This window comes from Argentina anserina, chromosome 2 (assembly GCF_933775445.1).
Source record: "Argentina anserina chromosome 2, drPotAnse1.1, whole genome shotgun sequence".
NCBI lineage: Eukaryota > Viridiplantae > Streptophyta > Magnoliopsida > Rosales > Rosaceae > Argentina > Argentina anserina.
In genome coordinates, this window is record NC_065873.1 from 5324321 (window position 1) to 5395656 (window position 71336).

At 36.5% G+C, this 71336-nt stretch overlaps 7 protein-coding genes across 8 annotated transcripts; 2 read left to right on the plus strand and 5 right to left on the minus strand.

The window, feature by feature from the left end:
* Positions 1-3362: 3362 nt before the first annotated feature.
* On the minus strand, positions 3363-9323 carry LOC126785134 (dolichyl-diphosphooligosaccharide--protein glycosyltransferase 48 kDa subunit). Its single transcript, XM_050510746.1, has 13 exons — positions 8990-9323; positions 8639-8775; positions 7845-7970; positions 7424-7477; positions 7217-7330; positions 6624-6679; positions 6505-6546; positions 5088-5163; positions 4909-4980; positions 4703-4828; positions 4529-4633; positions 3958-4041; positions 3363-3615 (listed from the first exon to the last, which is right to left on the minus strand). The coding sequence occupies exons 1-13, from the start codon at positions 9258-9260 to the stop codon at positions 3568-3570; spliced, it is 1311 nt and encodes a 436-aa protein (XP_050366703.1). The 5' UTR covers positions 9261-9323; the 3' UTR covers positions 3363-3567.
* Positions 9324-17131: 7808 nt separating this feature from the next.
* Positions 17132-20801, plus strand: LOC126785153 (NEDD8-conjugating enzyme Ubc12-like). Its single transcript, XM_050510764.1, has 7 exons — positions 17132-17294; positions 17587-17656; positions 18851-18964; positions 19520-19628; positions 20007-20085; positions 20191-20307; positions 20373-20801. Exons 3-7 carry the CDS (start codon positions 18856-18858, stop codon positions 20508-20510), a joined length of 552 nt encoding a protein of 183 aa, XP_050366721.1. The 5' UTR covers positions 17132-17294; positions 17587-17656; positions 18851-18855; the 3' UTR covers positions 20511-20801.
* A 2408-nt stretch (positions 20802-23209) lies between these two features.
* On the minus strand, positions 23210-27314 carry LOC126782282 (probable NAD(P)H dehydrogenase (quinone) FQR1-like 1). Its single transcript, XM_050507498.1, has 3 exons — positions 27140-27314; positions 25519-26249; positions 23210-23766 (listed from the first exon to the last, which is right to left on the minus strand). Exons 2-3 carry the CDS (start codon positions 26079-26081, stop codon positions 23499-23501), a joined length of 831 nt encoding a protein of 276 aa, XP_050363455.1. The 5' UTR covers positions 26082-26249; positions 27140-27314; the 3' UTR covers positions 23210-23498.
* Positions 27315-45251: 17937 nt separating this feature from the next.
* On the minus strand, positions 45252-46117 carry LOC126784737 (ERAD-associated E3 ubiquitin-protein ligase component HRD3A-like). The gene is made up of 2 exons (XM_050510229.1): positions 45866-46117; positions 45252-45576 (listed from the first exon to the last, which is right to left on the minus strand). Exons 1-2 carry the CDS (start codon positions 46034-46036, stop codon positions 45355-45357), a joined length of 393 nt encoding a protein of 130 aa, XP_050366186.1. The 5' UTR covers positions 46037-46117; the 3' UTR covers positions 45252-45354.
* Positions 46118-49035: 2918 nt separating this feature from the next.
* LOC126782502 (deSI-like protein At4g17486) lies at positions 49036-52976 on the minus strand. 2 transcript variants are annotated; one of them, XM_050507760.1, is made up of 4 exons: positions 52842-52954; positions 51037-51237; positions 50013-50300; positions 49036-49651 (listed from the first exon to the last, which is right to left on the minus strand). In XM_050507760.1, exons 1-4 carry the CDS (start codon positions 52861-52863, stop codon positions 49407-49409), a joined length of 756 nt encoding a protein of 251 aa, XP_050363717.1. In that variant the 5' UTR covers positions 52864-52954; the 3' UTR covers positions 49036-49406. The 2 variants fall into 2 exon arrangements, with proteins under 2 accessions (XP_050363717.1, XP_050363718.1); XM_050507761.1 differs by having other exon boundaries at positions 49040-49651; positions 51037-51288; positions 52842-52976.
* Positions 52977-61495: 8519 nt separating this feature from the next.
* On the plus strand, positions 61496-65494 carry LOC126784670 (G-box-binding factor 1-like). The gene is made up of 8 exons (XM_050510146.1): positions 61496-61510; positions 61951-62009; positions 62210-62397; positions 62495-62546; positions 62731-62925; positions 64386-64466; positions 64870-64995; positions 65079-65494. Exons 2-8 carry the CDS (start codon positions 61971-61973, stop codon positions 65325-65327), a joined length of 930 nt encoding a protein of 309 aa, XP_050366103.1. The 5' UTR covers positions 61496-61510; positions 61951-61970; the 3' UTR covers positions 65328-65494.
* A 1808-nt stretch (positions 65495-67302) lies between these two features.
* Positions 67303-70498, minus strand: LOC126785516 (arabinosyltransferase RRA2-like). The gene is made up of 2 exons (XM_050511236.1): positions 70313-70498; positions 67303-68678 (listed from the first exon to the last, which is right to left on the minus strand). The coding sequence occupies exons 1-2, from the start codon at positions 70475-70477 to the stop codon at positions 67563-67565; spliced, it is 1281 nt and encodes a 426-aa protein (XP_050367193.1). The 5' UTR covers positions 70478-70498; the 3' UTR covers positions 67303-67562.
* Positions 70499-71336: the final 838 nt, after the last annotated feature.

A 71336-nucleotide genomic window follows, 5' to 3' on the forward strand; every position in this document is an offset into this window, starting at 1 on the left:
TTTTTCTGTCAAGTTAGTTATAACTGATTAAATTTGACCTATCACCTATGTCAACAAAACTGATACCAATCTCATTTAATATATATTGGCATTCATATGATTCTCTTAACCATTCTGTTAAATTCTCCTGAGAAGATTATACTGGTAAGAAATCCAAATGTGATGGTTTTTGACTTGTGACTTGGAACCATATTCTGGTTATAGTATGTCTTCCACGTTTTTTTTTTATCGCAGCAATGGTAGTGTCCAACTAAGCTGCCTTTTTGAGCTTTTCTCGAGAGTCCAGTACTTGCCCACTTTCTTTGACAATCTTGTTTACACACCATCTCTAAACAAATAATTTTCCCAACAGCACATCACACATATAACTCCATCTCTAGCCAAATGATAATCTCAAATAAATACGTTGAACAGACAATGCATTTGTGGTGAGAAGAGTTACTATAAGATATTTCATAAGTAGCAATACCCAGTGTATATGTAAACATTTGGTGTGCTCTAGTAATTTCTGATCTTCTTATATAATGCATTAGCTTAAGTGGTATGGCCAATCAGTTGTTTGCATGTTGCTAATTATGAGTCTTCTGAATTTAATCTGATAAAATGGAAAAAGACGTGGGTGATACCTTGATGTTTTTCAGTCAAGTCTGGTTACCTATATTGCAACTATGTTTTCCAGAATTGATTCTTCCGCTCCTTTTTTGAATATTTTTATTGCTGGTGCGCAGATTTTTCTTTCCTTTCATCCCAAATTTATAATCACGATTGTTTTGCACTGCTATAATAATTCAAAGAGACTGACTAATCAATTGACCCTAGGTTGTTGATGTTAGGCATGCATTGCAACAGCCTGCTGGGAGAAAGGTGAGGTAAAGGTCTGCACATGCTGTCATAGGTACATTGTTAGAGGGTTGGAACATTTCCATTGTCATTGAAATATTAATGTGCACTAAGTACCTGTTCGGCTTTCCTTTAGAAAAACAATTGAAATAATGCATATCCGGCATTTTATTTGTGTCACTGATTGTTGGTGCTTCAATGCTTAGACCACCTCTCTTTAGATATTCCCATGTCCAGGTGTTCTCTGTATTACTGTGTAGTGTTGTATTATTCTGCTGTTTTCACTTTTCAATGGATATGCTTACTTAATTTGATCTCAAGAATTTTGTTGCTCATAACATATGGCTGAATCTATTTCCTCCTGTAGTTAGATAAAGGAGGTGTTGTTCCGATGGTGGTCTTTCTGACTTTCATGAATTGATACTAATTATTGCAAAGACAGCAGTTACTGTTGGAATGGATGAAATTTCCATAGAAGTTGTAATCAGCTGGTTCATATCTCTTAGTAATCCATTGCTGTTTAAGATTACTGAATCCGAAAACTAGCTAGTAGCTCTGCAGCGCATAACTTGACAATCTAGTTCACTTAGGAAGAGAACAAAATCTATAAATTTGCACCAACTTCAGAAGTGGACTATATAAATTTGACGTTAGCGTTTTAAAATATTGACCATCAGAAGTTGTCTTTTGAATTGGTTTATACTTAGATTTTCACATTCTTGGGAAGCACTGGATAAGCTGCATCACTACCTATTTATAATATTGACCATCCAAGGAGAAAGAAGAGTTTAGCCATGATTCCAGGTGTGCCTCCAAATACTGCAAGAAAACTGATAAATGCTATAAGATGGCAGAAGGGTCTTTCCATCCGGAAAAAAGTGGCTCAGCACGCAACAATGCGGAGGAAGTTGATTTTGTTGATGAGTCCACTGAAGTGGAGAACATAGGGGGAACAGTTGTGTGTTCCTGTCTTACAAGTATAGAAGTTTACGTGCATTTTATTTTTTTAGAATAATGTTTATGTAATTGTAATGTACCTAGTTGTATATTATTTTGTTATCATTTATGAATATTGGCCAAATTCATGACTATCGCAAAAAAGTATGCTTCATTTGTTTAAAATATATGCATGTGCCTGAGTTGGGGCATTGAGCACATTACTGTGGTCAGGGGCACTCAGTTTCTAGACTACTTGGTTGGAACCATTTAACATGGGTCCCGTTAGAGATTAGTCTCATGTCTGAGGAATTACTTTTGGCTGTAGGGATATTTTGATGCCCGGTTTCTAGACTTGCCCCTCCGCTTCGGTATGTAACGGTGTACCACCGTAGAGCATTGAGGGGTTTTTCTCCGCTGGGTTTGCCTTTAGGCCTCACATAGAAAATATCTTGGAACTTGAAATAAAAAATATATATGCATGTATTTTTCTTTTTGTGATACACTTCGTATCTCAGTTCTTACTAGTGGCATGCTTTGCATTTCTTCATATCAAAGATTCGAGTTATAATGGTAAAACTACAATTCAGTCCAACAAGCTCACCCAATCCAGGTGATCAAATGGTGAGAATGTCTAGATTTTAATTTTAGCTTACAGACTATCTGTAATTAGTGTAAATCATAATGTGATTTTGGACTACAATTCAAAACAGAGAATTGGCAACAATACTAAATTACTAATAAATATAACCCTACCCCTACCATATTTCAAATTTCATTAATCGAACAACTAAATTAAATAAGCATGGATAAGATCTAAAAGGACTTCCACCCCACCAAAATACCTATAAGGGATCTTGATTACAAGCCTAAAAGGGAGGCGACTGTTAAAATAAATTTGTATAATATCAAATTATCAAGAACACCATGTTTCATAGATGTCTCATTATTTAGTTGGCTCAAATATCATAGGAACTGGATAGACAACATGTAATAAAAAGTCATTTTGACAAAACCTGTTGGTCACTTGGTCTAGTTACAAATTCTTATACTGCTTCTGTCACAATATTACCGTTCAACCAAAACACAGATTACTTATTTATATTCTTAAAAGGCTTTATGCATTACTCCTTATATTTCTATGCATACTACCGCCCATCTTCTCAAATAGACCTGGCGAGATATAGGCAAATAGCAACAGAATTGTCACATACGAACGAAGCGAGATTCTTCACAAGGTTTATGTCCAGAACAAGAAAATTCAAAACTTGTGATGGATTGTGTTAAATGATGATATCCCAGAGACGAATACAAATGTGTTTCACATATCCATAAAAAATTGCTAAAAACATCCATTCTATTAATTTCAAACATGTTTTTAGGGAAGTAAATATTGACGCCAATGCAATTGCCAACATTGATCATTATCCATACATCAGGACTTGGAGAACAATTTTCAACAATATTCTTGTTTTGTGAGTACTAATAAAAACTTGCTCAAACCAGTTTTCGTGTTGATGCCAAGATGTGTTGAAAATAGGGGCGATAAAAGAAGTTTTAAATACACCTAAAAGGCTAAACAGAAAGATTGCAGATATGCAGGGATGATTGTCTATTTAACTGCATGAACAAAAAGAATAGGATTGACAATTTCTTCAACCTCTTAATGACAAAATATATCTATAACATAACCCTGTCTGCATATTAGTAATTTTGCCTAATCAAAATTTCCATTGTCAAAGCTAAGCTCTTAATACGGTATTACATGTCTTCCATACAATTGTTCTGCAGTTACTTGTTGTATAGGTGGACGGCTGTGAAAACAAAGAAGCCTGCCATCTGCATCACCATCCAATTTTCATATTACCAGAATGGTTAGAAGGTAAAACTTTCACCAAATATGTACTGTAAACAAAAGATGTATATATAGAACGCAACAACAGTCAATGTGAGTTTCACAAGTCATCGATAACAGAGTGAAACTTAATCTGAAACAGGCCACCTACACACTAGGTATCAGAATCACTGGACCAAGACCCTAGTTAAGAACCGAGACATCTGGCTGAATGTAATCCATGGTAAAAGAGTTTTAATTTGTTAAAGAGATTCCACTTCAACCAGAGTCCATCTCATGGTATCTATATTATGTAATACTGATCAGTTTCAGAAAGCAGGGATTACCATAGTAAATGTTGCTCCATAGTAAGGATAGGCTGCTGGTATAAATCTTTCATATTCATTGTGTCTGAATGGTTGAACAGGAATCTGCAATTCCACATCCAGGGATATCAGTTGGGTTCAGGTAAATGACAATGCACCAGTTGGAAAAGATGACACAGCAATGCAAGGTATAAGAATAGAAACATGACTGGACAGCGTAAATTGTTATGTGCAGTTCAAACATAATTTTCCCATGCCTTTTGTTCTACAGTTGCAACGATACAAGCATACTACATGGCCACACCTATACACAACATCTCGGTTCGCATACTTGAGTTGTAGCTGCTCACATGTTTCAATTACCGATTTTAAAGTCTCATAAAATGTGCATTAAACTCTAACTAGCATGAGCACCAGTTATATGATCTTTGACTTAATCTGAGTTGATGGTTAATCACAAAGCTTCAAAACTACAGAGGTGTCCATTTACTTCAGAGGACATGAAGTAGCATCCCATTAGGTGGCAAAGTGAGACAGAAGTGTCTGTTAAATATTACCATCTCCTCTTACATTTAGAAGGAACGTTTCTTACCTGCTTCGATAGAGCTACGCTTGTATACCCAAGCCTATTGTACTCAACCTTGAATTGGAAAACCCCATAAACATCTGGAACCTTGAATGCTGTAAAATAATGACCCTGCAATGCCAAATGATTGTAAGAAAAGGGTGTTCGGAGGAAACTTTGTAGTTAAATGACATGCATTACCTTCTTATCAGTTGATAAGGTTTTCAGAACATAGGGACTCATCATATAAAACTGCACTTGAACATCATCAGCAACATATGGTTCCCAACTTTTCCCATGCCATTCATAAATCTCGACCAAATATTCCTTCAATTGTGATGAAAATGTTAGAAGAGCCACAGTATACTCTCTCTGTGGAGTTTAACTAACACAGTAAAAGTAATTACCACATCATCATTGATCCTGTAGATAGCAGGTTCATCTGTTTCCCCAACTTTGTGGTGTCTTACATTCACAGCCTACAGGTCAAAACAAGTTTAAGAAATGAAGCATCTCAACAATCCCAATCTAATCATAGAGAAGACAAAAATGTATCCTGATTAAGAATAGTATTAGTTTTCCTCACCTTGAGATGACCTCTTTCATGGAAGACCCACTTGCTAAGTTCGGTCACAAACTGCTCATTAGCAGATTTCTCATGTCTGTTATCATAAAATAAATCTCCTGTAAATTCACTCTTTGCAATAAATATAGATGAGCAAAATACACAATCATGTACGCATAAGTTATTCGTGAAACTGATCAATTTGTGTAGGTGCTGGGGAAAAAGAAAACATATTATGACACATGCATTAGTGGTTAGCTCATCAGTATTAAATTATTAACTAAGCAAATATGTTTTATGTAACCGTTTTCCACTGTAACTACTCAATTACCGTTTCTTGATTAAACTGGTTTGATATAAAAACATGTTGCATGGGCAATCTGGTCAACGCACAGAAATATTTTAAAAAAAATTAAATAAAAGTGTTAGGATAATGCTGAGTACGCTTGAGGAATGCCTTATCACATGCACATACACGTATGCAGGAATACTAGCAATCCTTACTTCTTTAGTAGGCATAAATGTCTAGTGAAATCTAAAACTTTCTAGCAACTTTCACATGAATTCTTGTAGTGAATCGGTCAATAAGTTAGTCAGAGAAACAGAACAAGCACAGCAAACCAAGAGAAACAACCACAAAGAAAATAACACAAGAACACAGATTTAAGGTGGTTCAGCAAATAGCTTTGCCTACATCCACCGGACAGAAACACACACTTCCACTATATTAATAATGGGTACACAAGAAAGACTAAGAAAACAATGACTCTTCTCTTCCTATCTTTCTCCTCTCTGCCCTCTCTCACCCTCTAACCGAGAATGGAACACACTATGCTCTTTGTCTCTGCGATGCCTAAACCTAGAGCATAACCCCTCCTTATATAGCCATAAGGACAAACATGTTTCCTCACCAAATATGAATCTTATTCCTAATAGTGGTAGGCTGTAAAGCCTCCTCCTTCTACAAGTAAACCATCATCAATAAGGATTCCCTACCGGAACATCATACTCTAAGAAACCATCTTAGGAAAAACACATGGGCTGGAAACCCAACATGAATCACATGCCCCATCATTATGTTTAAAAATAAAAAACAAATTCATACTTCATATAGGTGGTCATAGACTTGTAACATGTAACAATATATCAATGCACAACCTGTAAATGCTAAATTATCACTATATCTTTTACTGCATTTGTGAGGGAGGAATTGAACTTGGGGCATTTGCTACCAACCTACATTGCAACCACTTTACCATATCTCATAGAGCTATGATTAAACTTCCAATTGGGGCTATATATTGTTCCGCATATAAGAAAACTATTACTTTTACATTATACAAGGTCTTAATGTTGCAGTCAGAAACTTGATTGCCCTAACTGTCCTTATATCATTGTGACAAGAATGACAAAGAAATCTATTAAGAACATCACTTACTTATCTGCGCTCCCAGCCTTCTGCACCTTAGATCTAAAAAATCTGAAAATAGAAACTAAAAATGTTAGAGAAAACAATCCCAAAATGAAAGAACCTCATTCAGATGGAAAGTCACATACCGATCGCTGAACATACTTAATGAACCCGAGATCATAACCCGAGCATTGTTTCTCGCCTACAGAAATACATAAAAAAAAATAAAAGGAAAAGCCAGTTACAAAAAAGCCAATGTATAAACTAATTGCACTCAAACTGATGTTGGAAACAATGTAGAATCTAGAGCACTCAAACTCATTAACTTAATGAGATGGATAAGTCCATTCAAAGATATGCCTAATGTATTCATTTAGTTAGTACATTTGGAACGGGTTGTCTATGCTTCTTCTGGAGAGATGTGATGTGATCTCCGTAACTGATGGACAAATCTGTTTGGAAACAGAGCTATTTTATCACTAACCTTCACCTGAAGACTTTCCTATTTTTGACCATTAACTTCCAAAATCTAATTCCCTTGAGCTTTTGTGTGTGCGTCTGAGAGAGAGAGATATAGAGAGAGAGGGAGGGTGTGTGCTTGTATTGACCAATTATACATAATCCAACATAAAGTTCTGACTTTTTTTAAACAATCATCAATCTCATTTCTTCTTGAAGGATGCATCATAATAAATACAAATCAACGGGGTGGACCCTAAGCAGGAAAGAGCCAACTTACCTGCACAACTGAGACTAATGATATAGAAGATCCAGTGAGTGATGGAGGACTAGACAGCTTGCTTATGGGATTAGCTGAATATGCTGAAGGCGAAGCTGAGAGAACTTTCAAAACCTTCAATAAGACATGAATACGATTAGCGCAGCAGTTAGTTACCTTGTTTGTTCTATTGTGATGCATTGAACATGGATAAATTAAATTTCTTACCAAGCTATTTTCTGAATTAATTGTATGGCCGATGCCCTTGAAAAGTACAGGAGCCTGAAGCACATGTACCAAAGAAAATAATATCAGAGACAGGCATTATACAATTTACTTGTACAAAGCATTAAAATTTGATTCTGATTTCATCCACCCCATCTACAGCTGCAATTCTTCTAATATGTTGCTGAATCTATTGTTGGCTACTCAGTCATAGAAACTTGTACAACATAAAGGTGGCCTGTGTAGTACCTACTTAACTTCATTACATATTATATTTTGGTCACTTGACCAAAGTTCCTTTCTCTTTTTTAGTGGAAACAACTTAATCAAAGAATGAAAGCTATAATGAAAAAGCAAGCTTAACAGATTGATCAGTTATATTAATTAGCGTAATTAAATTGACATTGTCAGGTATAAAGCTTACCTCAATTTTCTTGCTTCCCAGAATTACATCAGACTTAATGAAATCACCGCTTGCAATCAGTGTATGATCGCCTTCACTGTCTGAAACTGCATAGCTCGTGTGATCTATAACCATAGCTGAAGGGTCCTGCAGCCATTACAAATACACAAGTCAAACATATAGAACAAACATTTAAGCTAAAATTGCCAGATGAAATGGTACACAAAACATGTATGAGTTTCAGGAAATGATATCAATACCAGTTGACACTGAACCTTGTAGAAGATGAAATCAAATAAAAGTATAATACAGCCAGCAGATGGCATCCAGAATTCATAAAATGAATTAATTACTTGAGGACAGAACATGGTAACAAATTTATTTTGTTTTACCAGATTTCATTTCTATTTCTATTTTGTTCGAGCTTTGCAATTGTACATACATATTATTCAACATCTATGTCACACCATAAGTTTATAGCAATGGTGCAAAAATATTGGATTTAATGAAGCCGGTAATTGCCAATGTTCTCTTACTAAATTATCTTACAAGGAAACAACTCCAAATATGACTATGGAAACACCGGAACTTAATTTGCAAAGCCACTAAATTTTGAAAATCGATTAACAACACATGATAGCAAAGCTCTAATTATTACGAATTCTTACGAAAATATTGGATTTTGAATTAAGACTGAACTGTTGTGGCAGAGACATCAGTATAATAAATCAAATGCATTCACCATTTCCACGATGCTTGTACATATTATGCTTTCCCTACTTACTGGAACCAAACTGAAGGGACTAAGCACCAACCTCATCGAAATCAACCCCGCATTCGACGGAGATTTGTCGAATTAAATCAGATGCATTAGTATCAGCTGCAATAATCAAATCATGACCGGAATCCACAAAGTCCAATATAGCAGCCAGGTCAATGGATCCTCCGAAACCTATATCACAAATGCTCAGCAGAATCAAATCATTTCTCAATCCACAAATGCTCAGCAGAATCAAATACGACAAAATGTAAGCAATTCCGAAGCAAAAACACGCTGAAATGATAAGCTTTCAACAAAAACCCTAGCTCAATCGATCAGCATTTTCAATTTCTACAATGTTTCTCACAAAACCAAATCACAAACCCTAAGGGAGAACACGACTTACGGTCAACAGTGGGAGAAAACAGGATCAAGGCGTCATAGGTGTACTGGCCGTAACGCTGTAGCCCGATCTTGGGGTCGTCGGCGAGCTTGAAATCGAGGTCGAAGCCTCGAGATTGGAGAGTGTTGAAGAAGAGCGAATGCGAGGACTTGACGGCGAGGTCGTCGAGCAGGACGAGGACGCGGCGATCGGTGGGGTGGTCCGGCGAGAAGGAGAGGGCGAGAAAGGGGAGGGTAAGGGTTAGGGTTAGGAAGGTGAGGAGGAGCTTCAACATGGTGTGAGGAAGACGAAGAAGACTGATGCTGCGACTCTCTCTCTCTCTCTCAGATCGCGAATTAGTGAAGTGAGAAACTGATGAGGTGTGATACTCTCTCTTAGTGGGGTTGACTGACTTTTCGTAAATTAACTCTGCTTCAGTAAATTTATATTTTTTACCAGCTATAAAACCAATTTGATTCGTTACCATCTAATTAACTCTACTCCGGTAAATTTCTACAATCATTTACTCGTGAATTTTTTCATACAAATTAACTGTGTTCATAACTTCTCACTACCCACTACCTCTACTTCCACAGTTATCTCTTAATTTTATATATTTTACTTTTTACCTTATAACGCCTAGGTTTATTGTTGAGAGACCGATAACAAAAGAGTTAATATATTTGTTCGTAATTTGGTGGTACTTTCTTTCTCGCTTTATAGTGGTAGAGATTTGTTTTTGACACACCTAGTCCCTGAAAAATTAGTGTATCATGATTGTCTCGAGCTCGCTTAAGAGGCAGCCCCAAAAATGGTTTAAATGGTTTGTGTGTTGACATGAACACAAAGATAAATAGAAATTGAAGCACAAAGAAGAACTTGATCTAGAGGAAACAAGATGTGTTTCAAAGGTTAAAAGGCGTAACAAGAAACTTGTAACTTCCCTCATGAGTGTGAAACAACGTCTTTCCAATATTTATCTTTGTGCATAAAAGTTGGTGACATTCGAGCGTAAATTAATTTCAAAGAGAAAAAAAAGGGTGCTATGCAAGTCATTTAGTAACTCGTTCATATTGGGAAAAGAAATCGGTCCTTAACCGTAACGAATTCAAGCCGCGGAATCAACACATGATCGCCAAATCTTGTAATTTCTTTTGAATAGCATGACCGACTGGAATAAAGATTAGAGCTTCGACGAGCAACACCAGTGGAGCATCATGGTAACTTGTTATCCAATTTCGACTTATGGGAGTGAAAGTACTGGTACAACTTAATATTGACATATCAAACTCCTAGACGTAGTGTAATAGGCATAAATGCCGATTTGCACCCTAAATTTGGCTGAAATTGTCAATTTGCACCCCGAACTTGCATTTGAGTCAATTTACCTACTAAACTCGGTAAAAATTGCCGATTTACACCCCGAACTTGTATTTGAGTCAATTTACCTCCTAAACTTGGTAAAAATTGCCGATTTGCACCTCATTCGTTAAATTTAACTGTTTCTATCCAATTTTGCGTCACATGTCATGCACATGAGGGGTAATGTTGTCATTTTCTATTTATATTTTTCTTAAAAATAAATAAAAATATTCTTTAAAATGAGGATTATTTTGTTAATCAAATTATTTATTTACATCTTTTTTTCTACATACTTAATCCTACTTTGAATTATATATTCAACATATCCACCCATTCAAATATAGTGTGTTGTGTATAAATATATTTTTATATGTACACATTGTTGGAGGATAAACAAAACGAGAATAATAACGACGTAATGCCTATATGTTGGCCTCATTATCAATCAATAAACGGTTACGTTCTGTTCTATTACGTCGTTATTATTCTCGTTTTGTTCCTCCTCCAACAATGTGTACATATAAAAATATATTTATACACAACACACTATATTTGAATGGGTGGATATGTTGAATATATAATTCAAAGTAGGATTAAGTATGTAGAAAAAAAGATGTAAATAAATAATTTGATTAACAAAATAATCCTCATTTTAAAGAATATTTTTATTTATTTTTAAGAAAAATATAAATACAAAATGACAACATTACCCCTCATGTGCATGATACGTGACGCAAAATTGGATAGAAACAGTTAAATTTAACGAATGAGGTGCAAATTTGATAAAAAAATAATTCTCTCTGGTTGCTCAGATTACAAACTTTCTGTAATTTTGGTGGACATCGATAATTTCAGTTTTTTGCCAAAATGACCAAATGAAATGGTGGTGGCTAGTCTCATGGATTGAAAATTCAAGGAGCAAAACTGAAGCTAGAAAAGGAACTCATGGATTGAGCTCAACTGATGAGTTGTACGTGACGTTACTGGATCAGAGTAGGCAAGACCATGCACATAATGGTGGCCGTAGAGTAAGAAAAATCTTATTAGCTGACTATGTTTATGATTTTCAATCCCTCTATTTCCATTTCCTCTATATATTTTTCTGAGGAAACCGACAAAAACCCAAATTAGATGGTGTACTGGTTAATGAATAGCTTTAGAGATGATGATGTTGCTATATTGGAAAGTGTCAAATTGAAGAAAATGAAGATATATGGCTGATTTTGATACTATATTGGATAGTTATGGTGGAAAGTACTGTGTAATTAGAATTGAAGACAATGCAGTCTAGTTTGATCCACTGTGTATTGGATCCACCACTAGAAAAATTGCTTTGGCTTAGAAAATTTTCTGGATCCTCCACTGGACACCTGCCCTTGTATTTTTCATACGTGAGCAAGATCAACCCCTACCGTCGATGAGAAAGAGAGTTGCCAACGAGAAAACACACGGCAGCGTACATCATGGATAATTCTAAATCGCTGCACCTCTTCCCGTCGCTGGAATGCCATGGAGTCCGGCTTGATAAATGTGCCAAGAATATTACCAAGTCTATTCAAGATCTCCTTAGTAATCATGCCAAAACGAAGACCCCTCACTGCCACCCACACCTCCAAAGAATGTAAATCCACCAACGACGGATCTCCAATTCCATCATACTCTGCCAACACCAAAGTGGAGTTGTTGAAGTACCATGAACCACCATGGAGGATGCGATCCTTCTCGACCTTATCAGAAAAACGGAAGACAAAAATTCCCTTTCCTCCTTGAAAGATCTCAATCCTCCATTTCACCCTCTAAACAGAGGTAGCCGCCGCCACAAAAGAAGGGACTGACATCACCTTCCCCGACAGAAACCGACCACATAAGAACCCATCATCAATAGTTTATGTTAAATATTGTTTAATGTTTACATGCATATGGCTAAAATCACTGATAAAGACATGTTTGGTTTTGAAATGATTCCCGTCTGATCCAATTTTGACTTGGATACTTGGCTCCTGGCTCCCATATGTATTGTTTTCTAATAATTAAATAGTGTTTATATGTGTTTGCCAAACTATTTTCTACTTTACTTACAATGTTCTTAATGATAGATTTAAAGGGCAAGATTTATAATAACAAGTTTCAATTTGTTAATCATCATTATGATTTTGTTAGCTTCAAATCTCCAATTATACATAAAAGGTCCAATATGTTATTGGTCACAAGTTCAGTGTCCATTTCAATATTCAAAAAAATTAGCGTAGCACTAGTCACTCTATTGCTCTAGCTAGTTCATCAGTTCATATTCATGTATATCTTTCTTAGCATTGACATAAATCATCTTTTTGTGAGTGTAGGTGATTTAGCAAATTGATGGATAGAGGTATAGTCGGGCAAAGAAATGTGAGTATTAATAAAAATGGCATATTTGCTATAGTAGAAGTAATAGCGGGAAAAGTTCTATTTGGATTCATTTGGTGATTTGTATTAATGTGGTGTTGTATGTCACTGTTTTGACAATGAATATCAATTGTTTAAGCCTATTAAGATGATTATACATGACATCCAATCTCTATGTAGGAAATTCAATTGTATTAGCTTTAAGCATGTCTTCAAATCAATTGATTGAATAAGTACCGAGAGAGGCGTCAAGAGTTTTGCTATTTGACATTATAAACTCGGGATGCCTTAGGGGATCTCTATATAATAGATTTTCTTTCATAAAAAAAAATTTGTTTAAGCCCGAATATGATAAAACTGCTTCTCGAATATGCTACAGACTACGTCAATTATTTACTCGAGGCACTTGCTCATGCATGATTAGACATTCTTGGAAAATGAAGTTCAAAATATGTAAAGTCTATTACTAGTTTACTACCATGAGACACTCGCACATAAGTTATTCTAAGCTCATTCTTCATTACTTTCACGAGGAACTATGTCGTGTTAAAGTAGACTAATTTGTCACAAACATAAATACAATAATGTAGACGAAATTCCATTATAGTCTACGTATGTTAATCTCCGCGACTACGCTGCCATATCTCAATATGAAGACGAGTTAGATTTAAATAGAAGACTAATGTGTATAAAAATTATGATAATTGAGTACTAGTCACATCTATATATGTAGAGTTTACTAAGGTTAAGAGCTAGTAACATGTATATTTAAGAAATTTTAAAGGCTTTTAGTGATCAAGCCCTAATTACCACATATAATGTATGATGATGATTGAGCATTCCTAACGTCTTTTGTTTATACATTTATCTTGATCGACCACATTATATGGTTTAGGTTTATGGTGATTGGACAATAATTATTTCTAACATATATAACGTCTTATGATAATTTGGCAAACGTAACATCTTCGTATATAAGATATACGATGATCAATGGCTACTCACCTCTAATGAGCATAAGGTTTAGAATTTATGGGAATAAAGTACTAACGGCTTCATATATGATGTTGTGGTTTAAGAGTATAGATTATAAAGTTTAGAGTTTGGTGTTCAGAGTTTATAATTTATGGTTTGGAGTTAAGAGATCAAACATAAAATCAAACACGGACCACTATAAAGTCATATTTAACTCAAAATGTCTAAATTCTATTTTTTAAGCAAGGACGATATTATATTAAGAAACTAAAAAAATACATGGAGCGATGCAAGGATCGAAAGCCAATAAAAGACAGCAAGATGCACAAACACATCTAAGGTAACTGAGAAAGCAACTCGTAACTAGATGCACAAAAACATCAAGGAATAAAAGTAACCGGGTAACCGTGTGACTTGATGCCTGAAGACATCGTTGCACTGCACATGTCACAAAAACAATGTAAAAGGGGGAGTAGCCGTAGCTGTAACCGTAATCAAGGAGATCAAGAAACACTAAGAGTGACAGCTCAAGGGTTAGCAAACGACCTATCAAGAACTAGAACCAATTCTAGAGAAAAATGAGCAACTATTTCGGACGCAAGATCCGATTATTAATGTGTCCCGGGTCCTAAATACGGTTCCAGATCTAATCCGAAATCAGATGCTCCACAACACGAGGCCAAACCACCGATCTGCTCCAACAGCCCAAGCCACTAGGCCCCCTGGAAGATCTAGCCCAACAAGAACTACTCTGGGCACCCACGAATTGCTGGATGGAATTGAGACCTTCGACATCGGCAAGGCAACATAGTTATCCACCCCGAGCCTCGTTCCCTAACGCCAAACTCCACTCACCATCGTCGGATAAAACTGTCGCAGGCAAGGAGGCAGCGAAGATGCACAACCTAGAACCGACATCCTCCTTCTCACATGACAAACCGGCCACCATACACCTTCAACGGTGATTGGATCACGACCTGGATCAAGGATCTCCAATTCGGAGGACACCTACCCCAAGCCTTCGATGCCGTTAAAGACGCCTCCAACCACCCAACGACAAGCCGTAAACGACCCAGGCATGCCCAAATCCTCGACGCCCACCGCCCAAATCGTCGCCGCCTCGCCTTGCTCCACTGGCTTCCCTGCAGCCGACAAAGCCATGAGCTCCTCTGGATGATGTTCATGAACTCTGACTGGACCCTCAGTGCCGCCGCCTTGAACTGCTATAACGAGAGGGGATCGAATCCAACCATGGAGGCCTCGACCGAAGAAGAAGAAGACATGGTATTCTCCACGCCTCCATTGCTCGACACTAGAAGTGCTGCTGAAATTCTCCATCGTAGATGAAGGAAATGGGATAATTGGCCTAAGGCCACCGCTCTATACCTAAGTTTTGTTTTGCCCAAAATTCTCGGTTGGGCTTGAGCCCACCCACCTCTTGCCTTGGATCCGCGCCTGAAAAAAGTAACGATGTGAATAGCTCTTAATTGTCATAGACAAGAAATATTTAGCCCAAATAAAAATTATATTTTTTTCCCAATCTAATAAAGCTTGGAAATCCTATTCGGTAGCGTTTTTGGAAACAATTTAAAAAAAATTAACAATGAAATGAAAAAATTAAAATGTGAAAAAGTCAAATTGACGTTTTCATTTTTTCATTGTAAAATTGAAAATATTTTTAATTTGTATTTTATGCATTTGGAGAAATATTTTTCTTTTACATTAAAATGTTATTGAACATCATCTTATATCTCATATTGACAAAAGCTTAGCGTTTTTTTTATAATCTAAAATGGTTCGGTATTTTGGGAGCTAGTTCGTACCTAAAATAACATTATACTCTACCAATTCTAGTTCTTCACTATAACTTCGTCATCTAAAGTGCTCAGACATAAAATACGCTATTTTCTAAAAAAGAAAAGGAAAACACAAATACTGATGTCTAGAAAGATGAGTGAAACTTGAATACCAATGGTGACTATTGATTGGACATTAATATCATGTTATATATTTACTATTTTTTCCATTATATCACCACTATGATAAAACAAATTGAGTTATCATTGGAACAATATTCTTTGTCATTTTGGTGTTTGTTAGAATATATGTATTATATATATTATAAGTATTATTTTGCGATTTCTTCCAGTATAGATACTTATTGTAATAAGGAGGTTTAGAACTTTAGACTTTTATGTGCACGTTTGGCACTCCTCCTCATTGTGTACCTCACTAATTGTTAATATTGTTCTCCCCTCATGAGGGTGGGCTTAGACTACACTAATTTTGTACCACGTTTGGTGCTGTTAAGTATAAACCTTTAGTATTAGATTCTGCATTTGCTTCTTCTAGAACAAACAACCATGAATGATCCTGAAACCTTACTTCTGCACAATTGGATCAATAGCTAGTCTGGCCACAAACTAATTTTTTGATCAATTACACAAACCTTGAAACATCAGTAGCCATTACAATTTCATGATAGAAGGAAGCAAGACGATGAAATAATTGTACTCTGCTCTGTTCACCTGGCAGAAGAGAGACACCAGCAAATTCCAGAATCTATATGATCCTAGCTACCAACGCCTAAAAAATCTCCACTAATAGAAAGAAAAGAGAAGGCCCAAGAATAAACAAATTACATGAAACCAATTTGATTCATATTGCCCAAAATCTCGATGATTTGAATCCTATTCTACAATACCGAGATGCCATCTTTCCATATTGCAAAATCTCATCAATTCAAATCAAATTTTGCAACACCCAAAATTCCAATTACCTTCAATCTATACTTGAATGAAAAAGAGGGAAGAACTCAATCTTTTTCTGTAACTAACATGCAATTCTTACCAGTTCTAAATAATTATAGTCGAGAGCTATATGGAGGATGAGGGAGGAAGAAGAGCAAAGATCGACCATGAGAATTTGAGTATTGGGAGGAAAGGAGAAGATCAGAGAGATTGCATAAGAGAGAAAGCAGAGACTGAACAAGAGTGGCTTTCTCCCGTCTTAGCTAAAGTGCAGGTTTTCTTCGACCCACGTTTATGTGAGTTAAGGAGGTGAAATTGATTTTTCGGTGTTATCTAGTGCCAATAAACCTAGTGCCGCATTCCATCAAACACCACCCAAAATCCTAATGAGTTCTTATTTAAGGTAATGGAGGCTAGCACTACCTACCAAACATGCACTATATATCTTTGTCTATATACGAAAACTTTGAGAACTTGTTGATCCCTCGAGCTCTTGAACTGCCCCATTGCAATTGGCAATTTAGCCCCGCAGACGGTAGTGTTGGCGAAGTACCATTCGTCACCTCCACTAGAACTCAAATTGGGTGCGCCACAGCAGATCCAGTGAGCCAGCTAAGCAGCAGACGTCGCGACGATAATTGACGCAGAACAGGAAAGAGGAGAGAGAGAGAGAGAGAGACCAGACCAGACCAGACCAGAAATTGAGAAAAAAAAGTCCCCACCTTTATTTAAACAAGAACTCTCTCTCTCTACAAGCTTTGGTCCTTTTAGATTCCATTTTCTCAGCTCAAAGCTCTCTCTTCGCAAAGAACCCCTGTTTGGGTTTCTGCCTTTGCTCAGTTTGCTGTTCTAACCAGGTAAAAGCTTTGGTCCCATGATCGCTTAACTCATCTGTGTTTTAGTTTCTGATCCATGTTTTGAAGCTGTGTAATAGTTCAAAGCATTGAATATATTATTATTATTATTATTATTATTATTTTTGGTGTTGAATTATTGGTTCTGGTTTGGGTTTTGATGATGTTTGATGAAGTGGGTTGGGTTTGAGAAGGGTGAGATTGGAGAGGTGTTTTGAGTTGAAAATTGATTGAATGTAAGGAGTTGAATTTTAGGAAGCTGAACAGCTATCTGGTTTTGTTGTTTTCTTTACAGGCGAATCCTGCATCTCTCGTTTTTGCAAGACTTGAAGTGAACAGTAAAAGGAGAGCCAATACACCAAACGGTAAGGCTGTGAAGAGCTGCTATTGGTTACTGATAAAGTTCATTGCTTTTTATATTTTGAATGTAAAGTCTGAAACTTTGATTCGAAGAGGTGAAATGAGAGTTGAAATTTAGAGCCTATGAATGAATTTTTAATTATATTAAGGTTCTTTAATTGCATTAAGGGTCAGCGGTTGGTCTTTTGACTCTTTTCTAAAATGAGTTCTCGGTCTGTAGTTGTTGTGGTTAGCTGTGTGTCGGTTTATAAACTCTGAGGTCATTATCTGTTAAGTGGTTGTAGCAGGATGACTAAGATCATTTTTGTTTCTTGATGCATATACATAATTTAGGTCTTCCGGGTTTTTAGTACTCTTAAAAGTGAATTGGGCTTGCCATGATGTTTTTGTTGCTGTTAAGGTCATGTTTGAAGGTTTTGGAGTGAACACAAGCTTACATTATTAAGATAATTATTAACTGGAGATCAAAGTAGTGAAGCTTAATAGTAATGCTCCTTAATCTGTACAAAGTTAATAAAGCAACAATCTTAGTTCAACCAATGGTGGAGCTTTAGTGTTTTGCGCTTAATTTATGATGAATTTTTGGTCTCTAGGCCGTGAAGTATCGCTTGTTGTCAGGTTTTGAACTCTTTGTTGTAGGGTCTAGTTGGTTTCTTAGTGCATATGTGTGATTTAGGTTTGCTGAGTTTTTAGTACCATAAAGATTATCATGATTTTTCAGTTGCTATTAAGTCCATGTCTAAAGGTGTACTTATACAAGCATATATTTATTATTGACCGGTGAGGGAAGTAATGAAGCTTTATTTATACTGCCTCTTAGTCAGTAGAAAGTTAATAAAGCTAACAATGTTAGCTCCTCGAATGGTGAACCTTTAGTGTTTTGTACCTTTTCTTTTTGTATAGGAGGATGGAGAGAGATTACTCTCTCTCTCTCTCTCTCTCTCTCTCTCTCTCTCTCTTCCCCCACAGCAATATGTGTTCTAGTGAGATATATGATTCTTAATCTGTGGATGAAAAATATCATGCAGAAATTGTCTGAAGGTCAAAGCACTCAAGTTACATAATTTTTTTCCTAGAAATTGATCGACTCTGATGGTGTTAAGCATGATATATTTCTGTCTTGTGGTAATAACTTGCAAGATCTCGAATGTGCAACTATTTTATGAACTTTATATGTTTATTTTGATTCTGTATTGTAGGAAGAATGATTAAGCTATTTAAAGTGAAGGAAAAGCAGAGGGAGCTTGCTGAAAATGCCAATGGGAAGACACCGGTTAAAAAAAAAAGTGCAGGAGAATTGCGGCTTCACAGAGGTATGCATGTCAAAGTTTAACATATCTGTATTTTAGTGTTTTTTTTCCACAGTATGTGAAAAGAGGTGCCTCACTGTTCAACTTTAAGCAAGCAACAACTTAATACACATTGGGTATTATAACCTGGTATCATAGTGTGTCAATTTTATAAATTGAAAACTTGCAATTATGCCCCTTCCGTAATATTTGTCATTTTTTAACTCATCTAGGAAAAGCCACATGACTGGAGGTTAGTCATCACGACATGACTGCCAATGGAAAAGGCCATTGCAATATGCCATTTGCCCTTCACAACCTTTAGCGCCTTGGCATTCCAGAATAAAATAATAATACACAAACAATGTAACTGAGATTGGCAGTGGCATGTGATATTGGCAATTTTTGTTAAAAGAAATGGTCTCATGCCATTAGATACTATTTCGGAGCAATTTATAAGGCAAAACCTCCACGCGCAATATGTTACATCTAAAATGATAGATTTGTAAAGAGAGGGAGATAAACATTGTTATATAGGCTGACTTGTGCTCTAATTTTTTGTTTGGGTTTCCCTTGCAGATATTAGTGAGTTGAACCTACAAAAAACATGTACCATAGCATTCCCCAATGGCAAGGATGATTTAATGAACTTTGAGGTTACTGTCCGGCCTGATGAAGGATACTATTTGTAAGTTATTTATTGTGCAATGTCTCATCCTGTCCTCGTCTGTCTAAATTCCCTATTGTTTTTAAGATTCACATCTTCATTATTGAAGACGTTAAATTCAACTTTTTTAATTCAAAGTATGGAATTGAATAAGGAAAATCTATGATTTGAAAATTGAGGACTGCCATCTATAGAAATCTAATCACTGATCCCTAGATATGGCAGTCCCAAGGCAAGAGTTTAAGAGTTTAGGCATTTTTAGATCATGAAATTTGCCCACCTTTGATCTCTGATCTCCTTTCTGATCACTTGCTGTAATATTGGTGGTGGACGCTGTGCTGTTTGAGTTTTGATATAGGAACTTTTTACTTTACTGCCTGACTCAGTGTGCATTCGCAGAGGTGGTACATTTATGTTCACATTTCAAGTTTCTCCCATGTACCCTCATGAGGCGCCAAAGGTTAAGTGCAAGACAAAGGTCTTTTTATCCTGTCTTGTTCTCCTCTCACACTCTTTCTTGTCTAGAATCTAGATAATGTGCTCCCATGTTAAAAGTTGTCTCAGTGGTACTATCGATTTGCAGGTATATCATCCTAATATTGACTTGGAAGGAAATGTCTGCCTCAACATTCTGAGAGAAGATTGGAAACCTGTTTTGAATATCAACACTATTATATACGGAATCTTTCATCTGTTTATGGTATTGACTTTTCTTCTTGTATTTCAGTTAGCTTCTTGAATCTCATCTTGTTTTTGTGAATGCAGCAACCCAATTATGAAGATCCCCTTAATCAAGATGCAGCTGCTGTATTAAGGGACAACCCCAAGATGTTTGAGTCCAATGTGAGAAGAGCTATGTCTGGTGGGTATGCGGGGCAAACCTTATTCCCGCGGTGTATGTAAAAGCTGCTTTTGTTTATACACCGGATCATCCTTTAAGGTATGTGGGATTGTACATTTGGTCGAAGCTTCTCTCTCCTGTTGTACTGGAACCTGAACTCTTCAAATCAGGCAAGGCTCAAGTGCGCTTATGAAACCGGGTGGTGTAATTTTGTGAAATGTTTAAGATATTGGCTGGAAACATGATATATTCTCATAAGTTTGATGTGAATAATTGGAGTATTCTAGAATGGAGGCTTCAATTGTGAACTTATTTTTAAAGTTGAAGTGGGAAAGAACATGCTTTTTCCTACTTATCCAATTAGTATCCAGTTGCAACCTAAAATATACTTCTTCCAAAATGCACCCCAGTGTCTGATGGAAATTGACTAGCTTAAAGACCATCAATGATTGTATTAGAGGGAGCTGCTCTTGTCTTTGAACAGGAATGCAATTGTCCCCGCCCTCGCTCCAAAAGTGGGTGAGATCAATATTAACGCTGATGCTTCCTGAAATTCTTCGGACCTCTCTTCAGGCATTGCTGCTCTTGCTAGGGTTAGCAATTGTGCTCTGATTGCGGGTCTAGCCTCAGATGCTGTACCCACTTCCTTCTTGGAAGCAGAAGCAATAAGGTGACGCATTAGTATATACTATATAGATAGAGAGTATAAAAATGGTTAGTGGAGCATTACTATATAGAAATGGTTATAGGCTTACCTGTCCCACACACACACAACAAATCATCACTTTCAGTAAATTCCATCTTCTCTAAAAGGGTGCAAACACCAAATCTCGTAGAAATAAGAAAAAGAGAATTCCTCCCCTTGCAAATGTCAAGTACAGATCGATCGAGGCTACTGGTGGGCAAAACAAGTGAGACTAACCAATGAGGCTAGTGATGGATAAGCATAGTGAGGCTACTGGTAGACATACATGATGGGCATTTTTAATACGGCACGCGCGCTCATACACACCGTCCATCTCTTTTGTCTACTTCCATATATAATTTATGAGAGCACCATGCATGCATGGTAGTTGGTCGATCAATGACTTACTGATCAACTAATGACGTCCATGACTTACCTTGAGATCAACAAAGTTGCTATGTAAGCATGAAGTTCATGAGACTAATTCAGTCCATCGTCCGATTCTATAACCAGAAAACACCTCTAGTTAACTTCATCACTCCAGCGTTACCTCAAGATACTGTTTTCTGTCATTTCTGCTTCTGATCGACCTGCATGCTCATCTTCAGAAAACATCTAGACTAATTATTTCGTTTCTAGTAAATTTTGGAAACACTAGCCTGTTTTGGATGATATCCGATACCTGAAAAACCGATACAGTGAAAAGTTACAATTTTCTTTCTGTCACTCATCTGATCTATCATAGATGGTTGGCCAACGTTCCATAGAATTGTGCTTCAGCTATGGAGAAAAGTCTATAGCTCACATTACAGTAGTAGTTACAAAGGTGAGACAGAAGCCAATACTCCAACTAGATGCTCTAATTGGAAAACTGTGACAGTTGTATCAAGGGTTATAATTGATGATAATTATTACATTTGATTCTATTATCCAACTAGTTTTATACTGAGGCAACTTTGTGTAAAAATTCATTCACAATATTGACTACAATAATGTTTCAATCATACAGAATTCATGATATAAATACGAACGATTGATACATATTGTGTTTTTGCTTGGACAGATCATTCAACATATTACATATGACACCTGAAGGATATCATCAAAGAGTAGAAAGCTAGACACATAACGATAGTGATTTGGTTCAGTTAATTCTTTCAAAGCATGGACATACATAATTTGATGCGAATCAGCAACACATATACGATTGTAAAACTCACTTATACAAAGTCCCAATAAAACAAACTATTTCAGTGCAACTATATATAAGAAAACAAAAGCAAATTATTGATAATCAACATTGTAATGACTAGTGACACCCTGAAAAGAGAATTAGTGAAGAAAATACTAAAAAGTTATCCACTCTCATAATACCTATCCCTCCCTGCTAATATGGAGCAGGAAATATCCAACCGGAATTGATCAGAAAATCTCTATGCGGACAAAAAGATCATGTACACAACCATGGGAGGGTTACAGAGAAAATATTTTCAACTGGATAGACTTTACTATCATCCTGAAGACAGGAGCAGGATGAAGTGGAAGTTTTCAAAAATTTCAGTTGTATTATGCATCCAAAGACTGTAAATTAAAGCTTGGAGCACCATCTTACAAGTAATTGTGCTTCAGAAATTCACCATTCCCCTCAAGAAGAAATCCATGGGATGAGATGAGACTGATTCAGATGAGGTTATTGTCACCACAATTGGAGATCAGGTGAGAGTGTGAGACCATATACCAGCACTATAAGAAAATAGAAGAATAATAATGATCACGAGCTCACGACTCTCACTCTCCAGTAGAGCTTGGATGCAAGCTTGGAGTGATTTGGGAAGCATCTCCCAATAGCTTGTTAGGATGGAAGTATCACTAGCTCTCACTAAATGCAAACACTGGAGGCATTACCTCTGGGCTCAATATTTCATCTCTACTAGTTGTAGGAAACACAAAATATTGTGTTGGATAAACCCTGATACCTGAAGTAGATGCTCTAATTGGATATCAACGCAGTTGTATCAAGGGTAATTATGATTATTAAATTATCCAAGTAGTCATATACAGAGGCAACGGTGTGTGTAGAGATGAACACAATCCACAATTTTATTGATGACAATAATGTTTCAATCAAACAGAAAACATCATATATGAACAGTTTGACTGAGCAATCGCCAAAGTTCAAAACCAATGAGACTCTTGTTTACAATTTAATCAGAAAAAAATGGCTCTCAACTAAGAAGAAGCTATTGACACCTATTGCACTTTTGCAAGAAAAAACCTATCAGCATATATATGACATCTGAAGAACATCACAAAACAAGTTGAAAGTGTCAACAAGTTTGTGTAAATGTGCAAAATAATGTATTTGTCAAGAGTCATCCAGTCCATTACCTGGCACATGAAAACCATTTGGCTGGGCAAGCTTCTTGACAATAGTAGCCATGTACTTTCCGTGATGCCCTGCCAGAGCGAGCTCTGTCTCAGTTGGTTTCCTTGTGCCATCTCCAGAAAGAACTCCAGAACCATATGGAGACCCTCCTCTAAGGGAGTCCATCTCGTACATTCCAGCACCAAAGGTGTAGCCGATTGGAACATATATCATTCCATGGTGTGCTAACTGAGTGATAGCTGTCCAACTGCAGCAAATATACATTAACATACTTTTGATAAGAATGTGACCAATACTATAATGTTAGGATGTGATGAGAATTTGATTAGGAAAGTAAATCCTAGTTGTACTTGGTTACTCTTCCTAATTGGACATGGTTTATGTCAAGGTTTATGTCAAAGTTTATTCCTTTTAGGAATATGTTATTTTCTAGTATGAAAAGGTTTTGGTTTTCCTATGACCAATTGGATTGTAATTGGTGTGCCTATATATAGGAGACATAGGTAGTTAACCAAGGTGTGGCTGGCATGACTTAGTTCGTGGATGTGGTCATCAGGGCGTGGCTATCACGGTAAGGTGGATGCAGTCATCGACGAAGGAGTATATATCTCTTGTGTAAGGGAGCAGAGATGTCAAGGGTGAAGATAGCTCTTGAATGAGGGTGTGTTCTTAGGAAATTCTATGAGTGTGGTTGTACATAAGTTTGGGTTTTGGGTTATGGGATTTAGCTCAAATGGTAGCTTGTACTATTATATTTCTCATAGTGAAGAACATGGCGTCTCTCAAAGGATGTAGGCATAGGTTTATGCCGAACCTCGTTAATCTTGGTGTTCTCTTGTTGTTTTTCTTATGGTTTGTTTGCTTTTCTATCGGTATACTCTGTGAGCTATGTTGGGAGGGATCCTAATTCCCTAACATATAAGATATTATTCAATATTCTAACATCTACAGGACATAAAAAAATGTGGACACAACAGCAAAGAATTTAGAAATTAAGTTAGAAAACACAGGAAAAGTAGTCTTCTATTTGATCCATGAACTTATATTGGTAAAATTACATAGTAATTAACTAACTAATAGCATTAGCAAGCCAACAGTCCATACCAGCAAAACAAATTTGAAACTACTTTGACCTGTAGGGTACAAAAGCTCATTTGAGTAGATGAGGTTAATCAGTGACCAGCTGTATGAGACAAGATGTAGGAACAAGTAAGCTGTCACTGGTGCTTCTAATAGGTTCTTACAAGTTACAACTAAATTATAATGTTAATCAAATAGGAAATGGAAGTATTCAAACATTTCAAGACACAATAGATAGACAAATAAATTATTGGGTGATTTACTTTCAGTAAATCAATGCCTAAATTTCATCATTTTTACTTTTGAGTACATGTATCATTGGGAATTACTGATACCATCTCCAACTATTTTCAGGTGGATCAGTTCTTTACATAAAAATGAAGTTATTTAAGCTTCTTACAATGCATAAAGCAACTAGGCAAGTTGTTGCTTCCACACTCTCAAGGAGTGTTTCAGAAAGGTTGAAACTTGAACCTAACTTCAATTTCCATCCTATGTCTCATTGTCAGTTGACACCAAATCCCGTTTAGAACTCAGAAGACCCTAGTGCCCTACCAAAGAACAAAGAATGCACATTTCATGTTGTTGGAACGGAAAATACTACATGCTGGAACCACATTGTTCAAAACTACTGAGCACAAATGACACTGTATATGCAATCATTGCAATGTGATCAAATATAGGGTGGTCCAAACTCCTATGCTCTTGCGTTAACTCTTTTACTTGAAACATGGAAGTCAGAAACCTATTCTATAATCACCAACTTTGAGTTCATATCATAGTGCCTGGTTAGTTAACATATACCAAATCCACCAATATTCCTAAAACTCAAACAAAATTACCAACAAAAGCCTGAAGAATTATCACAAATAATTCAGAACTAAAGAATTCGAAATCAAAACCAAGTGACCTTACTTACGCAGTAGTCTCCTGCCCGCCACCCTGTGTGCCAGTACTGACAAAAAACCCAGCAGGCACCCCTGCAAGCTTCTGCTCCTTCCACAGCTCTCCTGTGGAGTCAAAAAACGCCTTCATCTGAGCAGCCATCGACCCATACCGTGTCGGAAATCCAAACAACACCCCATCAGCCTCCACCAATCTCTCAGGCATTATCTCAGGCACCCCATTTTCATCCTTCTTAGGCACCTTCATCTCCTCCAACACCTCAGACGACATCGTTTCCGGAACCCGGTACAAAACACCTTCAACCCCTTCAGTTGAATCAACCCCTTTCTTAATCTCTCTGGCCACCAGCTCCACATGACCATACATTGAGTAGAACACTATGAACAACCTCAGCTTCTTCTTCTTCTTCTTCTTGCTTTCTTGCTCTTGCTCTGCAACAACAACCCCATCATCCTCAACTGGGTTTGTGGGTTGGGTTTGGTTTTGGTCTGAAACATGATCATCGCTTTCCGGGTTTGGAAGATCATTGCCGGAAACCCCTGCCGGTGGCCTATTCTTGGTGGGCACACAACCCATGAAGTCTCACAAAGTGGGTTTGAAAGTCTCAAAAGAGGAGAAACTGGAGTGGAGAAGGCTTCGAGTAGTGGGAGACGAGCTAGTTTAACTTGACCACATTCACATCCCAGACCCAGAGCTGTCTTTGGACAGACTGGACTTTAGTGTGCAAAGAAGGTAGGAACTTCGCTGGCATTTTAATTAGAGAAATTTTTAAGAACGGTAGAGGAGATATGAACCACCCATAATTAAGGTGAATTTACTAACTAAAATATCGTAACGGTGGCTGAGGTTAAAAAGATAAGCCCAAATCCGATTTCGGTACCACTACCAGAGAGGGTAAGAAGAGATGAATTCGTTCATGAGTGTGGTTGTGGCGGTTTAACTGAGACTTATGGTAATGGGGCAATGGTGGATTGGAAAAGATAAGTTTTTGATACTGGTGGAGGATATGATTACTGGGAATAGGGAAATTTTTGGGTGTTAATACAATCATCTTGAAGATACGATTTTGCCCTTAGCAATTAGACGGGAAACATTCAAATTAACGGAAAAATTGGCGGTAGGTACTGACTTTAGGGCGAGTTTGTAACCTCATGCACCGTGCACCATTGTGATAGTCAAAGAAGTAAAGTGACCTAAGACCTTATCTTAATTATCAGCGACTCAAACTTCATGTACTGTTATTTAAATTTAGCCTTTTAATTAACAATTAATTAATTGTAATTAGCATATTGATCCCTGTTTTTCTTTCCTTTTGAAGCAATTACTTCTTCAAATCATCAATGTTCTCAAATCATCAATTTTGTGTAGCCATGTAATGTAGTAGTAAGTCCAGCTCTTGAGCCTAAAGCATATATAGTTATGTATATATTATATATTACATCCGAAAAGCCAATAGAATTAAAAGAAGCCAGAATATGGATTACACACAGAGAAAGACAGACTAGGCTGGGTCGAACCGAGAGTCACAGAAAAAAAAGGAAAAGAAAATTACACAACTAGGAAACCAGAAAAATAGCCAAAACCAGAAGTAAATAAACTTATAAACGGATGCACAAACTAAAATTTATTACTACCTGGAGTTTAGAGATGATAAGGTGATCTGGATAGTTCACATGAGAACAGCTTGCCTTGTTGAAATATGTAATCATGATTCCCATTTAGGTGAGCTGTGAGCATCAATATGTAATCGTGTTTCAACATGTAATCATGTTTCTTTCAACATTCGGTGAGCTGTTTTTGGTGATCATGATTCCCCTTTAGGTGAGCTGTGAGCAACATGTAATCATGTTTCAATATTCGGTGAGTTGCTTTCGGTGAAGTTGTGAGGTGGTATCTGCTCCACAGTTGCGCGTGTGTTGCCTCCCTCCATCATATCTACTGCATATGTGTTCTTGTATATATGTATACTCCAATATGTATATTAAAAGCAAATTTCTCTTTATCTGCATAAATAGTTATATCTTCTCACTATTTGCACCATCAAGAGAAATCAAGAGAAAATCCCAAAACCTCCATGTTCTTCTTGTTCATTATTTCTTCATGGTATCAGAGCAGGTAGATTAGTCTCATGTCTCTTATTCCTGCTTTGTTATCATTCAATTTGTAATCTTTGATTCAGTGTTTCAATGGCTGAATCCGATGCTACATCTAGGAATGAATCTTCCATTTCCGTTGCCTTACCTTCTGATGTTGACTGTAATATCAACCAACGATTAACCTCAAAACAACTCAATGAGTTCAATTATCTTCCATGGGCACGAGCTGTGGTACTTGCTCTCGGTGGAAAATCTCGTCTTGGTTACATTAATGGTGCTATTCATGTGCATGAGCCACTGTCTGAGGGATATGATGCGTGGTTGTGTAGAGATTGCCAAGTTATGTCTTGGCTTGTGAACTCGATGGTTCATGAGCTTGGAGAGATCTACAACTACTCTAAATATGCCTTTGACATGTGGAAAAGCTTGAAGGAGATGTATGGAAATCAAAACAATGCTGCAAGGATCTTTCAGCCGAAGAAGGAGATTTCAGAAGTTCTACAAGAGGGAAACTCATTCACTAAACATCTTGGTATTCTGACCAATATGTGGAATGAACTGAACCTCTACAGGCCTCACACTACTGATGCTTCAACCTTGACGAAGTGCGCTAAGATATGATTTTTCATCTTCTTGCTAGCTTGAGTCCTGCGCATGAGGACATAAGGAGCATTATTCTACCCTCTTTTAGAAGTGTGTGCAACTATTGGACGTGAGGAAAGAAGAAGAAAAGTCATGAATGCTGAAGTCAAGAACAATATCTCTGAAGCTAGAGCACACAAGGCCTCTTTCGTACCTACTGTGACCAAAGGTGCTAAAGGGAAATTATGTGATCATTGTGAGTCTACCACTCATAATGTTGACACATGTTAGATTCTCCATCCTGAACTCAAGATCAAATTTAAGAAGGAAAGAGAGAAGAAGAATAAGGGTCACTTCAACAACAATTACAAGGCTAATGTATCTGCTGCAGCCTCTTCTTCTTCTCCTTCACATGTGATGCTTCCTGATTTCACTGCAAATCCTGCAATTCTCATCAATGAGTTTGCTGCCTTCTTGCAGCAGAAACAATTGAATGAAGGAGGCAGCTCTTTTTTAGCCAATAATCATATTGCCATGTTGGGAAAGTTTTCAGCTTTTTTAGCTGAGTCTGATCGTGTTAAGGCTGCAGATGTTCCAGGTATCCTTAATGCCTTTTCTACAGCTTTAGACATTTCTAGCACACAAGATTGTTGGACAATTGATTCAGGAGCCAAAAATCAAATGACTAATCATGTTCTTAACCTTACTAATTTTGAAAAATTATCTGCAAGTGTTTCTGTAGCTAATGGGAAAGATGCTACTGTATGTGGGAAACAAAAAGTTAATATTTTGTCTTATGTTGCTGATGCATTATATGTTCATTCTTTTCATTTCAAATTACTCTCAGTTGGTCAAATCACCACCTTGATAAAATGTTTTGTTATATTCACACATGAGAAGGTGTTCTTTCAGGACATAGCCACCAAGAAAATGATTGGTGAGAGATTTTTTAGAAATAGACTCTATTATCTTTCAGTAAAATCCACTGCTTCAAAGGCTTTTCACACCAATCCAAAATCAACACAAGACCTGCAGTTATGGCATATAAGACTGGCTCATCTTTTTGAGAAGATTTTGTCTATCTTGTTTCCCTCAGTTTGCAATAATGGCATAGTGTCTTGTGATGTTTGTCATTCCATTTATCTATCTCTAGGGCCAGTTATTCATTTGAAATCATTCACTCAAACATTTGGGGAACTGTTGTGAAATCTTTTGATGGTTTCAAATACTTTGTAACTTTTGTTGATGATTTTACAAGGATTACATAGATTTATGTTTTGAAATGCAAGAGTGAATTGTTTGAAATGTTCAAAGACTTTCACAGTATCGTTTCCAATCAGTATTCCAGTAAAATTGTCACTTTGAGGTCAGATAATGGAAGAGAGTATATGTCCAACAAAATGAAACAATTCTTAAATTCTCAAACTAGCTGTGTTGGTACTGCTCAACAAAATGGAGTAGCTGAAAAGAAAAATCGTGATATTTTTGAGAAAACTAGAGCTATTATGTTTCAGATGAATATTCCAAAAGAATTTTGGTCACAAGCAGTTCTTACTGCTACCTATTTGATCAACAGACTTCCTAGTCGAGTTCTAGAGTTCAAATCACCTTTGGAGAAGTTGAAGGAAGATTGACATTTCTCATTTGAGAACATTTGGATTTATGTTTTGTTCACATTCAAGCTATTCAAAGAGACACACTTGATCCAAGAGCTGCCAAATGTGTGTTCTTGGGTTATTCTGCTACTCAATCCAGCTACAAGGAAGGTTATTGTGTCAAGGGATGTGAAGTTTGAATAATCCATTCTCTTCTATACAAGTAAATCCCTTCTAAATTTCTTGGAAAAAGAGAATGTCAATGATGATAGTGTTGCAGATGTGACATATATAGCTCAGCCATTATGCTGTTAACAATGATGATCAATATGGTGAATTTGGTAATGTTGTAGATGAACCTGAGGTGAACAATGGTGGAGTTGATCATGCTAAGAATCATCCAGTTGTTCTTAGAGGAAATCCTAGTCGGGCTAAGAATCATGAAAGACTATGTGATGATGTCGTCCAAGCACTCCATTGACAGCTCTTTCACTCAAAAGGTTTTCACCCTCTCATATTTCTTTTTTGAGTTGTCTTGACTGTATGACAGATGAAATGCAAGCTCTGCATGATAATCATACCTAGGAAAAAATTGTCAACCTTTTTCAAGGAAAAAAGGCTGTGGTGGAAACCCTAAACTAAGTTTCACTCTGATGGGAGAATAGAAAGGAAGAAAGCTCGACTTGTTGCTCGAGGATTCACTCAGACCTATCATGTAGCCAAAATGAACACTGTAAGAGTGTTATTGTCAATTGCAGCGAATCATTCATGGCAACTTCATCAGATGGATGTAATTTTTACAAGGTGATTTGGAAGAAGTGTGCCTGCCTTCTGGTCATGCACAAGCTAAAAAAATCCATTTACGGCTTAAAACAATCTCCTAGGGCTTGGTAGCAATGCATACTCTTCATTATTTGTGAGAAATGGCAAGTATGGGAGACTAGTGGTTCTTTTTATCTATGTTGATAATTTAATCATCACTGGTGATTGCTCGGATGAAATTACTGCTTTGACGTGTGCTTTGCATAAAAAGTTTGCAATCAAGGATCTAGGGAGGCTAAAATATTTCTTAGGTATAGAAATGACCTCTTCTCAGAAAGCTCTTTTCTTAAACCATAAAAAGTACAACAGGTTATTGTGTGTTTGTTGGTGGAAACATGGTTTCTTGGAAAAGCAAGAAACAAACTACTGTCGCTAGTTCAAGTGCTGAGGCTGACAATCAGGCACGCTAGAAGAAGTCCCTCAAATTTTGGCTTTCCATAATCTTTACCTTGGTTCTTCACTTTAACTGATTGTGGTGTAATTATGACATGTGTTATATCAAGTAAACCATTGCTGCTTCATATAACCTACTGCAACAAACCACAAAATGAACTGAACACGAAATAGAAAAGAACCACCATTTCTAGATCAACTTAATCAAACTCTTAAAAAGACTGTTTGGTTTGTTTCTTTCGAGTGTCTACTCTTTGGGATCAAATTAACTAACTATAGCATATTAACTTATGCAACAATTTGAAAGAACATCATAAAAAACATAGTAGTGTAAATTGTATCCGCGTTCAAATGTGTGGCTTCTGAAAAGTTAAAATATGACATTTCTAAACCCAATTTAGAACAAAATTCGACTGAAAAGTTCCAATTTCGACTGATCACTCTTTATAGTATCCAAATTCGAGCGATCTGGTCATTCCGTCATCTTTCCATCCAATTTGAGTGTTAAGTTATTTTTTGGGTAAACAAAAATTAGATGGACTTAACACCCAAATTGGATGAAAAGATGACGGTATGACCAGATTGCTCGAATTTGAAAAGTATAATGAGTGATCAGTTGAAATTGAAACTTGAAAAAGTAAACTATCGAGTTTGTAAAACTGTGAGGAATTACCAGTATTTTATCATTTTCTTTAACCAGCATGGCCTCTATAGAATCTAAATCAACATCATTCAAGACCAAATTGAACCCCCTCTTGGCTTTGTTAGGCTTCGTCCATTCACCTAGAATTGTGTAAAGAACCATCCGCTTATACGAAGCAACATAACGTGCCTTTTCTGCACAACTGTTCAAATTCAAAGGTATATAAATTCTCTTAACTTTCACCCTATCAAAATGGTGGAAATACTAGAAATTATAAATATTGGCTTTCAAACCAACCCACTGAAATCAGCCAAGAAAAATGAAGACAGACCTGAGATTTTATTGTATCACGTGCCTTTCCTCACCCTTTCTGATTACATATTATAAGCTTTCCATTTCACAGGTATCGTCAATATTCCTATGCCTTGTCCTTCGGTAAAGCATTCTGTGCGTAATTAGGAAACTACTCGAACTCGACTTAATCCATTCTCATAGACTTCTCTCTCGACTGTTCAATTATTGAAACAAGCTTTTGCTTAACGACGAAACCTTACACCAATCTTTTAGAATCAGGATGAATGATTTTTTAACATGATAGCCAAGGACAGAGCTAGGATTTCATTGTAGGTTGGGCTAAAAAAATTATGATTATATATGGCTATATATAGAAATTTGAGGTTGGTTAATATTTAAAATTTAATTTTTTACACTAAAATTTAACTAAAATGTCAAGTTTTTTAGTCATTTGAGGTGAGCTATTGTAACCCATATAATATTTAAAATTTAATTTTTTACACTAAAATTTAACTAAAATATCAAGTTTTTTAGTTATTTGAAGTGGGTTGTTGTAACCCATCGTAGCCCGTGTTTAGCTACGCCCTTGCTAATAGCATGTTCAATTTTATTGATATAATTCCTCATTTTCTAGCTACGAGCCTGAACAAGCTATATGACTGACAAAGAGCTTTTCAGAATCCTCCCAATCAAGCTACAAGACTTTTCTTCTGCTTGATAATATTACCAAATGTAGATTTGTTCCATTGACGTATAGCATCAAACAACCCCTTAAGTTTTATCACGATAGTACCATTAGTATTTGGCTGTGCCTCAGATGTAGATTCATGCACCTATCATGGTGCATTCACATAGTAAGCAATTAGAAAGGGTGATAGTTCTTTAGTGAGGTACCTTAGTAAAGAGAATGGTCCAAGAATATCCTTGCCAGATGGAGAGCTTTTGCTTCAGGAAATCACAAAACTCCAACAGAAGCATCTACTTAATTTTTCCATCTGTGTTATTGGTCCATGCAACAAGTTTCTTTATTGGTGAAAGCAATCAATTCAGCATTCTTCTGGATATATGCTAGCCTAAAATCCTTAGTATGCCAATAATTATCAATACAGTTCTAGCTTCAAAGTTACTACCAACATAAATTCTGTAGTCTTACATAATAGACAAACTCACCAAATGATTAGTAGCTGATGTGAAACTGCAATACTAGTAATCTGACTTACTGTAATACAAGAGAATCCAGCATAAGACTTCCCCATTCACTTTCCTACTCTTGTAATTACAAATAGTAACCAATTTAATACCCCTCTTCCATATAGTAACCAATCTGGACAACATCTCAAAGGTAGAATGTCCAGTTAAACCACATATATATAGAACCTCATACATAGTATTATCATGACTTCTTTCCCTGGAAAGTTATTTATTTTGTAGCAAGCAGATAGATCATGTATCCCTAAAGATCAAAAATACCGGCTTAATAAGGTCTTTTTCGCCACCTCTAGCTGGGTAAAATCACTTCAGTGGCATCAATATTTTTCACATAAACTGACAAGGCAAAAAACTGAATAGCCAATGATTTTTTTTAAACATCAAGTTGGAAGAACATATATGCACAATAAGCTTTAAATCTCAGCAGGGCCGGCCCTGAGGGAGGGCAGCTAGTGCTACCGCACTGGGCCAAAGCCCAAAATTCCAAATTTTTTTTCTTCTGTTTGTTATTTTTTTTTTCATGTGTGGTCTATCTCAGTAGTCAGTATCTCCTCTCCTATCACTATGCCTTGAAAAACCGATCTTTGTTTCCGGCGTCTTCGCTTGTGAAGCTCAAGTCGAGGAGGGAGGTCGTCGATTGGCTCAAGTCTGTTATTTCAGGTAATTTGTTGGTCTAATTCTTCATCTCCCATCTCTCTAATTTCCTGGGTTTTTGTTTTTGTTGGGAAATATTGGCTTTTTTTAATTTATTTGTGGTTTTGTGTTTGGCAATTCGTTGGATCTGGGCGGTCTCTTGGACATGAAAATCGTTCAATCTTGATTATCAGTTCCAACGTCTTGTGCATTTGTTTCAAATTTTCTCTGAATTTTTGCGATCCTTGATTCGATTGCTCTTCCAGTCCGTTGCAGTTGATAATTTGCGGTTGTTGATTGGATTCTTTTTTCTGTGCAAACAAGTCACCTTTTGCTGGAATCATAATCGTTCTTATTGAGGCTTCAATTCTTATTTATGGGTTTATTAGGATATTTCCGCAGATTTTATTGGGGCCGCTTTCTACAATGATTCTGCCAGTTGAGGTTTTCTGATGTCTTGTGTTTGGTCAATTCAAACATCCACCCTTGTGAAAGACTGAAAGTGATAATATTTATTACTAGTCTTCCGTTGGTTCTATTTTTCCCTCTTGTGAAAGTCATACTATTAGTAGCTTATGAGTAGAAACATGAATCACCGTCTAATGGAACTCGGGAGGCCTCCCTCTGGTATGCTTTGTAATATTCTGGTAAAAGATTAGGAGGGGGAAATAAAATACAGGAAAAGGCATTGTCAGTACTTTTTAGTGTATCATTGTGTGGATGACTTACTGAAGATAATCTTCTTTTCTGCTTCCTGGACACTGATGTACATTTGCAATCTAAATAAAAGTGACACTTTAATCTGGAACTGAGTCATATATTTGTTGCTCTACAGGTAAAAGAAAGTTGAAGGATTTATTGCTGCAAAAAGATAATCGCTCTTGTGCTGATTGTAGTGCTGCTGATCCTAAGTGGGCGTAAGTTGTTTCCTCATGATACTATGTCAGTGCTTGTAAATTCCCTATGTCTATTGTCTGAGAGATCATTGTTTTAATTATGTTTAGAATTAAGAGCTTAAAGATGAGTAGGTTTTGGAAATTCATTGTTCTGGAAAATACTCACTACTATGATATAAAGAATGTGTTTATAACTGCATTTGCAGGTCCATAAATATTGGAGTTTTTATATGCTTAAAATGTTGTGGCGTGCACAGGAGTCTTGGTACACAGATCTCAAAGGTAAGTGCTTCTAATTTTGGATGCCATCAATTTATTTTTATAAGGGATACATAAAACCCACATTTATGTTGTAACATGTACTTGCAGTTCATGTTTAATCAGAAAATTTGTCAGACATAGAATTATTTTGGCCCTGGCAAAGATAGTTGTCTTATTTTACTAGCAAACTTCTCACTAGAGTTCTCATTGCAGGAAGTAATATAACTAAATGTAAAGTCAGAACCATGGATATCATTTACAAGATATGCAAGAATTAATTGTCAAGGCACAGAAATGACACATTTGCATAGGTTTGACTTAGGAATATGACAAACTTTTGATAGAACATTGATTGATTCCTACTGTAGCATATAGGTGGCTTGGCATGTATTTATGCGTTTCTGTACTTTCATCCTTGACTATGTGCTATTCTTCAACCCTGTTGTCAGTGTTCCTGTTTCTGTGAACTGACGATGATCTAGGTTGTAGGATATTTAGTTAAGTTATAAAGAGTTGGTTGAGAGCAACAGATTCAAATTGCCCACAAAATTTCTAGGTTAAGACCCTTGATACTACTGTTTTGCAAATTTATTGCTGACAGTTCCCTCCTATCTATTTTGCAGAAGAATGACGGACCCATTAGTGGCTGAATGAGTGATTAGGGAATTGTGTTGTACTGCTATGTTTGATAAAATGAGTTGAAGTGGAATAGCGGATGTGCTCTTTAACCAGCTGTGCAATATTAACCATCCAGATTCTATTGTTCTATTACTGTATTACAATTTTTAGTTTAAGGCAATGTGTCCTAAAAAATAAGCATCTGGTGGTTCTATAAAACCAAAAGAAACTAGAAGAAGAAACAATTATAAAAACCTCAAAGAGGTTCTATTCAAAAACTTTGGAATAAGAAAAGAAACCTTTCTTCTGGAAACCAAAGTGAAAATGTAGTGAATCAAAGAGCACAAGATATTGCTGAAAATGAGAATGTCGTAATTGAAGAAACCACAAATGTGCCTGAAACTGAAAATCAGGTAAATGAATAAACAATAAATATTGCTGAAAATCAAAGAACAAACAAGGCTGGAAATGAGAATGTGGTAAACGAAGAAACGACAAATGTGCCTGAAAATGGAAATGAAATAAATGAAGAAACGACAAATGTGCCTGAAAATGAAAATGAAATAAATGAAGAAACAACAAATGTGCTTGAAAATGAGACTGTTGAAAATAATGAAGAAGCTAATCATGTGCATGAACGTTCAAATGCTTCATTATCTGTGAATATATATGATCCTAGAGTGTGGGATAGTCTAGATGAAAAAATGAGAGACTTGCTTGTTGAAAAAGGTCCTGTTAGAGAAGCCAATATTAATTTTCCAAAGGATAAGCACAATAGGGGGTTCTCCACATACTATTATGATCGAAAATTAAGAAATGGACAACTCTCTGATAGAAAATGGCTGGTTTACTCAAAAGAATTAGATAAAGTGTTTTACTTTTGTTGTAAAGTGGTAAGACAAGCCCGTTCTAAAAGTCATTTAGCAGATGTTGGGGTTGATGATTGGGGACACCTAGGTGAAAAACTTAAGCAACATGAAGAGACTGCTGAACACTATGCCAACCTTAGAGCCTGGGCTGAACTCTGAGTAAGATTGAGAACAAATCAAAAAAGATACTGAACATTGGCAGCAAGTTATGATCAGAATAATTGTTGTTATATGTCTTACAATGCATAATTTGACATTTCGTGGAACAAATGAAAAAATCTATGAAGATTCAAATGGAAATTTCTTGGGCTTTCTTGAATCAATAGCTGAGTTTGATCCAATAATGAAGCATCATTTTCGACTCATTGAAGATAAAGAAATTCATTATCATTATCTCAGTCATAAAATACAAAATGAATTGATAGCTATGTTGGCATCATGTGTTAGGAGTGCAATAATAAAAAAATTAAAGCAGCTAAATATTTTTCTGTGATTCTTGCCTGCACTCCTAATGCTAGCCACAAAGAGCAAATGACTTTGATAATTAGATGTGTTGATCTAGGCTGCACGAAATTGGATACGGGTACGTGGAAGCGAAACGTTTGGAAACGCGGAAGCGTGTTTTTAAAAAAATTTAGGAAGTGGGTACGTTTTGGAAACGTAGAAATAAAAAAAATATATAAATATATATAAATTATATAAAAAAAATAAATATAATAACAAAATTTTAGTTTAAGTAACTCAAAATCTCAAATAAAAAAACATAAAAAAACCTTTATTTTTTGGAAACTCGCGTTTCCAATTCGGAAACTCGCGTTTCCACCGCGTTTCCAATTCAGAAACTCGCGTTTCCACCGCGTTTCCAAAACTCATTTTTCTGGAAACACGTTTCCGAGCGTTTCCGGGCGTTTCCGAGCGTTTCCAGAGTGGTTCCGGAGTGGTTCCGCTTCGGAAGCGGGAAACGTGGGTGTATGCACGTTTCTGTGCTTCCTAAGTGTTGATGTTGAAAGTCGCCCGATAAAAATAAAAGAATATTTTCTGGAGTTTTTAAATGTGGAAAACACATCTGGCTTGAGTCTTTTCGGTGAATTACAAGCTGCTCTTAACTCTCTCGATTTGAATATTGATGATGTGAGGGGACAATGGTATGATAATGGTTCTAATATGAGAGGGAAACATCAAGGTGTTCAGAAAAGATTACTTGAAATAAATCCTAGAACTTTTTATATGCCTCGTGGTTGTCATTCTCTAAATTTGGTTCTTTCTGATATGGCAAACTCTTGTTTAAAAGGAAAATCTTTTTTTGGGGCATGCCAAGCCATATATAATGTGTTTGCTAATTCAATAAAGCGATGAGACATTTTGCTTGAATATGCGGATGACTTAACTTTGAAATCTTTGTGTGTGACACGATGGGAGAGTCGTATAGAAAGTATGAAAGCAATTAAAAGTCAAATTCTAAAAATTAAAAATGCTTTGATCGAATTAGCTGAAGTTTCTAATGATTCTAAGATAAGTTGGGATGCTGAGAAATTAGTTTCAGGTGAATTTTCAAGTTTTGATTTTGTTCTGAGTTTGGTTATATGGTATGGCATCTTGTTCAAAATAAACTTGGTGAGCAAAAACTTGTAGTCTAAGGATATGCTTCTTGATGTAGCTATTGAAAGTTTGAAAGGACTGGTTTAATTTTTTGAGAAATATAGGGAGAATGGGTTTAATTCTGCTATCACTAATGCGAAAGAAATGTTGATGAAATGGGAATTGAACCAGTTTTTTATGTACCGCGTATGGCTAAAAGAAAGAGAGATTTTGATGAAAATCCTAATACAGAAAGAGAACAACAATCTGCTCAAGAAAATTTTAGAACAGACTACTTTCTTGTTTTGGTTGATATGGCAATTTCTCAATTAAAAACCAGATTTAAACAAATGGAACTTTTTGAATCCATGTTTGGCTTCTTATTTGATGCATGACGGTCGATTGTATTGGATGATGAAGGAATGAAAAATTGTTGTCTAAACCTTGAAAATGCTTTGAAACATGGTGAGGATTGTGATATTGATGCTAAGGTTTTACTTTCAAAATTGCAAATATTGCAAGATATGCTGCCAACTGAAGCATATGAAACTGGAAAACCATGGAGTTCCATTGAAATTATGGAGTTCGCAAAAAAAAAAGGATTTCTTTCCAAATATTTTAGTTGCTTATCAGCTTTTGTTAACTGTACCTATTACTGTGGCATCGGCGGAAAGACGTTTTTCAAAACTAAAGTTGATAAAATCTTGTTTGCGGACATCTATGGCTCAAGATAGGTTGAATAGACTGACACTATTGAGTATTGAGAATATACTGAAAGTTGATGAAGTTGAACACATTGTTGATGACTTTGCTTCTAAAAATGCAAGAATGAGTCATTTCAGCCAAGATGTGGTTCATATCTGATTGTAGGTACAAGAGGTGCATGTTGGTACTTGTTCTCTGGGGTAATGGTTTTATGTCCCCCCCATTGTACCATGTTTTAACATATCAATAAAAATTTTCAGGCGTGGGGATGAGCCTCCTAGCATTGCACTTAGCTAGGTTCCAAACCCCAAAAAAAATTTTGTTTTTTTTGTGTAAGGGCTCATTTTTTTTCGCACTGGGCCTCAAATCCCTCAGGACCGGCCCTGAATCTCAGGGGAAACATCTTAAAAGACCAATTTGGACTACTCTTTTCTGGTTCACTGGTTTAGAGTAGAAAACTCTCTAAAGTTACAGTACCCCTAATTTAAGGGATCAATTGAATGTCTTTCCACAATTGACTCAATTAAGGCTCTGTTGACACCTTAAGCAATCTTTTTAACATAAACAGACAAGGCAACAATATGAGTTCAATGACCTGTTTGTTGGATCTCAATTGCACAAAATCACTTGAGACTAACATGTTTACAGAATAAGTTTTACATCACAGGGGCATCCTTTTCAAGGGACCAATGCAGAGTTGCATACTACTCTTTTTAAGCTCACGACTTTGGAATAAGTAATTACCTCAATTCATTGTACCCCTCATATTTGGGAATTAATTGTGCCAAAATTGTTTCTTTATACAATCGGAAATTTTGGAACTAATAAAAAGGGAATTCCTTAAATTCCTTAAGAAGGCAATTAATTCTAAGCATATATACTACCAAATAGAAAACGAAACTCACTGATATCTCACAAAAAAAAATTAAACAGACAACTAATATAACCAGTATCTTTCAAGAGGGCACAAATATTGATACGTTAAAGCAGGCAATATTATGGTTTTCTAAGATAATATAGAAACTTGATAGCAGAAGAGCCGGAAAAGAAGAAGAAAATACGCTGACCTGATGGGGATCATGAGAATTAGAACCAAGGATCCGATAAGTGATGCAAGACCTAACTTTCGGTAGAGGAACCATAGCCACAATGATACGCAGAGGAGCACACCATCATTGGTGAAGTTGTTGGCATATTTTCTACATTATGAGAAGGGCTATGTAAGTTATCTAAACTGACTTAATAAACAACATTATACAATAATATGGTAAGCATTTACTTGCTACAGATAAATTTTTCCACCGAAATACAATGAGAGAGAGAGAGAGAGAGATTTCCAAAAATAGGTCATGTATAGCATTTCTTCAAGTAATTTGGATACTTCTTCTTGATAATCCCTGAACTGCATTAGCATCTGCACACATCATATTTATACTCTTTCCGGTAGGAAAATTCTTGCATCCCTGGTGTGTTATTCTCATAGATTGGCACAGTATAGCAGCCACCTATAAAAGAGTTAAATGAGGCAATGACCTTTTTATGATCCACAAAAAATGAAACTAAGATCAGCAACTAAAAAGAAAACAAAAAGTTACGAAAGTTGCAATAAACTTGGCAAAAAATGCTTATGTACAGGTACAGAGCAGATTGCAGTTATATCCTAGTTTCTAAGCCAATCAAAAATAGCATAGAGCACCAAGCGAGAGCTTCAATGAATGCAAAAGTAATCTGCAAGAACAAAAAAAATTAGTATGTAAACTCCGATCATGTTGCATACAATCACAAGTTGTCAATAATTTAAGACTTTTCAAAACTCCCGTCATGTTTTGTTAGCCACATTCTAGTTTGTCTGTGTATGCTTACATTCAAAGACATGTATCAATTAGGTAATTTTTCATCATAGAAAACAAAACATAGGAAAAGAAAAGAAAACACACCTCAGAGTAATAAGCCCTCACCAACCTCAATAGAGTCTCAGTACTTGAGTAACCAGCAAACTATCCCAACGAGCAATTGTAGTATTTTTTACCTCAACTTGAACCATCAGTCTTTTCCAATTCTTTTTATAAATCCATATTTGATAGCATCACAAAGTGTAACGAACTAATGATAAATGCAGATGACCATAGAGTTCATTGCACTACGAGTGTTGGAGCCAAAAGCACTCACTGCTTGGTCCATACCCCATATTCTTCTGGTTGAAAATGCCAGTCAATTAGCTTATTATAACCCATCTTTAGTATACTACAAAATATCATATTTGTGACAGCTTTGTCATCTTTTTCATTCAGTCTCAACACTTAGTTCCCTACCGCAAAAAGAAATGGAAACACCATAAATAATTGCCACTTCAAGGTTGCGAAGAATATCTTTCAACATATCCTGATGATGAAAAGCATAGAAAATGAAAACCTAGTATGAATTTCGACACGTGATTAAATTACCACATAAGCAATCCTCCCTTGAATGTTATTGGTCCACGTAAATGCACTAATGCAGATCCATAAAATTGCATAGCAATCAGCGTTTCCATCCACCCACTTCTTGAAACCACCAGATTTACCAGTCCTCAAATCACCATTTTTATCAGTATGAGAGCGTAACCTAATCAAGTTCCCAACTAGAATCTAAGGGAAATGATATGGAGTTGGAATAACATGAAGATAATTCCAAAAAGAACTTTACTGATTTAAGGTGCAACAAATTTAAGAGCTATAGACTGAGAGTTGGAATCAATTGATGACATTGAAACAATGTTGTTGTTCAAAAGGATTAAAATATCGGCTCAAAAGTTATTTGCTCATCAACAGAATCCAACAAGGCAACAATTTGAGGAATCAATAACTCATTTGTTGGAGTGTCAAGTTGGGCAAAAGTCAATTGAGCCCAACATGTTTGCATATACTGCATTGAATCTCAGGGGCCAACTTTCCAAGGGACAAATGAGGACTACTCTTTTCAGACTTGCTGCCTGAGAGTAACAAATGCTCTCAAGTCAGGGTAGCCTTAAGGGGCAACAATACAGAATCCGACAAGGCAACAATATATAATCCAACAGGGCAACAATTTGAGGAATCAATAACTCGTTTGTTGGAGTCTCAAGTTAGGCAAAAGTCACTTGAGATCAACATGTTTGCATATAATGCACTGAATCTCAGGGGCAAACTTTCGAGGGACAAATCAGGACTACTCTTTTCAGACTGGCTACCTGAGAGTAACAAACGCTATCACGTCAGGGTAGTCTTAGTTTTAAGGGACAACCTTGCCACAATCGAAATCTAAACCGTCAAATTCGGGCAAGGCAACACGAAACACAATCCAAATTGGTTTCTCAAGCCCAAGACAAGAGGAAGCACCAATGATAAAAATTGTGATTGAAACTTAAAATCAAAATGAAACCGTTCAATATGTGGAAGCCACCACCGCAATACAAGTGAATCCACCATAAGACTTCCCCATTCACTTTCCTTGTCTTGCTAACCAATCTGGACAACATCTCGAGGGTAGAATGTCTAGTTAAACCCAAAGATATATAGAATCTCATACGTAGTATTATCATGTCTTTCTTCCCGCAACATTTTTGTTTTTATTGCAAGCGAACCATCTCATAATTGTCCAGTAGATAGACTTCCCTTGGACCAGTTTATTTAAATGCAAGCAAAATTCATTTAGTTCTTTCGTACAAGTCTAATTTATCTGTTCCAAAGTCACGTATCCCTGAAGATCAAAATACCAGCTGCATGAAGTATTTGATGACATCACTTCAGTGCATGGCATCAATATTTTTCATAAAACCGACAAGGCAACAAACTGAGTAGTCAATGACTTTTCTTCTTGACCATAAAGTTGGAATATCTTTGTTCAATATGCTTTAAATCTAAGGGGCAACATCTTAAAGGACCAATCTGGACTATTTTCTGGTTCACTGCTTTAGAGTAACAAACTCTTTTAAGTTAGAGTACCCTTAATTTAAAGGTATCAATTAACAATATTTCCACAAAAGATTTAAGAACTATAGACTGAAAGTTGAAATCAGTTGATGACATTGAAACCATGTTGTTGTCCAAAAGGATTGAAAAACCGGCTGAAAAGTTCTTTGCTAATCCAACAAGGCAACAATTCGAGGAATCAATAACTCGTTTGTTGGAGTCTCAAGTTGGGCAAGAATCACTTGAGACCAACATGATTTCATATGATGCATTGAATGTCAAGGGCAAACTTTTCTGGGGACAAATCGAGACTACCCTTTTCAGACTTGCTGCCTGAGAGTAACAAATACTCTCAAGTCAGGGCAGCCTTATATTTAAAGAGCAACAATAAAGAATCCGACAAGCGACAATACAAAATCCGACAAGGCAACAATACAGAATCCAACAAGGCAAAAACATTTTAGGCATCAATAACTCGTTTGTTGAAGTCTCAAGTTGGGCAAGAATCACTTGAGACCAACATGTTTGCATACAATGCATTGAATCTCAGGGGCCAACTTTTCGAGGGACAATCGGGACTACTCCTTTCGGACTGGCTGCCTGAGAGTAAAAATGCTCTCAAGTCAGGGTAGCATTATATTTAAAGGGCAACAACACAAAATCCGACAAGGCAACAATATAGAATTCGACAAGGCAACAATTTGAGGAATCAATAACTCGTTTGTTGGAGTCTCAAGTTGGGCAAGAATCACTTGAGACCAACATGTTTGCATACAATGCATTGAATCTGAGGGGCAAACTTTCCAAGGGACAAATCGGGACTACTATTTCCAGGCTTGCTGCTTGTGAGTAACAAATACTCTCAAGTCAGGGTAGCCTTATATTTAAGGGGCAACAATACAGATTCCGACAAGGCAACAATACAGAATATGACAAGGCAACAGTACAGAATCCGACAAGGCAACAGTACAAAATTCGACAAGGCAACAATACAGAATCCGACAATGCAACAATCTGAGAAACCAATAACTCGTTTGTTAAAGCCTCAAGTTGCGCAAAACTGACTTGAAACTGACCAACATGTTCGCATATTTGTGCTTTGATTCTAAGAGGCAACCATATCAAAGGACAAATCGGGACTCCTATATATTCAGACTCACTGCCTAAGAGTAACAAATACTCTCAAGTCAGAGTAGTCTTAGTTTAAAGGGACAACCGTGGCAAAATCGAAATCTAAAACCCTCAAATTCCTCCGGCAGGGCCACACGAACCACAATCCAAACTGGTTCCTCAAGCCCAAGACAAGAGGAAGCACCAATGATTTAAATTGCGATTAAAACTGAAAATCAAATTGAGGAACCCATTCAATATGTAAAACCCACCACCGCGATAATACGTTTATCAGATTGAATTGAAGCGACAGTACTCAATCAATTGATAAGAGGAAGAACAATATTACCTTTCGGAAGCGAAGACACGCGAATCGACCCATCTCTCTCTCTCTCTCTCTCTCTCTCTCTCTCTCTCACAGAGCAAAACCAGAGACAACCAGAGAAGCTAGCCCAAACTGGAGAGAGATTTGAAATTGAAAGGATGAGGGAGAGACAGAGTAGAGAGGAAGGAACCCAAACTTGATTTATATTTCAAAAACAGATGTCGGCACAAAAGTAACGGCCTACTTCCCTTTGTCTCCCACTCAGCTGATGACACCTGTATCTCAAATCCTTTCTTAATTACGTTTAAGAAGATCTTCGCATTCAAATATTACAACTGTCAAACGGTACATGTCTTTATTGATTAATAAAGTGAAAGTATATTTTGCGTAAAATATCACGATAAACAAGAAATCTAGTGAAACATCAAAAGATTCAAAACGAGTCTTCTTAAACTATTAAATACTTTTTTTAATTAATTTATTTATTTAACAAATGAAGAGGCAAAAAACCTGATAAATTCAAACAAAAAAATAAACAAAAGCTCAATCCGGCATGTGTACACACACATGCAAAACCATAGATATAAAAAAACTCTAGCAAATAGCAAATCCTCAGCCAATAAACATTTAATCAAATGACGAGATGAAGCTGGTAGCATTGGCAGACAAATCAAACTATTAAATACTACATGAACATATTCTCTCTCGATTAAATAACTTTTCACCACTTAGCTTCGTATACGTACGTTATTTAGTATAACAAAGATTTTGATTGACATTTCGGTTAGGTTTTGAACTCGTTATAATTCCTTTTATACATACATTAATGCATAGATTGTTAGAGATCAAGAAAAGTTCTTCCGGCATGGGTTAAGTTCTTGACTTCCTTGTATAAGGTTATTGCCTGGGGACATATGCACACAGAGATCTCATGTACGTGGAACATAAATACAACATCAAATGTCTGACGTGCAACTTATATACGGTACCTTTGAGTAGGGCTGTTAATCGGTTCCGGTTTCTTCAGGAACCGTTGGAACCGAACCGTTTAATAGTAGTTCGGTTCGGTTCTTAGAAAAAAAATGGAAGTTATATAGTAGAACCGAACCGTTTTTAAAACAATTCGATTCGGTTCGGTTCTAAAATCTAAAATGCATAGGAACCGTTTGGAACCGTTTAACAGTATAGCATATATCCTAGGAGGAAAGTATTTGTTCATTTTGTTGTAAACACAGAGCAACCAAGAAAACCATTTAATTGGTGAACTGGTGACGGCACTATTGCTATAAAGCTAATTGGGTACAGGTGCAACAAGTTCGTTTGGATTGGGCGGCATAGCCACTCCACCAGGGACTACTACAGCATGCCTGCGTTGTCGCTCACGGAGATATAGGACAGTGAGGAGACATACAAAAAGAGTCAATATTGTTGCATTTCCTTCCTCCAGCAACACATTATCTATCCATTCTTCTAATTTTGGATACACCTCAGGCAATGAGTCAATCACACAGACCTGCATTTAGAACCCAAGGGAGAAACAATCAATGAGGGAAAGTTCCAGAAAATAAATCAATCTAAGTCGGGATAGTGAAATGGAAGTTACAGATTGGGGATGCACTTCCAAATAATTCATTGCAAATGAAGGAATTTATCTTTAAAAAGGTAGATTATCTCAGTGTACATACTTAACTCTATGAATGTAACCCAACTTAAATATCTGTGCTCCCAGATAAAACTATGATGGGGCGGATATCAATGATATACCAAAACTATTATTTACGAAGGCAGTGAAAAGAACTTACCAGAAAACCATTGGGATAATTCTTTCGTATCCACAAGCTAGCAAGGGCTAGTGTGACTGGTAACTTGGCTGTTGCATCAATCTCTAGGGCTTGATCATAGTAGCGTTTGGCAAGATGGAGATCCAAAGGTAAACCTTGTCCATGCTCATGCATGTAACCCAGGTTGAACATAGCTTGTGCATTAGATTGGGATCTAGCATGCTTGTAAGCCTCTGCTGCACGTTCATAATCCCTCTCAGTACCCTAAGAAACAAAAAAACAGAATTACACATGCAGATATCAAGGCCCTTAAGTCAAATTAAAACATGTTGAAGTCTTGAATCTTGAATCCTTAAGTCATAAAATCATATATTTTTAGAACCGTTTGGAACCGTTTTGAGACCAGAACCGTAATGGAACTGTTAGGAACCGAACCAAACTGTTCTTATTCTAAAAAATATAAAAACTGAACCGTTTAACTAACACGGTTCGGTTTACGGTTCTACTTATTTTTGGCTATTTTGGAACCGTTTACAGCCCTACCTTTGAGTACGTGAAAACTCTGATACCACCAAGATAGACATAGAATCAAGCTCACTATGTATAAATCCAAGAATTCGCTCAAAACTGAGATGAACTACGTACTCAAAAGCAGGTGTCCATGATCTTTGACTGATGCCTTCAGCTCCATGAATAAAACCTATGGCATGGCAAGAAATATATTTATTTCGATCTGTTAACATGGCAGTGGTGACATTGTCTAGTTTTCTTCAATGCAAATTGATGTTAAAAAGTGAATAAATTCTCATGCATGTCACTCAAGTCTAAAACACAGATTACTAATCGACTGGCCAAAATTGGTGTGAAACCAGAATGAAGAGGCGTGCGCGAAGGTGAGTGAAGTGAAGCATATGGTGTGCCAGTATGGCGGCATGCATATGAATGGCGTGGTTCAAGGTTCTCCAATTGACATGAATCGAACTCCATCTGAGCTTGAGCAAGAGTTCCCCGTTTATGGGTTATCCGTTTCTCGATCTATTGCCTTACGGTAACCTGGCCGCCCTTATTATGGTTCATTATATATATATATATATATATATATATATATATATATATATATATATATATATATATATATATATAAAGGAAATTTGCATCACATCTCAATATCTCAAGTTGGTGACACTAGAATTCATGCAGGTTTGCATTAATCAGACATATTACATTCGCCATCATTTTTCTCTTTAATTTCAATTGGAGAATAATTATCCGTTTTTACCCACCGGCACAATTAAGCGCTTGCTCCACTATTTGGATCGGAAGGGATCGGAGGGAGAGGCTGACAGGGCAATGTACGTGGGGTTTGATTATCTCGATGACGGACGCAAAGAAGGGATACGTACAAGCCGTAAAGGGAGTCCCAGCCGTCACGGCCTTGGAGAGACCAGATCTGAGTGAGGTGGTTGCGTCGATGGAGTCGTGGAGGTCAAGGAGGTTTGAGAGCTTTCGTCCTAATGATCGATCCATAAGTGAGTCTCTTACTCTTGACTGGAATTACAGAGTTTGTCTCGACTGAACTAGAAGAGCCGATGATTTACAACTGATATATATATACCAAACGAGAGGTCAAAGTCATAATGGTTTCTTGGTCACCAAGTCTTGTGTTTCTTGGTGCCAAGTTATAAATTACTATGTAATTTGCACCCGGACACAGACCAGCGAATTTACTTCGATCGCATATATAAAAAAAAACCACAAAGACAGTTACTCTTCCAAGCAGTACGTACTCGGTCACAGAATTATGGCAGCAGAGGCGACCTGCTACCTTTCATAATATAGTAAAGACGAATCTATTTGCGAAAACATATAAGTTGTACGATGTCAACAAAGTTATCGTTAAACATAAGTAAACATTAATATCGGGTATGAATATTTCATAAAAAAAACCCATTATGAATAATTGAAGATACGTTATTTATAACAAAAGTTTTTCTCAACAATATTCTTACATCAAAATTTTAAAAAGTAATACGAAAAACATAATTAATACGAAAAAAAACAAACTATAAATAAGTTAGAATAACTTTATTTAGACTCTTAAAATTACTTGAACAAGTTCACCCTTGATCACGAGTTATCACCAAATTTTGTTCAAATTGAATGCGCCGGAGTAGTTGCTATTCTCACTTTTTGGAGGAGGGCGTAACGGGGCTGACGGGAAAGGAACTTGGTCCACCATTTGGATCCTTTGTCTTTTGGGGTTGTTGAAGATTTTGACTTGTTGTCATCCTTATTAGCTCCATACCCTTGTGAAATTGTTTGAAGAACTACCATACCCTTGTGTGAATATTTGAGGAACTCATCTTTGAAGAACGAATATAGACTAGACGTGGCAGAACCAGAACTTGCTTGTTGAATAGATTTGAATAACAAGAGTAAGGGCCTCCTCTGTATATAGAACTTATTTTTCCTTTCCTAACTACAACAGGAATATAGTAGGATTAGGACTAAGTTTTTCAAATTCAATACATAAAAGGAAAGATTTTCTTAATCCGAAAAGGAAAAGGGAACGAGCTCTCTTATCTGCAATGTCGCCAACTTGGATCCCATGTTGGAGTCCAACAGAGTTGAATTCACAATGCGATGAACTCGGTTATTTAGACATTTTTCTGGTGGTGCATGTCGTACGCAAATAGAATTTTAAGGAGGATGTGCAGGAACGTGATCATCTGCCATAAGGCTTTCTACCAGCATATTGTAGACATAGACTTCTATGATTTTGCCAATCTGTTCTGCGAACATCGTGTTGATCAAACGTTGATATGTGGCACCTTCATTTTTCAGTCCAAAAGGCATAAGCGCATAACCTTGTAGCAGAAAACATTGAGCGGTGATTGCCAAAGAAGGTACATAATAGAGGAAGCAAGACAAACCTGGCAAAGGCAAACAACATGATGTTAATTAACTTGCATCAAATGCATGGCGAGTTGGCAACAAGCCAACAGCTTCACGGATCGTAGTAGTATAGCCTATGTTCAATTTGCATGACACGAACGATAAAAGTACTTCTGTAAGTACCATGCTTACAGAAGCAAGAAATGACCTTACAACAGCGACAATCTTTACAACCTCACAAACTTGGATGAGAGAGTTCAGAAGGGCTAGATGTTTGTTGTTTACTTGGCTATATTAATTTGTAGTTACCTAATGGATACAGTAAAAATATGTATTGGAGGCAAGAAAAACAGCAGTAGAACACACGCTAGTTGTAGCTCCCTGATTTCACCCATCGATACAAATACTCGTGGAGTGTACTCTTATACTTACATTACTGCACATCAGTAACTCCTAACATTGGACAAAAATTACTATCGTACGCATACAACAAGCAGACTCGGCAAACTGGTTACCACGTAAGGAACACAAACTTGGTGGCTCAAATCAACTTTTCACCCCAACGGAGTCATGAAATCATGAACGGTGAATGAAATTAGCAAGAATCCACAGCAACCAGTCAGTTTTCTTTATCTGAAGAGACTGATGACGGACTCTTGGGATTGTCTCACCCTTTCTTCGATGAGCCATTTCTAGACCTTCTAAACTCCCACGGAGGTAAGCAGCCTTTATAGTGAGAATGTAGAAACAATGACGACATTGATACTTCCCTCTGAGGCATTGAGATTGATGACAAGCAAGTGAAGGAACTTCTTAGTCTCTTTTTTTCATTTTCATATTCTTGGCAATTAGGGTCATGTGGAACAGTGGTAGACTTAAGAGCATCTGGGAGTATACAGTTGCACATTGAACCTACAAGGAAGTACAGAATAAAAAATGAAAAAAAGAATAGATTTGGTCTTACCAATGCAAACATTCCTCAAGTCTAGTGATGAAAAATAAACTTATATGTTCAAAATTATATATCGTTCACATTTGACAGAGAACATTCATATAAAAAGGTGGCCTTCATGGCATATTTGAGCGAATCATGAAATCCTCATTCACTTAAAAGTAGCATTGGCAGTGACAAAACATTTTTCGTTCAAACATCCTTTTGGGTTAATTGATAGAAGCAGGTTTTCAATTTTCCAAGGGGCTGAAAAAGTGTGATTAATGAAACTCAACAAACCTCAAAGAAACAGCTTAGTGAGAGATATTTATCATCACATACCTATTTTTGCAAGGCGATTGACCCATTTTGGTGTCAATTTTCCTGTCAGCTTATAACATATATCGTGACAGAAATGGTTGCAGTTCTTAACAATCAAGTGATATGTGTCACCATTGTAATTTGCAGATTGGCGCTCCATGAACTCTCTAACCTGGAAAGGATCCAAGCATGTTGTGCCAATGAAAATTGACCTTCTAAACTTGAAGCCAGGGCACTGTCGAGGTTCAACCTCAAAGATACCACTGGATGAGTATTCGTGGGCTCCAAAGGCATATTCTACACCATAGACTGTAAGTGTGCAAAAATGATTAATGAGTAATTTCATCAAACTGAGAAAAAATGAACCCAGTTGCAACGTTCCAAAAACATTGGACAATTGTTATGCATGTGAATTGATAATGCAAGATTTTCCAGCCTCAATGCTAAATTTCCACCCTTAGTGAAAGTATATTTCCAAGCAGGGAGAACGGATATATATGCTCTGTTAAGGAAGAACGAAGGCAAGGCATAATTTCAGTAGGACTAATGCTATGGTACAATAATATATTTAACTTTTGCCGGTGTACATCAAGTCATCAACTGGTGAGTAGTAGGTTGTTTCCGTTCCAAACATGCATGATTCTGATCAGATTGGTTATATTTAACATTGATTCTGATAAGATTAGTTTCCCCTCACCAGTCTGCATCTACCCCTGCAGTAATGATCTCTTTCACTTTTAATAATCTACAGAAACTTGTATATACAATTCTGTAAAAGCCTAATCCAGATGGGTTGACTATTTAACTTTAGTAAATTGTATTTTAAACTATAAATTACCAGCTCTATTTATCAACTCTTCTATTATGGCTTACATCAGAGGAAAAAGGTGAATTAAAAGAAAATTAGCATACCACTATGCCTGCTTAAGTTCAACAATTAAACATTATCATGGCCTTAAGAGCGCAGATAAAGTCATTTTCAAAAACAATCACTGATATTGGAGATATGAATGATATGACAAACCAATGGTAAAGGTATGCTAACCTTCAACTCCAGAGTGAAAGATACCAACACCTGCCCAATAAACATATCCATTTGCAGGTGTCAAGTCATACACATTTAGATAGACAGGAACGTTTCCTGGACTGTAGTCTGCTGCCTTCACATTTGGAAACATGCAAAAACGTGAAGCTGATTTCCCTCTCAAACAAAGAGGCATGATAGATTGCCAACCATCCTTTGGTCCTGATTTCATGCTCAAAGTGAAACCAGGATTAATAAATAATTAATTTGGACCTACAGATATGGACAAACAAATATCAGAATGAAGATAATTATGTTATGTATTAGAATTTGTCATACGTCAAACATCACACTGGTGTTATTTGATATCACACCAGAGTTTGGTATTGTATAGTATATTGTTTTCATATTGTAAGAGAACACAAATATGTTGTTCTATCATCTTCATAAACCTGGTTGCAGAAAAAAAAATATCCATGACACAGGAGACATAACAACTTTCCAATCCTTGGTGAGATAAAGTTCTTTGATCGATTTCTAATTCACAATTCCAAGGTTTAGCTGTTAGTCCCCTGTTACATAGATGATAAATTCCTCAACTTGACAGACTATACAGTACAGACCTTGATATATAGAATATTCACTACCTCACCAGTAGAATTTTAACATTCTGTTTGCACCAATACTGCATAAATATATTGTTTTATTCATGTCATTTTGCCTTAAAACAAAAAAAACTAACTTGCTACATATGCCATCAGTAAGAAAAACCCTGTAAGTCTACAGTCTATTACTATATAGCCAACTGGTCAAATATTAGTCTCTCAGTGTTAAGGCGTATAACAAGTCCTACGTAGGAGATTTTCAGTATCACTAGTTTCAAGAATTCTCATAGAGATCCCTGATGGACCTGAAGGAGTAAACGAGGATCTCAAGACTAATTAGACCTTACAATTGCCAGTAGAAAATTGTGATTCATCTGTCACGACTTGTATGGAACTTCACATTTTCAGCTTCTCCAGTATTGCTGGAGAGTTCAAGAGAGTCTCAATTAGAATACTAAAATGCATATCTTGAAGGAATAAGTGTGTGGTCCATCATTCCTCCATTGGCATCTGCTAGTCTAACCCCATTTAAATCGCCATTCATCTAGAGGACCACATCATCCACCAGATGATCACATCCTACTTGGCCTCAATATACTAACCCCAGTTTGGCTCCCATTCGCAATCATCACCGACTATGAGAGCATCAACTCAAATTAAGTTACGGATTATGCTGATGCATCACCATACACCGATGCGGCAATGCCTATAGTGCTCTTCACAAGGGAGTCCAATAAGGCAATAACCAATGACAGAATAACTAAAAAGAGTCCAATTGCTGAAAATTCCAATGACATTTCCTACCTTCAAACTTCCCAATTTCTAGTAAATTATTCATTTAGAGTAGGACTAAAACTTTAAGCTTCCTATATCATCTAAGGCAACCAAATTGCTAAAAGATATACACACTCAACTGCAAATGCACATCTTTGATTGCTCATTATCTAATACTAGTCTCATATTACAAACAATCAAAAGAAAGTTTCAAACTTTAAAATCAACATCAATCAAATGATGCCCAAAATGACACACTTACTCATTTACTCATAACCAGCAGCCCAGAAAAGAATGAACAGACAAATCTTTCAAAGACCACCATATCAGATTCACAAGAAAACACACAAACTAAACAACCAAAGAAGAGAATCAAGAACCACCAAACTTGACAAAACAACCGGCACCCACTAGAGAGCAACTCAAACCCAGAAAGAATCAACCAACCTGTTTGAAGAATGAGGCTCATCACAGAGTGAAGCAAATGCAGCCAAAAGTTTCAAAATTCAAATGGGGGGGAGTGGAGGAGGAGTGTGAACCCACAACACATTTGTTGTTGTCTGTGGCAGAAATGAAAGCTGGCCAAGAGTAACAGAAGCTTAGTAGTGTCCTTTGTGGGGAACCCAAACAAGGAAAAAGAGGAGAATGAAAGGGAGTGAGTGAGGGAAAAAGAAAAGGAAAATGCTCGAAATATGGTAATGTGGGTTAAAGATGAAACAGATCTTGTCTCTGTATCTCTATCACTTTTTGTCACATTTTGACCGCCTCGCTTTACGTTTCTGTGTTTCCTCCTACGATTGCCAAATATTGGGTCCCTTGTAACAACTAATTTGACTAGATGAGCTTTGCTTTATATTTTGGTAGGGAAGCTTGAAACAATAATGTTCTTTCACCAACCTTAAAATTGATTTCAATTCTTGTACTTCTTACCCATAAGAGCATTTGCGAAGTAGATCTCAAATATTTGGGGTTAAGCTCAGGAGGAATGGCCAGTATGATAAATGACCCATTTGCTAGCCCTTTGTTTTGTTTTTTGTATGAAAAGAATTTGCTGGCTTTCAAACTCGATAGATTGGTGAGAGCGTTTTGCTAAGGTGGTGAATCAATTTCTGTTTCTTAAAACATTCTGTGTTTATACTTTTACCATGTCATGAGAATTGATAGGATTCTACATGCTTAGTCTTATGTTCATAATTGATTATTCGATCATAGTTCAATGGAACGTAACTTTACTTTTAAAATATATAAAACTCTTAAGTTTAACATAACACAAAATTGATTAACAATTTCTGTTAGGCAACTAATTAGAACTAACTAAACACATAAGTTGACAAAGATTACCTCAATCTAAGGTACAAACGTATTTCAAAATAGAATTATGCTAGACTACAATCAAGACGCGGACGCTGCAAAAACACTCTTTCTCATTTGCCATAACTACCGGCAATCAAACCGCCACATTGTCATTTGTCATATAGAGTTGCTCAATGTTAACACCTTCCCTTGACGTGGCTATTCCCGGCGACATCTCCCCTCATTCCAGCCATCTAGCCCGTTGAAGCTAACCTGGTAAGGTAGGGCACTGAGTCGGCAAGTTGGACCATTCTGCCTCCGACACAGACGCCGCCGTTACCACCGTCCAAACTAGCTCGCTAGAACGGTGAAAGTACACAGTACGGGCACATTCTCCCACATCAGGACAAATGAAGTAACACTTCCCCCGATGCGTTATAAAAACAGTAAAAAATCTCCTAAAAAGAGTAATGTATTCCTAAGTCCTCAATCTACGAACTTAAGTTTCACCTTAGAATCTAACTTATGCTTCGGAGAATCATAGACTGGTGCATCGCTGGCCTATGATCTTAACCCTAGTTTTTTGTGCAGGTTGAACGGATCACGGAGCTGGGAAACAAGCTGCAGAAACAAAAACTTCCGGATTTTGTACTCGCAACACTCTAATTTTTTTTTTTACGTTACAACCTTTTGCTCTTTTGACAGAGGCACAATTTCTTTTTGTACACGAAGAGAGTTTAGTTAAAGCTTACAAAGAAAAGTCCTATTAACACACTTTGGACTAATGTGATCAAGACTAAAGACCATAAGCATCGAAAAAGTAAATTATTCTTCCAAAGACGCCTATATATATGTTGAACTGCTTTGAAATGGAAGACCAATATGCATCATTTTAAGGCAGTGAAACACTTAATTAAGCATCAAGAGAGCACGCCACAACGATATTATCTATACCGGCCCCTGCTGCTTGCTTATGATCATATGAGAGATATAGTGCATATAAATGCACAAGTACTGAGTAAATAAGATAAAACTTTAAAAGGTATCATTTCTTCGATGTCACGGCATATCATGTCAAGATTGAAAATATTCGATGTCAACCTCAATCTCATTTATTGTGTTGAAATAGTAATTGAAGAAAAAACCATTATTTTATTTAGTGGATTCATCTCATTCTCCAAGCATTTACTTATTTCCTGAAAATAAAATTGTGTAGCATCATGAGTAACACAGACCCAGTAAGTATATATCATATTCTTATAATAATTTGGCTAATGAAAAATTCAAATATGAACAACCAAGTAAAATTTACCAAGAACCAGGTGTATTTGGTTACACAAATTCTTACTTATGCATATAGATACACATATCAACATCAATATATTCAATAAATTGTGTGAATTTTTAAGAAAACTAGTAATTAATCATAAAGTCACATATTATGGTTCACATTTACCCAGAACACGAATAAGCCTCAACATACCGAGGTCAAAACCAAAGTATGAGTACTCAATGTCAATTCCTATGAGTATAATAGTGTACTATATGTAGGGACTAGGACCCACGACTAACTCACAAAGCACAAAACAATTTTACCAATAATTCACTTAAGCACGGGGTAGTATTAATCACTCGGCTTCACACCTCCAACTTAATAACGTCAATAGAATATCATAAATGTTAGTACTTAAGACAATATTTAAATAATATTAATAAAGTATATAACCTTACACCAAGATATAAATACTTATTAATAACTCAATGTATGCATGAAATAAACAAGTTAATAAACTTGAACGTAAATGTGCAATAAAGTAAATGTACTTTAAATTAAAAATAATTAGACAACAAGTTAGTAGTAAAAGGATTAGTAGTCATTTCTCTCATAATAAGGAAAGTCTTTGTCCAAAGTAGTAATTGTCCTTCAAATAATATTGTTAAAGTCCGTCAACTTTCCGCATCGATAACTCAATGAATAAACATCTAAATTAGGCAAGTGAGGAGTCTATGTTTAAGGATTTTTTATAAGGAATCTAATATGATAAGTCATACAGTCCAGTTCAAAGTCATTGAGTCAAAAGTTCAAACACAGTAGTAGTGCAGAAACCGATAATCAAATTATCATCTTAGATGTCTACGTATTCTACTTGTAACAAATATTTCATCATTTCTTCTGAAACTTTCCAGATTAAAAGTAGAGGTCTTAAATTTTAATTTGATATAAAGTTTGTGGAAAATGGTTAAGAAATGAGTGAGATATGAGTTTTTATATTAGTGCATGCTACAAGAGATTTTCAATGAGTTTATTAACTCTTATTTTGATTAGCCATAACTTCTCCATTTCTAAACATTTTTCAGTGATTTAAAAGCCTAAATTGAAGCATTTTTATAAGGAATTTAATGTTATTGTTACATTGGACAAACTCAGATGTTAAAAAAATACGAAAATATAATTCTTACCGAAACATGGTCTTTTCCATTTTATCCTTACCTATGCACTTTGATAAATCTTAAAAGACAAAAGATTATAAGGATGTAAGATGTACTTAACTTGAAGTTTCAGGAGTGAAAGAAAAGTTTTGATGTGGATCAAAAGTTGGATTACTTTAATAAATAATAAACTTATTTAAAAGAGAAAAAGTGAATACTAGAATTTTAGCTTGAGGAACATTGACCGGTTGAGTTTTCTATCAACTAAGGGAACTTTAGACTTGCATGATTTTTGATTTTGAAATGTGAAGAAAACTTAAGGTAGCTCACAAATATAAATAGGCCAAAAAGGATCACAAAAATTCAATTCTCAACTAAATGATGGTTTTTCTTCAATTACTATTTCAAGACAATAAATGCGAGACTCATGTATTTTCCCTAAATTTCAGTATTTGTAAAATCATTGTATTGTAAAATAACTTTGATTTTGTTTCCTAATAAAATTATTATTTAGACATATAATTATGTCAGTTTTATTGAGGAAATTTTATTGGTTTAAGGTCACACCTCTAATTCGGGAACCATATTTTCATATAATAGTGGTCTCGGATTTGGGAGTGTGACACTAATTGTGTGTATATTATATTGTACACAACTCTCATACACTGCTTAACACCATTGAAAACTTAGAACTCCATTTTCAGAATTTGATCGTTCTGAACATTTTGTGGGTCATTATTGGAAGCAAAAGTTGTGCTGAGGAGGGAGGGTGAAGTATATTGATTATTCTATTGGTGGATTTGGTATCATAAACTTTGGCATCCTGCGGGATCATGCTTTAGATATTGTTCGATCATGGAAATGATCCAAATTAATACTCATCCTTTTTTACGTCATGTTGTAAATGCATTTTATGATTACCAACATTACCATTATAAGGAGAACAAGTTTTATCATCCAAACTTGTTGTAAAAATACGAACACTCTTGCACTTGGTTTTTTAAATTAAAATATATAATTTAGGGAGAATTAATATCAGTTTATCATCCTAAACTTTAGACGTAAAATCAGTGCTCCTCCTAAAGTTTCATTTTAATCAGTTATTCCCAGATACTCTTAAATAACATCAAAGAATGACAAAATTCATATTTTCTGGGTCAAAATCTGGTCAAAAATATCAAAATTAGGCTTTAAATCATATACGTAAGACCAAAAATAAAATTTCCAACAATTTTACAACAAGACTGAAGCTTTAAAATTAGGTCTTGTAAATTTCTATATAATTCTTATAAAAATCTGAAGTTTGTCATTACTTGATTTCCTTTAAAAATATAAGGAGGAAACTGATTAAAATAAAAATTTAATGGATGAATAAATTTAGGGTCTAAAATTTAGGGGGTTTAAACTTAAATTAGTTCAAAACGTAAAAGCCAAAATCAAAATACAAAAAATATATATATTGCAAATAAAACTATTTATTTTGTAAAATATATATGTCAACTAGATTTTTTATTGATTGATGATTATACCGCGAGGGGTATATAAACCATTACCTCTGGTACACTTATAGAGGTCCTAAAAAAGAACATCCTCAATAATAGGAGGATTATCTTCAAACCATAAATCATATATCAACATAGGAAACACTAGCAAGGGGAGCTAATTGATGAGCCACACCATTTGCTTCTCTACGCACATGGTGAACCGAAGCGGGAAGAAAATGATTAAGATAAGAGCGTACAGTCTTCAACCACTTGACCCACATCCAAACCAATTTTGGTGACACTAGTAAGAGATGACACCAGTGTGTTGTTATCTATTTCAAGTATAATGTGCTCCCAGCCTCGCTTCTTGGTGGATACCCAAGAGAAGCCCAACCCTACAAGCTTCTGCCTCAACATGCAATGTGAAAGCTGCAAACTCAAGTGGACAAGCCAATGCAACTTTACACACACCAACATGATCTCTACCCACCACTCTAATACCGCCACACCTCAAATTCTTGTTGTAAGCACCATCAACGTTTAATTTGAAGCCTCTTGATGGAAGACAAACTCATTGAGTCGGGGAACGCCGAAAATTCTTCACCTTACCAGGATTTGCACGACGAAACTCCTCGAGTGCTTGAGAAGTCTACGAGGTCATGAAAACAAGGTTGAAAACTTTCTCATTCCACAACACATTATTTCTTTCATTCCGGACAATATCCATTTCTACATTAAGAACAAGTGAGCTTTATATTACGGACCTAACCATTCGGCTACCATACTTGGTTCATGCGGCGTTTCATCCCCATGGAGCCAGCCTTATCCAACATGGCAATGCACTAGTTTCGCCATGCCGTGGGGAATGCACTAGTTTCGCCATGCCGTGGGCTCATCAGGAGATCGGCTCCAGACCCCAACCAGTGTGTAGGGCGACCAACTCCCTTATTCGACGTTAAGTCTCCGACTAGCGACAAGCTCCATAAACTCAACCGGGTCGGCCTGCTTGAACTCCTCAGAAGGAGCAGCCATATATCTCCCACACCTTCTGGTCTTAGAGTAATCTCACGTATGCATGAAGCACATTTAACCAGCGATGCCCACAGTAGACACTCCCAAAAACGGGACGTGACATCCTCTCCCACCAAACTTGGTGTACGTCCTCATACATGGCATCCCCACTTGCGGACCGCGTAACCTTTGTATGCCCGCGATGCCTAGAGCGACGAAAAGAAGTTCCCAAAGATCGCCCAACAATGACTTCGCGCCGGATCTCTTGTCCTGGATTTTGCCACGGATCCTCTCGTCCGGTCCTCCTCTTGGAGGCGAACCTGCCTACTTGACTCCCCCGCGGAGCCCCCCGTATCTTGGGGACACGACGACACGTGTGAGCGCTTGGTGACACAACGACAACGATGTTGAGGCGGCTTTGATACCACTTATCACAGACCTAGCCATTCGGCTGCCACACTTGGTCCATGCGGCGCTCCATCCCCATAGAGTCAGCCTTATCCAACGGGGCAATGCACTGGTTTCGCCATGCTTGAACCCCTTGGAAGGAGCAGCCATATATCTCCCACACATTCTGGCCTTGGAGCAATCCCACGTATGCATGAAGCACATTTAACCAGCGATACCCACAGTAGACACTCCCGAAAACGAGACGTGACATTTAGCTCTCAACTTTTTCATCTCAAAGACTATTCACTCTCCTAGAGACCCACCACAACCAGAATAGTTCTCAAAGCAACGTATTGTTGTTCCTAAAAAAAAAATCGTCAACAAAGAATAAATGGCTGATGCTCGAAGCTTGCCTACACACCTTCACTCCATTCAAACTTCTATCTCTCTACCTTGGAAATCATTCTGGACAATACCTCCCCATAAAGGGCATATATGCCGATTTGCACCCCAATCTTGGCTGAAATTGTCAATTTGCACCCCGAACTTGCATTTGAGTCAATTTACCTCATAAATTTGGTAAAAATTGCCGATTTACACCCTGAACTTGTATTTGAGTCAATTTACCTCCTAAACTTGGTAAAAATTGCCGATTTACACCCCGAACTTGTATTTGAGTCAATTTACCTCATAAACTTGGTAAAAATTGCCGATTTGCACCTCATCTCTTAAATTTAATTGTTTCTATCCAATTTTGCGTCACATGTCATACACATGAGGGGTAATGTTGTCATTATATATTTATTCATATTGAATAATGAAATAAATTAATAAAATTACTTAAGAGGAACACTTGCTACAATGTTTGTTTTTTCGAAACATGTTATTGATTTATATATTTGTTATTTTATGTGATATGGTATGTTAAAAGATATTAGAAAAAATATAAATAAATAAATACATTGAAAATTAAAAATAAATGTGTGTTCTGAGAGAATTACTATTCTACCATTGTGTGTGTTAGCCTTATTAGGTTTCCTGTTAGAGATAGATTCGCATCTCTGTCATAGATTAGGACTCCGAATCCTACTGATTGTGGTTATGTAATGCATATATATTGGCCTCATTATCAATCAATAAACGGTTACGTTTTGTTCTATTATGTCGTTATTATTCTCGTTTTGTTCATCCTCCAACAATGTGTACATATAAAAATATATTTATACACAACACACTATATTTAAATGGGTGGGTATATTGAATATATAATTCAAAGTATGGTTAAGTAGGTAGAAAAAATATGTAAATAAATAATTTGATTAACAAAATAATCCTCATTTTAAAGAATATTTTTATTTGTTTTTAAGAAAAATATAAATAGAAAATGACAATGTTACCCCTCATCTGTATGACATGTGAAGCAAAATTGGATAGAAACAGTTAAATTTAACAGATGGGGTGCAAATCGGCGATTTTTACCAAGTTTAGGAGGTAAATTGACTCAAATACAATTCGGGGTGTAAATCGGCAATTTTGACCAAGTTTAGGAGGTAAATTGACTCAAATGTAAGTTCGGAGTGCAAATTGACAATTTCAGCCAAATTTAGAGTGCAAATCGGCATTTATGTCTAAAGAATAAACATATATAGTGAGGTTGCATCCCCTTCTCGTAATCCCTTCGAAGGCTATATATGTCCCTGTGGCTCTCTATTTTCTTCACTCAAATCAGACGAAATCCTCCCATTCACGTGGCAACAAATGATTGGGGAGTCACATTAGTCACTGGTTCTTTTGCCTCACATAAGAATTTCTCGTAAATCAAGAAGGTAGAGGTTGATTTTTATTGAGTTAGTCAATGACTATATTATTGTTTTCAAGTTAGGAAAGGAATACCAGAGGTCGCCCTTGAAAGAAATATGTATGATTTTTTTTGTGTGATTTTAATTTAATTTTTTTTTTTACAATTAGTTTTTGTTTCCCGGCTGATCTAAATGAAACAGTGTCTTCTTCTACAAGAAGAATTAGAGGTATACTTCTCTTTTTAAATCAGTTTTCGCTTCTTATCTAATTTAAAAATGAAACTGTGTTTTTTACGAGAGAAATTAGAATGATATCTCTATTTAAGACACTATTAGCTATTGACGATGCTGCGTAACATATCTTAAATTGACAGATTTTTCTAACAAGCACTCCAACGTCAACTCGAGTGATCTTAATTATTTACCTTTTGACATGTTCAATTGTCAATTGTTCAAAAGAAAACAAAATAAAAAAATCCGTTTTCCTAGTTGTATTTGTTTTGGAAAGAAAAATAATTCTCCTTTTTATAAGCAGAATGGGCGAATTGTATTTAAACCCGTTACCGTTTATTACTGTCCATATATTATTACAACCTCCACCTCCCAGTCTCCCAGTCTGCAAAACCCAAACAAACCTACTCTCTCTCTCTCTCTCTCTCTCTCTCCTCCTTCCGTTGTCTCTTGTTTGGCGCCACAAACACTTCCTCAGGTTCTCTCTCTTTTTCTCTTCCTACTTCTTACTCAGTTATGAGGTTCTCTGTTTTTGATATACAAAGAACAATTCTATAAGCTTAGCATAACGCAAGTGTACATTGCTCTTAAGGACATCTATGTAGGGCTCGTTATTGGATTTTGGTTTGGTTTAGAGTATAGTTACTGTAAGTATTTGGTGGGTTTCTGCACAAAAGAGAAAATTGATGTCAATGTGTGATGTTTCATTCTGAGCAAGTGTTATCTGTGCTTGTTTTTATGGTTGGGTTTTCTCTTCAATTCAAATTCGATAACTTGTCTTGGGCTCTTGGCATTGTAATCAATGGGAGTTTGAGCTCAGAACTTTTGTTTGTTATGCCTTTAGGAATTTTGTTTAATGAACCATTATGCTCGTCGGTTACTCATGTTAGTTATCTTATGCTTGTCTTGATCTTTTAGGATTGCGAGCTTACTAGACCATGGAGACCAAGGAGGAAAGCAGCACTGCTTCAACTCAGGTTTTCCTCTCTCCATATGATTGTGCATATCCTAATTATATAACTAATTTAGTATGTTGAATTAAAAAACTTATTGAATTTTATAAAATTGTGCATAGAGTTGTTGTGCTATAACTAATTTTTGCATCAATAGAGTTAGTAACTCACTGTACTTATATAGTTCAATGCAAGTAGATAATCCATAAAATGTAAATGATCAGGTTGTGGCAGTAGAAATTCAAGATAATATAGAGGAAAGCCTGCTCAGTGAGAAGAACTCCGAACCAATGCCACCAATGGCAACAAGTAAGGAAGGCTCAGTAGACATTGAGTTGGTAAGCAATCGAATTGCAGAGAGCGGAAAGGAAACTTCTGCTTCTGGAAATAGTGGTGATGGTGCTTCACTGAGGTAGTTTGAGCTCCTCTCTACCCCCTCCCTAACATGTACTTATCTCTTACTCTTTACATGTTCTACCAATCATTAAATTTTACGTTATCTTCAATAGTGCTGCAGGAAAATGTGAGAATTCATCAGATGAGAATGCTGACGCCAACCGAGTATGTCACTTAATAATTTTCTGAGTTTGAATTATTTTTTTATTTTGGGTTACTTGTATGGCCTACCTGGTTGATTATTATTATTTTATTACGATATTGTGGGAATGACTGAGAAGCATTGTGTATCATTGGTTTTGGTCATGAGGATGATTTTACTAATATGCACACCTTCCATTTATTCCAGGATTTTTCTGCATTTCATAAGCAAGTTTCTAACCAGATTGATCAACTGGGAGCATTTCAGAATCATTCTGGAGTCCTTGATAGTGGCACAAATACAAATTTGAAATTGTTGATGTTAGGCATAAACATGCCTGAATCCCATCCAAGTTTGGGAATGGACCTGAATATATCCAGTGGTCATGCCATACACACAGAGGTAAGGCAATCTCTATCTACTTAGCTCTAGGCGCTTCAGCAGTGAAACTTGAGTGTGCACATGAAGTTGATGTTATTATGAAAGATTTGTGCAACCCTTTCCCCAGTTTGTTCTCATATTTAAAAGTTGTGTTATCTTAAGATAGAATATAAAATTATTTTTTATTTTTATCAATGTTGCTCATGTTCAATTTTGGAATTTAGAACTGTTGATCTTTAAATGTGGGTGGAAACTAGCTTATGCATCATTAATATTATTTTATTTTTCCGACAGCTCATCAATGTTTAAAATAAGGATTAATTCCTCCTATGGTACCTAAAGTATGGCTACTTGGACAATTTGGTACATGATGTATGAAAATGGACAATTTGGTACCTGAAATTCTCATTTGTAAGCCATTTTGGTACCTCTATCAATTTTGATCATATTTTTAAGGTTATTTTCGTCATTCTAGTCCTAAACTCATTAAATTCACATTGTTCTTCATTTCTTCCTATAATTGCCTCTCTTTGGAGATAATTAAATTGATATATATACTTCACTTAGCATCTATTTCGTATATATCGAAAATACATTTTTTTTTAATATATTTATTATATCCTAATTATTTTCTGCAAAGGAAATAAATTGTCTTTATGCAATTATAATTTTTATTAAAATATTTTTTTTTCAATTACTTATATTTAAAATTAATTTAGATTGATAACTACATTATGAAAACTTATATACGTAAATCCAAGGTACAAAATCTCACCGATATTTCCGATATCTCCATTTAAAAAAAACGATATATCTTAGGGGTAAATATCTTATTTTTTCCCGTATCTGCGATATTTCTCCGATAACATAAAATATATCTGATAACATTTGAACCTTACGTAAATCATCACAGATACTAAGTAGATGAGTTATCAAATTTTTAGTGATAATTTAGAGGTATTATGAAAAAATGAAGTAAAGTAGAGATAAGATGACGGAAATAACCCTGAAAATATGGTCAAAATTGACATAAGTACCAAAATGGCCTAAATTTGAGAACTTTAGGTACCAAATTGTCCGTTTTCATACATCAGGTACCAAATTGTCCAAGTAGCCAAACATCAGGTACCATAGGAGGAATTTACCCTTAAAATAATTATCAAGTTCACATTTTAAAGTTAACATTTATTACTCTTCATGAGGTTTTGTGTACAATAGCAGCTCGACTAGAATATGACACACATGATCCATACGCATGCAAGATGATGTTTATAACAATATAAAGACATAACTTACAGGAATATTAGGATTCTTATATCTGGTTTAACTGATTAATAGAGATAATACTGGGTTCTTTTGTTTGAACCGATGGTCCCATGGGCTGCTGCCTATCGTTTTGTTGAAATTAGAAAGCTTTGTCACCCTTCCAACGCTGTTGTTATCCTCCACTGACTGGCATATGCGCTCTATTGCTTTGATAGGATGATCACGACCGGAGAAGAAGAGAAAAGAGAAAGCAGTGCAATAGGGAGTCAGCTAAGAGGTCAAGATACCGTAGGCAGGTAATATATGTTCATCATCCTTTCAGGTACAAAAGTGTGTGTATGTACGCATTAGTCTGCCTGTCTGTATGTATGTAATTTGTAGAGGTTCTTTTCAAGGGCGAGACCTGATATATACTTGGATTAGATCTTACCATTGATTAGCCTTTGAACGTGTTAATTTGATATCAATATCAAACAAATACAACGATGTCTGGTAAAAGTGTGATGTAGTTGAATAACATGATCTGCAAATTCTTTATTTATAAAAGTGCAAAAGACAAATGACCTTTTATTCATTTATAGAATGTGCATTCCAGCCATCTAAAATAATATCATTTAACTTTTGCTTTTTATTAGACAACCTTCTTCATTTCTTATTGTTGTGCTGAATATTAGATTTATGGCTTTGTTTCTCTTGCAGCAAGAGTGTGAAAAACTTCGAGAAACTGCAGAGAGGCTGAATAACGAAGTCTCAGAGCTCCCAAATGTGTTAAAAAGGCTTTCTGAGGAGTGCGTGGAACTTAATGTAGAAAACAGTTTTCTAATTGTTCGTCATCTAAACTCTACTTAATATTTAGAACCCCTTGTTTGTCTTTCTTTTCTTGTGATGTTATTGTCTCCATGAAACAGGATGAGATGGAGAAGATGAATGGTGCAGATGCAGTTGCTGATCTCAGAGCTGTGAAAGTGAACACTTTTGATGGTGGAAGCAACAACATCGAATCAAAAATTCCGAGCAGAGAAAACTCAACTTCTCCTACTCATGAAAAGGAAACTTCTCCACCTCCTTCTCATAGGAAAGAGACTTCTCCTACTTCTGAGCCTCGATTATTTGGTGTTACCCTACGACCTAACTATGCTGATTGTTTACGTAGTTGAAAGGTCCAGTAAATAAGGTCCTAATGTACCGAGGCATTTCATAACTTGATAATAGACGAACTCACTTTTGGGTCTTTTAGCTTTAGAAGATAGCAGGTCTTTCTTAAGAGTAGCTTATCCTTTCTGCTTACGAATGCCAAGTCAAAGATAAAAGTCCCAGCTAAATGAAGTGACTGCTTTACTGATGACATATCATGTAAGCGATAGAAATGTATGTTTCTGATTTTTTTTAACCTATGCTTTACCATGGACGCTCCAACCTAACATGGAGAGTTGGAGGTATTATTACCATCACGGCCTCTACCTCTCCTTCCTTTTCATAAGAAATTTATGGAAATATTTCATCTTTGATCATGTTCCTCAACACCTAATGGATCAAGAAAACATGATCGTCGGTGGGGAGGTAGTAAAGATTATATTCATCATGGACAATGTTCAGCTCCACCACATGATCTCCAAAGTTTATGGTACTTTGAGTTACCGTTATCATCTTGGTCGTGCACAATCAAGGTATGTAGCACACCAGACGCAGAAAACAGTACATCTTCAAGATTCTGGTATTCATCAAGCTGTGGATCCATACATTCAGGTGCTTCGTACACAATAGTCCGGCTTTTGTCTATAGGTCTGCATAGAGCCAACATTTTTTTTCATAAATAGTATTGCTGCTACTAGGCAATCTTCTGAATCAATATCCGACGCTCAGAATCTTGTGTGTTTCTACAAAATCTAAGTAGAAAGATTCAAATAACATTGGGATAGTTCTGAATGATGGAAGTTGGGGTTGAGCTTGTGAAATTGGATTAAATAGGAATACTTCATCAGAGTCTGGTCCTAAATCCTCGGTCATAATCAACCAACGTTTAGACGACCCAAGAACAACCCAACTTGCTCCTTGAACTACTGTTTTAGGCAACAACTATTAAATATCGGCATCAGATAAGCTTAAAAAGTTCAGGTAGTTGTTATTGCTGGAATGTTGAGGGAGTACTAACCAGGGGACTTGGTGTTTTCCACCGTGTATGTCTCTTCGTTTAACAACTGACTCCCGGTACTTGCAGATGGTGCTCAACCTTATTCGATCCTTGAACTTCATGTGCTGTAAAAGCATGTCCGTCATGTCGACCAGAGGGGACTGGCCGACTGCCAGTTGCTGCAGCAGACATCGTCAATCGTACTTGTAGTAGTGGCTTCTGTCATGAAATCTAATTCTTCTGATCCCTTACAACACATCCTCTCATCCAAAGCTAGTGGAGTCATTATATGTGTATAAAGGCAAATATTGCTCTTCAAAGACGTAAGTTACAAGCACCTGAGTCGCAAAGCTTTCCAACAAAACAAAAGAATCCGAAACATAATTCTAACACCCCCTTGTTTCATCAGGAAAGAAAATTAGCTTGTTAGTCAAGAGAATTACAATAGTAACTGGTTTTGGACAGCATAATTAAACTAATATGGCGGACTTTCTGAGACTTCTCCCAATTTTTGGTGTCAGCCTACGACCTGACTAGGCTGATTGTTTATGTCGTTGCGATGTCCATTAAGATCTCAATGTACCAGGGCATTTCATTAACTTGATAATAGATGCACACTGGCATTGTCATAGCTTTCAAATAATAGTTTGTTTTTTACATTTGGTGTCAACCTACAATGCAACTTTCGGGTTCTTTTCACTTGTATACCTATTTTCCAATTTTGTAAGAATTGCTCATCCTTATTGCTTAGGAAAGCCAGATCAAATCACCAGCTAAATGAAGTCACTACTTTGTTAGATGAATCAGAGCTAACAGATACGATCTAAGGATGCTCCAATCTCACTTGGGGTATATGTAAACAGTAGAAGGAATGAGAATCCGAGTCCTACTGAAAGCTGTTACCAGCTGAATGGGAATGTCAGGTGTTAGTGTGTTACCAGCTACATGTGTCATTTTCAACAACTACATGTTCTTTTTTCCAAATAGAGTGATCAATGATACAAACAAAATAAGTCACTTATATAGCTTGATACAACTAAACTGTACCTGTAATTATGCAACATCAGAGAGGTATAGTTGAAGTGGTAGAGGAGTACAAATTTAACAAAATCCTGAAGAAACCTTACAATTCTTTAAGACCTGCTTATCCCACATGTATGCTGTTACCCTGCATTTTATTGGAACATAAAGCATCAAAATGCCAGAATGTATGATATTGCCTTTTGGCCAATGCCAGAATGTATAATCACAAGAATCTTTACTACTCTGAGCCATCAGGAAATGATTTCAGTGCATCATGTTTCCCATTAACATAAAATTCCACAACTGCTAGCATGCGTGGAAGTTTATCAGGATGGTAATTGACGTGAACAATTACCGGCTTCAACTTGCTAAGATTATTATCTTTCCTCACAGTCTTAAACAGGACCTTGCTATTCATAAACAGATAAAAATCCATAGTTCTCCTCGAAGCATGAAGGCCATTATACCCAGGATGAGAAGGGATAAAGAGTTCCTCATTGAAAACTGCCTGATCCCAAGAGTTTGGTTCCTTAGAAAGCCGACCAGCCACACGATCCAGCAATTCAATTGACGGAATTGTTGGTCGAATGTAGAAGAAGCCAGAGTTATAAACCCACATACGCATTGTATGAGCATATCGAGCCCAACCCATCTTTGGTTCATCAAAGACATCATTGAAGCCATAAGCAGTATTATTATTATGTCCATCAGTCATGGACTCCACATCTGAATCACGATAGAGATGGTTAAAAGGATTTTGCAGATACACAATATCAACATCTGACAGAAGGACACTATATCCCAGCTGCAAAAACTCCCTCAGGATATGAAATTTCAAACCAGAGACAGCATGGTTCCCTCCGGTTCTGGCAACAGAATCAATGCCTTTATCTGGGTCTCTCTTGTATACCGGCACATCATTTTCTTGACAGTATCTGGCAATTTCTTCATCCAAAGCAACAACCAGATAATTGGGTATGCCCACTCTTTTAATATTAGAGAACCATACCTTTAACATCTCTTTCACATTAGAGTTTGCCAGAGAAACTATGATCTCTTTATTAACAGCAACTTTCTCCAAAATCTGTGCCAATCTTGGATTCACAGAATCATCAGGAACAACAGAGGGGTTGGTTCTCAAGCCTTTGACAGTACCAAAAGGCCCAGCTTTCTTTTGATCACCCAAGACAAGAACTTGCTTCTCAGCCTGATCTTTCCTTTGTTCCGCCAACCGCATTTTTTCTGTTAATTCCCTAACCTTCTTCTTCAACTCAGAATTTTCCTCTGACACCGCAACAAACTCAGATTTTAGCATGTTGAGCCTTTCAGATGATTCACACAGGGTAGAACCAACCTAATGCACAAAATGACTAAAAAACATGAGCATCACGGTGTTTATAAACTTCAATTTTGCACCCTAAAACCACTTTATTATAAGCTACTACAACACCAGAACAGATATGTATGCCCTTGGATGATCTGAAGTACCCTACAATTTTCGTAATGTTTGACACCAATGCACAATGGTACTTCAAAATCCAATCAAACTATATATGAAAGCTATTAACTATTGAAAGACTGTCACTTTATCATCTTTGGTATTATAAAAGTCATAATCTTTCTACAGACACTCAGGCAGACATGAGAGAAAAAAACCAAATAATCAGTTATAATTACTGGATTTGATTCAGAAGTCAGTTACCATTTGTTACAGCAGAAAACAACTTTGAAGCATTGGTTAGTACTCCTGTATCGGTGTTTTTGCATTTGTTCATCTGATATTGAAGCTAGCTCTATGTAATTTGGTTTATGCCAGGTGGGCCATGATGCTTTTGTGGAAACTAGTGGAGCCCTAAATACAGTTGCTACTTCTCTGATGAAGATTGGAAATGGCATACGTTTCCTAGGAATGTTTGTCTACTATTTGGTCATGCATGAAACCTGATTTTTGTTCTTCCCCCTCCCATATACATTGCCCTTTTGTGTTTATAATATTTCAAATGACTGTTATAATTCTACAACGGTCCATGTTGTGGTCTTGATGCACTTAATCTTCCTGAAAATGAGCCTGGAAGCAGCATTATGCCTGCAAAGCCTCATATCTTACCCACCTATGTCCAGCTCAATTTTTTTGTATATATACTAGTTCTGCCAAACCAGCAATTTGACTTGGTTCTTATTCTGTCTCAGGGAAAGATTAATCCTACCCAGTGTGATGCTCTCACAATAGTCTGTGCTCAGGGGTAGTTTCTAGAAGAAGTCATAGAAGTTGTTGGTGTCAAAGGTTGCTATTACTTTCTGATGTGATGCAGGTTATGGGTAATCATGTGGCCATTACTGCATTACAGTTGGTGGAACAAATGGTCACTTGAACTTAATGTATTCAAACCGATAATAGCTAGTAGTCTACAACATGCAAGTTTGGTAGCACTGTGAAAATTTCTTTAAAATTGAAATGTTGTTCTTAAACAATAGCATAACAAAAACTGCAGTAACTAAATAGCCATGTGATAATGCTTTTCTAAGAAACTCACTTGATTCAAATTTATGCACAAACAGTCTCTAAGCTTACTGGGTGATGCATCTGTCTCATTTGAAAAGAAGTGCGTGAAATGAATTCAAGCCAACAAGAAAATAATTTCAAAGTTACTTCATGAGGTCAGTTTATTCTTGGTGATCAAAGACACAATTTGTACAAATGGGTACCTCAAAATGCAATCAAACTACATATGACAACCCATTTCGATTGCAAGACTCTCACTTTATCATCTTGATATCATAAAGTCAGTGTGTTTCGACAATAACGCATATCACACAAAGGTCAAATGATCCGTTACAGTTACCAAAATCCAAAGTCAACTGGGCATCAATTTGCACCAAATATTCAGAATTTCAAAGCATTGAATAATCCAATTTATTCAAATAATGAGTGAAACAAAAACAGAGGAAAAACAGAGGAGCAACTCGGAAGAGAAAAGGGATGGTGACCTGGGCAATGGATTTGGCAAAGCGGCGATTGAGAATAGGGGCGGGATTGGATATAGAGATGAAGCCATTGGGGAAGCACAAGGCGAAGACACAACCCAGAAGGACTCCAATGCCTATGGCGATCCCCACCCGAGATTGAGCGCTCTGTCTCCGACCTCCCACCATTTGTATTGACTTTGTTGCTGTCTCTCTGTTTCCTCAACTACAGAACTGGAGAGAAATAGTTGACTACCTTATAGAGGTGCAATTGTCTACGGCGGTTAGGTGACCAGTTGTCTTGTTGCCTCACTTTTTTTTTTACCAAGGGTAAAATATAAAAGAGTATACAGGTAAAAGTGATTGGTCAACGCCAGGTCAGGGAGAAGAAGGTAAAGCTTGTGTGTTTCCATTTGAGCAAACAGGTACAAACCCCATTGATGCCCAGGAGAGGAACAAGCCAGTTTTGATTTTGTTCCGTGTAATTGAAAAGGTGGGTCCATTCATAATATGTTTATGAAGTTTTCAATTTGTCGCAGTTTGGAGTTTGAAATGTTTCCCTGTTTTTAACTGATTGATGTTTCATGGGTTTATGTTGCAGGTGATAAGGGGGGTTGAGTTCATCATCAGCCATGCTCAAGTTTCAATGGCTTTTGTTCAAGAGAATATAATCTGTGTGCTGTAAGTTGTTTAACATGTTGGATATATTTCGATACAAGGAATCTGAGATTCAAGTTGTTGGGATTGTATGATTTGTATCTAAGGCATGCATCTGTGTTGTTCAGCAATGATCAGCTTCCTAATCAGCTTCGCTCTAGAACTGGGTGTATTTTGCTTTTCGTAGGAGGAGTTCTGTTAGTTGGTAATTCTTAAGAATTCTATCGTCTTTCATTTGTTCATTTGGTTAGAGAAATTTAGATTTAAATTACCTCGACATTAAATAGAAGACTGATTTTTGCAAAACAATGTATAGTATACGAGTGAAGAACTCGAGAACCATACACATTTCCTGACAGATAAAGTGGTAAACAACTTAAGACAGTGAGGA

Bases quoted from the DNA above. Each gene is read 5' to 3' on its own strand.
- LOC126785134 (XM_050510746.1), bottom strand. From the start codon at position 9,260: ATGTTGAAGCTCCTCCTCACCTTCCTAACCCTAACCCTTACCCTCCCC. The intron at 4,634-4,702 runs GTAATGCATGTC...TTGGCATTGCAG, and splicing joins CCTTATCAACTGATAAGAAG to GGTCATTATTTTACAGCATT. The intron at 3,616-3,957 runs GTAATCCCTGCT...ATGGTGATGCAG, and splicing joins ATGGAGCAACATTTACTATG to ATGGCAGGCTTCTTTGTTTT.
- LOC126784737 (XM_050510229.1), bottom strand. From the start codon at position 46,036: ATGTTCAACCTGGGTTACATGCATGAGCATGGACAAGGTTTACCTTTG. The intron at 45,577-45,865 runs GTAAGTTCTTTT...TTCTAAATGCAG, and splicing joins ATTATCCCAATGGTTTTCTG to GTCTGTGTGATTGACTCATT.
- LOC126782502 (XM_050507760.1), bottom strand. From the start codon at position 52,863: ATGAGCCTCATTCTTCAAACAG. The intron at 51,238-52,841 runs GTTGGTTGATTC...GCATGAAATCAG, and splicing joins GAGCCTCATTCTTCAAACAG to GACCAAAGGATGGTTGGCAA. The intron at 49,652-50,012 runs GTATGTGATGAT...ACTTCCTTGTAG, and splicing joins CAATCGCCTTGCAAAAATAG to GTTCAATGTGCAACTGTATA.
- LOC126782282 (XM_050507498.1), bottom strand. From the start codon at position 26,081: ATGGGTTGTGTGCCCACCAAGAATAGGCCACCGGCAGGGGTTTCCGGC. The intron at 23,767-25,518 runs GTAAGTAAGGTC...TATTTGCTGCAG, and splicing joins GGCGGGCAGGAGACTACTGC to TTGGACAGCTATCACTCAGT.
- LOC126784670 (XM_050510146.1), top strand. From the start codon at position 61,971: ATGGAGACCAAGGAGGAAAGCAGCACTGCTTCAACTCAG. The intron at 62,398-62,494 runs GTAGTTTGAGCT...TATCTTCAATAG, and splicing joins GGTGATGGTGCTTCACTGAG to TGCTGCAGGAAAATGTGAGA. The intron at 64,467-64,869 runs GTAATATATGTT...TTTCTCTTGCAG, and splicing joins GGTCAAGATACCGTAGGCAG to CAAGAGTGTGAAAAACTTCG.
- LOC126785516 (XM_050511236.1), bottom strand. From the start codon at position 70,477: ATGGTGGGAGGTCGGAGACAGAGCGCTCAATCTCGGGTGGGGATCGCC. The intron at 68,679-70,312 runs GTCACCATCCCT...TTTGTGCATTAG, and splicing joins TTGCCAAATCCATTGCCCAG to GTTGGTTCTACCCTGTGTGA.
- LOC126785153 (XM_050510764.1), top strand. From the start codon at position 18,856: ATGATTAAGCTATTTAAAGTGAAGGAAAAGCAGAGGGAGCTTGCTGAA. The intron at 20,086-20,190 runs GTCTTTTTATCC...ATCGATTTGCAG, and splicing joins AGGTTAAGTGCAAGACAAAG to GTATATCATCCTAATATTGA. The intron at 20,308-20,372 runs GTATTGACTTTT...TTGTGAATGCAG, and splicing joins GAATCTTTCATCTGTTTATG to CAACCCAATTATGAAGATCC.